The following is a 70306-nucleotide window of genomic DNA, read 5'->3' as shown; positions in this document are numbered from 1 at the left end:
AATGTCATTTATTAGTAACTCCTTATTTGAGGTCTATCTGATGTGTAAGCGGGTGTGTCTGGGTGTGGTCTGAGAAGTAAAAGGCTTCATGCTACGATGGTCTCTACTTAATATCTGCCATATTACTTGATGCTTTGAGTGCTTGACTGCACTTTTCGGGACATGAATGTCAAACAGCTGGTGTTTGGCACTGCAGTAAGACACAAATGTATGTGATCTATTACTCAGGATAAAAGAGCTGAAATGAGTCCCTTTGAGTGTCTCGTGGGGGTTGTGAGCTGTGCTTCTGGGTCTTTCTCTCCTGCTCACTTTGCTTACTTATATCTGCTAAAAAGAAACAAACAAAAAGGATGACTGAAGCTACTTCCTCTTTTAGCCTCTGTTTAGGAAACACCTGTTTCACGCACCCAGAGGTGGTGGGACAGGAACACTGAGGGATTCGTGGTCCTCAACTACGAAGCCCCTCGTCTAAAAGCTGCACAAGTGTCCCTCGAGACACAAAATTGGCCCTGAAGGGATGCCAAGAAATGATAAAACAGAGCAAACATATAAGAAGAGAAAACAAACCAAATGAGCTGATGTTGTAGGTGCGATGAGGGCCGATGGAACGAGGTCAGTGTACTGTGACAGCAACAGACCCTGCATCATATCACATGAATACACCCCATATGTAAATAATGTGAGGTTCCTGTGTGTGCTGTGGATTTCTTTTCAGAAAGGACCAAAGAGCGCTGCAGCGAGTACCGTGATCCATGGGCCTGGTGAGTCTGACCATGTTTCTCTAGAATCTCACTTTTAATCGCCATTTCTGGCATCAGGATTTCAACCTTCAGGCGTTTCAGTGTTTTGGTGCCACTTTTGAAATGAGCTTTTACAGAGGACCCAAATGGTTAATTATTTTAACTTATTTACTCTTTGTAGCTTAGCGTATGCTCTTTAGCTCACCTAAAAGAGCAGAAAATGGGCCGTGAATCACTTTGGAGGAAAAAAAATGAATTTATTTCCAACATTTATTGAGAACCGAGCTGCTGAAGCCACCACAGAAGCATTTAAAGTAACTTCCTGAATCATTCCGGTTTTTTTGTTGTTGATTTTTGGTTTGAAACTCAACTGGGGAAAGATTTTCATTACCAGATCAGCTGATATTAAAGTGGAAGAAAAGTGATGCAGTTATTTCTCAGAAGTGCTTTTTTTTTCCTCTCGAAACTGTTTCATCTTCTTATCTCTCTGTTGCACCTTGCTGACCGTTTTGTGGGTTTTTTTTCCTGTAAAGTGAAAGTCTGAAATGTCTACGTCACTCTGACTCTCTGCCACTTTGGTGGATGAAATTTTGAGCTCAGGTTGAACTTCTAGTTTAACTGTGACGTTTTTAAGCAGCCATGTGATGAATTAAAGTCCAGATAGCTCGACATCTTCGTGATAAATCGGCACAGATCTTCTACATTCATGGTTTCCAGAGGACGACTCGATTCCAGTTATGTGTTTCAGTGAAGTATCTCAGCACCTTTTGGATGGCCTAACAGGAACTTTAGATCAAATTATTATGATATTCACGGTCCCTGCAGAGGCTCCAGAGTGTAGTGGTTTACACATTCGTCTGAAAAGTGAAAGCTCCCCACTTTGACTCCACGAGGTGACATTTGGGGTCGTGTCAGGAAGGGCATCTGGAACTACCTGCTGTGGTGACCCCATGTAATTAATGGAGCAGCTTCTTCTTTTATACTGACGGTCCCTGTAGGATGAACTGGGATCACTTTGGTGAATGTCTGACTTGGATTCACAGCCATAATTTCAATAACCAAAAAAAAGACAAAATAATGACCTGCACATCTGCTAGGTTTGGTTATTACAGGGTACGCTTCGATGTGGGTACAGTGTAGGGTTTCAGAAGGGTTTAGGGTTATTATGTACCTACAAGCTAGATTGAGCACAGCTCTGTAAATCCCGTCAGTGATCCATGTGATGCTAGTCCAAAGTGCCCGAGTCACGATGATGTTCCCCTCTCACCTGAGAGTCCTCTTCAGTTCTAAAAGCTGAAGCCTGTTACTGACTGCAGTAAAGACTCTCCTGATTAGTTCACAAACTAAAGGGCAAGTGGTTATATTCACCTGTTATATCCAGTGTATGGTTGGACTCAGCACACCTGATGTTTTGGTTTATTATTAAGACCACAAGATTTGCTCTTAATGTTTCATAACTAAGTTCTTGATATTTAAGATGAACAGAAACTGAGGTAAAAGGAATGTAGCTGTGGTTTCCCTGCCGGGACTCACTTCAGGTTTTCTTGTGGTTAAAAAAAAAATCCCCTTTCTGGCACAACTGACTGAATACCGGCAAAGCTGAAAAAACAATTTGGATTCAGAGATGAAGCTCATGCCTTTGCCACTGTGTTTATATTTGAGATGTACTGTGGACCCCAAAGCTGAGTTTAAGCTGAACCACAGAGTGCTGGTTTGTAATAACTTTAAGGTTTTAATCTTTCTTTCTTTCTTATAAAGAAAAATTCCCACCCCCAGCTGTTCCCGGGGGATATTGTGGAGTATCCCAGGAACAAATATTTCTCTCATTTCGGAGTGTACTACGGAGAGAGGGATGGAGTTCCCTATGTTGCTCACCTGACGTGTCGAGGTTGGTGTTTTCCCTCCCTTTTTTAAAGCCTAGATTTTTATTAAGACACTTCAAATATTTTCAAAACACTGGAAGATGGAAGGATCGGCTCAGGTCTCCACATTTCTACAAACTAGATGTTCGCTTAAAATTCTTCACCTTTCTGATCAGCAACTTTTTAGATTTTGCAAAATAAACACTGCAAAGAAAAGAGAAAAAAGAATCTTAATTCTTAAGTCCCTAAAATCATGTTGAACAGGTCTTAATGTGACAGATAAACTTTATTTCTTGACTTTATTTGTGCCTCATTCTTTTTTTTTTTTTTATACCATGTTTCCTCCAATTTATGGAAAATGAGTTGATCTCTTTGCTGCACACGATGATGCATTTTACTTTGGCAGATTCAGACACCAAGCTGATGCTGTATGGCCGAGCTCTGAGGTCAGAGGTCAAACTGGACCCCCTGGAGTTTCTGGGGAAGAAATACAAGGTAGCCCACGTGTTTTTTAAAAAAAAATGCAATGAGCTTGTTAAAAGCAGTCACTTGAAGTCTGTTTTAAATCAGGTCAACAACATGCTGGATGAATCGCACCCTCCGCGGGACTTCCACAACGTAGTGAAGCCCGCCATCGAGGACATGATGGGCCGCGAGGTGACCTTTGACATCCTGTTTCACAACAGCGAGCACCAGGCGACACTTTTCAGATACGGAGTAAAGAAGTCTGAACAGGTGAGCCGAGGGAAGAGCGCCACCTGCTGTTTACTTACAGTGACGCGTGTTTAAAGTGTGTGTGTGTGTGTGTGTGTGTGTGTGTGTGTGTGTGTGTGTGTGTGTGTGTGTGTGCGGTGCAGATTGATGAGGTCTATGAGCACATCATGCCGGCCTGGAAGAAACTGTTCAAGAAGAAAATGCTGTGAGTTCACTGCTCATCTCCACCACCAGAGGGCGTCGGTCTTCTCCAAATCAGCTGTTTGGGCTGGAGTTTCAGGCTCACTCGAGATTTCCACAACCATAAAAAGGAGGAGGACGAAATTTTTAATGAATTCTTCCCTAATTATCTCCATTTTATTGATTTCTTCTTTCAGTCCTCCTTTCTTTCCTTATATCTTCACTTCTTTCATCCTTCTTCCCTTCCTCTCCTGGTTATTGTTTTCCTTTAGACCTCATTTGTTCCTTCCCTCCATCACTTTTACATTCCCTCTCCTACCCTTCTTATTTCCTTTCCTTGCTTCCCTCACCTTTTCCTTTAAATCTTTCTCCATCTCTGTATTTCACCCCTTCCTCCCTTTCCTTATTCTTTCCATCCTCCTTCCTTCCTTCCTGCCATCAGTTTAATTAATTTATCCCTTCCCTCTCCATCCCTTAATCCTTCCTCCTCCCTTCCCTTTTACTATCCCCCCTTCTCTACTTGCTTCCTTGTTTTCTTCCTTTCCCTTTTCCTTATATCCCTCCTTTCCTTTTATCCACCCTCTCTTCACTACCTTCATAAACCCACTTCCCTTCCTTCCTTTTGGATTGCCTGTAATTAATTTCATATTACTGTTGTTACTATTTTTTTTTATTAATATGTAGGAAATGTTTTTTGAACGTGCACAGATTATTTTATTTTATTAATTTCATTTACAGGAAAAACTACAAAAAAGGAATGATTTTGAAAATGAAGTTGGGTATTCTGGGAAAACAATTACAGAATTTAAAAAAAGACATCAGACAGGATTTTAAGATGATTTTAACTTTGTTTTGGCCCAGTTTAAATTAAATGTTTTTATTCTATGCACTCTTTTGTTAAAATATCATAACCTTGCTCTGGACCTCTGATATTTCCCATCAGTGGTTTTAATCCTCTGGAACTGAGCATCTTTGTCACTTTTTAGAGTAGTTTTTCCTCTGTTTTTGAACATGTTTTCCTCCCTGCTGGTGGCCCACGGGTGCTTATTTATGATCACATCAGTTTCTTTCTGATCACTTTCTCAGATCCTTTCACATCGGAGGCTCTTTCAGTTTTACTCACCCTTAAAACTGCCTGTGAGCGACCAAGTTGTTCTAAATAAACTTTTACTTGCCACAATGATTAATCTTGTTAGAACACTTCCTTCCTCCCTTCCTTCCTCCCTTCCTTCCTTCCTCACAGTTTAGGTGCCACAGTAGAACACTCAGTCTTCCTGTGCGCCTCTTTAAGCCACGATATCAGGATATTGTTTGTCTCTGCCGGCTTGTCCATCTGCGTCCAGTGTCCGCACTCTTCGATGTGTCCTCTGGTCAGGTTTAGCATCTTCAGTTAATAAAAAAAACAAACATCAGATTCACTTCTAATAACCAATAATCACTCAGCCGACTGCCTCGATGCGGCCGATTCTTACCACGTCCTCCATTCCCTTTGAGAAGGCCGGCAGCAGTACAGGGTCTTTACCCGCTGTCACCATCAGCGTCGGCATCAGCAGCTAAAAACACACAAACATAAAATTTATGTGGCTTAACAAAAAAATAAATAAAATCCTCTGAGAATTATCAGGTACAAGGACTGGACTGGAAACGAGTGAAAAAGCAGCCAAAGACTTTCAGAAAGCCTGGAGAACTATTGTTCAACACCACTTTACAATATTACGTTTGGCTGCTTGGAAGCAAAACATAAGGAAATGAAGGGTGGCTCAAGACTTTTGCACATTACTGTAGCAATTTTAAAGCTTGAAGGCTTTTTGATCTCAAATGTCACATACGTGGCTCTGACTGTCAATCAAAAGGCTTTCATACATCACTGACTAAGTCTGAGTAATCCTCCATTATGACGCCAGAGACGCCCCCTGCTGGTCATTAGAAAGAATGCAGGTTTAAAGTAATTCTGCATGGGCTTCATTTCTCAGGCCCATCTTTATTATACAGCCTATAAGATGTTCATGTGACTCTGCACTGTAAACAAACCTTCCCAGAGGGTCGGGAACACATCCACTTCCAGTTTGCGTCACTGTTTCGATACCAATTCAAGGGCCCCCTGTGAAATAAAAGTAGGATTACGCAATGACTGGACAGGAAAGAAAAAACAATGTAACTTGGTTGTTCAGGAAAATCTGGTTATTAAGTAATCATTTTTTTCCATGAGAAAAACAAAATTTCTTCCGATCAGCAGTCTAAAACCTGCAAACACTCCCTTTAGTGCCACAAACCTATGAGCAGGAACTGCAGGGTTAAAACAATCTCTGGATATCAGCAGTTTGTCACTTATTTTAAACGTTGAAAAAAAATGTTTAGATGAGTTTCTGGGACAACAGAAACACAATCAGCATTGAGCTCTGAGGAAAATCTGCAACCTGAAGCCTCTCTCTTTGTACTGGCTGACGTAGTACTGCAGGTCGGCCTCCGTCAGCATGGAGCTCCTGGGAATCTGCTCTGGCAGGCCCACAAACAGGCCGCCTGTGACAAAGTGCACACACAACATGAGCTCTGTAAATGAAGTGGCCTGATTTAAAATATTCAGCATTCACATCAACGTTTAAAATACTGCGAATCAGTAGGAAATGTCACCTCGAGCACACACTCCTGCAGTGCTGAGAGCAGGACGATCCTTCTGAGGAAAAGGCAAAAACAGTCATTATGTGTGGGTGAGTTTCCCGCTTGTACAGACCTGAAACTGCACGCTGTCACACCGGTGCGGGTGCGGGTGTGGGTGTGGGCATGTGGATCCGCTCACTCTTTCACTGCTGCTGAAAAAGAAAATCTTGAATGTCCTCTCCAAATCCTTCTCCAGCTCGGCCTCAGCGACACCCTGAAACACAAACCTCACTTACAAAGCTGCAGTTCATCTGTGACAGAAACAAACAGAAGGCATAAAAATATATATGAATATTTGTATATATGTGAGTACACGATGTGGGGACTTACTGGTGTTTGGAAGTAGATCTGGTAGTCAAATATTGGAAGAGCCTTCAGTGCCTCTGCAGGAGGAACCGAAGGATTCAGCTTGAAGAGCGGGGTGTTCAGTGACGCCACGGCCCTTCAGATGCATGGAAAAACACTTTAACTTCACTGTAAAGCCTCTGGGGGGCAGCACCAAATATGTGAGTGTATGTGTGTGTGTTCACCTGATTCTCTCGGGAAAGTACTTGGCCATGGCCCACACCAGGGAACCACCCCAGTCGTGACCCACCAGGGTGACCTGTGGTATCGCCTGGAAAAGGGACAAATAATGCTGAGTGTAAGTAAACTTCACCAATTATCGTGTTGTGTAATGACTATTAATACTCACCATTTTATCCAAAAATATGATTAATTCCTAAAAAAGAAAAGGATAAAATATGATTTATAAAACTATTTATAACTAATGCCTCATCTATGTGTAGATTTGTATTTAATATTCTGTAATGTTTACCTTACAGAGCTGCTCATGAGAATATTCCTCTATGTCTGTGAGAGTAAACATGGCATGAATCAGAGTTAGAGAGGTAACACAAACACTGAGCTGCTTTCACACAAAGACTGTAGCTAAAAGATAGATGTAGCCTCTGTGACGTCACACATTGGTTAGTTTATGGTTGTGAAGTTGTGTTTTGATAATGGATGTGACGATGAGGGGAAGTGACACACGAAGCTTTATCCTGCTTTGACCCAAACAGGGCCATAATTTTTAAAATGAGCATTTTTTCTACTAAATAATGCTTAAACCTATCGACTGAGAGCATAAACTTATCAGGAAAGGGTTTTATGAGGTCACAGATCAGGCCAACAGATATATGATTAAACTTCAGAGGAGTTGCCCCCTGCTGGTCTTTACAAAGATTGCATACCAGGAAGCTACACCCATCTTTAAAGTAAAGTCTATCGTTGCACACAGAGGAAGTCTTTCAGTTTTTCAGCCTACCAGGGGGTGCCGTGGACTCTCCATATCCTTTCATGTCCAGAGCTAAAACCCTGAACCCCGCTGCAGCCAAGGCCGGGATCTAGCAGAGAGGAGGGGCGTGTTGTAGTAAAGTCAGTGAACAAGTGTGTGAAGTTTGATGGGTCTAACATGGACAGTATGCATCTATGGAGTAAATCTGAGGTCACATCGTTCTTGAGTCATGACCAACGCTAAAGTTTTTGTGGAACAGACACGGCTGCGACAATACCTCGACTTCAGTATTTTCAGCCGAGCTAAAAATGATAAACTTTGTTTACACCTTCATTTTTCAAATTCACATAGTGAGCTGCACAGCCTTAATTCATCCTTACACATTTACCCCCCTTGATAAATATATGATGTGTGTTTTAAACCTGCTCTGAAGCCATCTTTTTTAAACACACAGATACAGTCAGATACATCCTCTGAACACAGTTTGGAAGGAGATTCTTTTGGGCTTTATTGTGTGAAGATCAAGTATTTTAAAAGGGTGTAATTTAAAAAGTACTCCATTCCTTTGCTCATAATAATATAATAAGCAAATAATATAGTATGATTCTCTTTTGTAGGAAATAAACAGTAGGAAATGTATGGAACTATTAGAGAACAATGCAGTTAGTGATTTTTGACTTACCTGGTACCTCCAGGAGTACCAGCTCTCTGGGAAGCCGTGACACAGCAGTACCGGTGGACCAGAGCCCATTTCCACAAAATGAGTCCTCACACCGGGCTGAAAAAAGAGAGCCAGCAGCTTTTCAGATGTACGGTGTGGTTTCATAATTTAACCAATTAATGATACTGATAGATATCACTACTTTTATGGTGACGTATCCGTGAGACACTTTGTCAGGACTGCAGGAAGGTGGGGGACTCTCTGCTCCAACAGCCTGAAAAATCAAACGTGTATGAATGATAGCAGTGTGATGTTTCTATTGTGGTTATGTTGACATCTGAGGGGCTGTAAACCCACCGCAACAGAAAAGATCCTCAGCAGAGCAGCACAAACCTGAAAGCCAGTAAATTCAGACAGTTTCTCCAGAGCTACGTCCAGATTTTCCACTAAGACGGCCTTCATCCCTGCTGCTTCTGCTGCCTTCACACCCTCCTCATCTGCATCCAGCCACAACGCCTGAATAGAGACGACTCAGTGAACAGCAAAGTACAAAGACTATTTTCACCCCTGCTATGAAAGAACTGAAACTCAGTGATGATGCATATATTTTTATCTACGTCATGAAGTCCTCTACCTGTTTTGGTGTCACTCTCAGACACTCCAGGGCGGAGCTGAACACGGCGGGTTCAGGGACCCTGTGACCCAAGTGGCAGGACTGCAGGACCAGGTCAAAATGGCCGCCCAGCAGAGAGAGAAGGCGGGCCGGGCCGTCTCCAGCCGCTGAGTCATCTACCCAGTGATTGGCCAGCACGGCTGTCAGTAACCCTTTAGGTCAAAGGTTAAAGAAAAGGGTTAGACATCATTCCTGTTGGTGAACTATTTATTTCCCAGAATGCATTTTAAATATTCAAACCAAGGTTGTAATAATTGTTGCTTCATGCAGAAATGGTAAATGGACTGGTTCCAGTGTAGCACTTTTCTACTCTACACTCAAAGCATGTCTCAGTCACCCATTCACACACAGTCACACTCCAATGAACGCATCGGGAGCAGTTCGGGGTTCAGTATCTTGCCCAAGGATACTTTGGCATGCAAAATGGAGCATCCAGGGATCGAACCATCAACTTTTTGATTCGTAGCCGACCCACTCGACCTCCTGAGCCAAATAAAGGGGATGCATTCTGTTTTTCTTCAAAGAATGAGGTAAACGTTTTCAAACTAATCTGACATTTGTTTTCACTTTTTCTACTCATGGATTCATTTATCTAAGTGCAAAGATTGTACTGAAAACTTGGACACACTGTAGCTTCTGAAGCCAAAATGGAAATGCTTTAAACCTGCTTTCCTTCAACTCCTCTGGTTGCAACAAATGAGCTGAAGGGCTGCACCTGGAGCATGAGATAAATAAGCTGCAGAAGAGTTTGAGTTTGCTGTTCCAAAACTGAGGAGTATTTTGCGTACCGCTGGATCTCAGGCCAGCAGATGCCTTCAGTGCGGTAGCTTGCACGTCCATCATCGCCTCTGTGAGCATATCCAGCAGGCCTTTGACTGACCAATCAGATGGCAGAGTCACCCTCCTGTCTTGGGCCTCCTTCAAGCACTCGGCTTCCAACACTGGGATCATCTGCACACAGACACACACACAGCTCTACTTCAGTAAAAAAAGAAGAAAAAAAAGCAACCGCAGACATGAAGTGAAACTGTGAATGTCTTCACCCACTTGTGTAAGTGTCATGGCACCTCTCTCCGCCTGCCTCAGGGCGCCGTCCTTTTTGGACACCACACTGGACAGAAAACCTCTGAGAAGCAGAGCACAAAACGAGCCTCAGAATAATCAGCATGGTTAGAAATACTGAGATGGGCGAGCCCATAACCCTCAGCTCACAGGCAAATACTGACTGTTTACCCAACTGATGAGATCATATCTCAGATCAAACAGAATTGACTAGAAGGGCCCGTGCAGAGCAAAGACTTGTGTCCAGGCCAGCGCCCTGCATCAAGTGTTTGTAAGTGAGAGCACAGGTTACACAATCAGCTTCACAAACCAGACTCTACAGCTGGGGAGAAAAAGGCAGAAAGGTTCAGGAGTCCAGTCTGTTAAACAAACACTGACAGGTGGACCTGAAAATCTCTGCTGACACTTTTTAAACATCAAAATCATCCACATGCTTTTGGGCATGTAGCAGCACAGCTGACTCACAACCTGCTCAGGTACAGCAGTTATAGTTCAACATTTCCTGTGTGTTATAATAATTATTCTGCTTCACATGCACCCGTGGTAAACGCACGCGCATGCACACACACACACAATACAAAGTTGTTCCTTTTTTATATAAAGAGTTATCAAGCCTCTGCTACGTGGTAACGCTTTGGTCTCATTACCTTCGTGCAGCTGCTGCTTATTTCATAGGTTTTATGCGTTTATACAAAAAGAATGAAACAAAAACAAAGTAGTTCCCACACCGGTCTGTAGAAATGTTGCGTAACTGTCACTTCTTACCCCGGCAGCTTGTGCAACTCCTCCAGCTTCTTAAAAACGACGTCATGTCGGGCAGAGACGGCGACCCCCCAGAAGTTGAACAGGATGGCTTTCTTACCAGCCATCTCTCTCCGAGTCCCTATTAATGAGTCAGACAGCGAAGTGTCGGAGTGTGTCAGACACAGAGAGCGAAACCTGTAACGCTGCGTGCGGGGCGGGGGGGTGGTCACGTGACCGAAACAGCTGCTGTGTGGTACCGCGGTGAGGAGCCGCTCTGTGGAAGCGCAACTGTCGGCTCATTTGTATTCGCTTGTTTGTTGGTCGCCTGCTGTTCAGCACCACTGAATAAAAAAAGGCATGTTCCCCTTAATGAGATCATTTCAATCTCCTGACGCCCAATAAAGTAAATCAGTTTTTTTCCTTTCCTGTTTCCAAAGTTTGCACACTTGTCATCTCAGATCATTTTGTTCCGATTCCTCTCTGAAGGACTCTTCATTCAAATATTTTTTCCCGCATGAATCAACGTTTTAAATTTTATTTAAAATTTAAATTTGATTCCGTTCCGCACCTGTGATGAACGCACAGGTACGTTGACTTCATTATTAATTAGCACATATCAGTACAGGCACTCAAACACATTTCCATTGTGTACTCCAAGCTTCTAGCTTTTTTCTGAAATGAAGCACTTTGTCTCGAGAGGTGCTATATAAATAAAAGTTTACTTACTTTACTTTTTAGAAAGCAAGCAGCGGTGTGGCTGTGGCCGTGGGCAACATGATTATTAGAGCTGTCAGCCCCTCAGCGGTGGAGAAGATGAGGGCTTCAGAGGCTGCTTCACCTCCTTGACATTTTAGGCTCTCAGGGACATGGTGAGCCAGAAATATGAGGAGGAGACGGACAGGGTCAAATACAGAGCACAGTTCAGGCATTTTAATTCTCTTTATTTGTAATTAATGACTTACAAAAAGTTTTATTTTTTCTTAGATAGCCTGTGGTAGCACCTGGATGTGGAAAGTTTGGAGAGCAGAATGGATTCCACTGCGGCTGCAGATGCCATCACTGAAGTCCATCGATATGTGTCAGAGAGCAGCATATCCAGAACACAGGAGCCTTTGACATAAACTGCATTTATCTGCACCTCTTCAAACTTGCTTTAAAATTTTTATGTTCTCCTGCCTCATCAGTAACTTGTGAAGGAGTCTTTTTTCTAAAATAGAACAAAATCGCCTCGACCACAACAACACTACAAAAACTTCTCATAAAAATGTGTGAACCTGCCTTCTCCCCTCGCATGCAGTACAAGTACACAAACACTCCCACTTCCTTGCAAAAAAAGACTTTTGGTAATTGACAAACTGTATTAATCAGTCATATTTGTCATAATTCAATTAATTAGAATATATACACTCCTCTTTGATTTATTTAGTACTTCATCATCAGCTGGTTTTTGGTTTTAGCTTCTCTAAACTATCTTTAGGCTCTCTGCTGCTGCAGGGTCAGCCCATGTACCGGGTAAACTTTGCCCTGAATAATACACTCACTGCAGGCCCGCCCACTTACTGTACCCTGCCAGCTCACACTAAACTGAGAAAAAAGAGACGAGACCAGACATGCACACTTTCAGCTCCTCATCAGAAAGAAATTACATTTTTATTAAAACCAGGTTAATAAATAAAAGTCCAGTCAAATGGTGTCTCCAGGCCATGTTTAATTTATAAAAACAAAACAAAAACAAACAAACAGATCAAATAGTTAACAACAAAAACCAGAAAATACTAAACTTTAGTGCCTGTATGATAATAATCTTTTATTTGATACAGTAACTATAAAAATACTGCCTTCAAGTAAAATGTAATAGTTTCAGGAGGTCTGCAAGCTTGTGTGTTTTTTTTTCAAAGGGACTGAATACAGCATGCAGCTCTATGTGGCTTCCACTCAGTCAGCGCGTCGACTTCACAAGTTCTGAGCAGCAGCAACACAATTGTCTCACATTTGGTATGTTTCACGAAGGTTTTCATCACTGTCCTACAAATATGCATGTTTTACACAAGGAGTGTGACAAAATATCAATATGATAAAAAACAAAACTTTCAGCTGCTCTGTTATTACAAAGGGTTACCACAGCAGGCAGGGGGGTGAAACATTAGACAGTGAGGTACAACAAATCAAAACTGAACAGCTGAACGGAGTTAAACACGTAGCTGATTTCCCTCTAACACATCAAGTACTGTTGAACTGCTGCACCTCAACACTATCTTGGACCAGGTATCAAAAGACATTAGTGTCCTTAGTTCATGAGATTGTCAGCATTTTTTTTTTTTTTAATTTATATTAAAAAGGAGGAATCCCCTCAATCTAGAGCTGACAGAGAGATGCTGAGGAGTCTGGCCCTTCACAGAATCCAAATCCTGGACAAACAGAGTCAGTGAATGTTGTGTAGAAGGTGTGGAGGTGGATCGGTGGGTCTGAGGAGACTCTGTAGAAGGACAAAGTGCCAGCAGGCCAGTCCAGATACACTCCGACTCTGTTGGAGGATGAGGTGGGCGGAGGATGTATGTTTCTCATGGTTTTATTATGCAAAGCGTAGTAACTGTCTTCACGACAGTACAAGCTCCAGGAGTGCTCATTTGCTCCAAACACACTGTCATAATTTTCAGTTTCTTTGTAAGTTACTGCTATATTGACCTCTCTTTCCCATTCAACCTCCCAGTAACAGCGTCCAGTCAGACCAATTCTACATCGCAGCTGGGGCCAGGCTTTATATCTCTCTGGATGATCAGGACAGGGCTTCCCCTCATTCAGCGTCATCACTGTCCTATCATCTTCAAACAGGAAGAGATATCTGTGTGCAGTGTTTCGGTCCAGTTTGAGCTCACAGTCATCTGATTAGAAAAAAAGATTTCAGTCATTTTTAGTGATGTGGAGAGAGAATAAACACACAGGAGACTCTGAGCAATAACTAATCACCTGAATTAATCTATCAAATAAGTGATGTATGATGGGAAGCTGGCATTTAAGGCCTTATAAACAAAAAACATTGTCTGCAACATCTTTAGAAGATCCTCATCCAACATTTTTATATAGGTGGCAGGGAAGCGTCTATCACCATAATTCAAGACAACAGATCAAAAGACCTGAGCCTTTATTGTCCATTTCCTACTATTATCACCTTCCTATAATAATTACCTTTTTTTTTTTTTTAGGTTTTTCAGAAAACACAAAAAAACAACAAAATATTGAAACTACAATGATTTAGGCAAAAATAAAAGTTGTTAAAAAATTACTTAGGCCATTATTTTAGGAGGGTGACAATACACAATAACAAAGATCACATTGCACTTCCTGCACATCCTGATCAGTGTCAAATTCCTATTATCAACTTGACAAATTCTTATTATCAACTTATTATCAACTTAATATTTCTCATTGTCAAGAGCAGCTCTGAAACCAGGGGATTAAACATTAATTTAAGATGAAAATACAGACTTACACTTCCTCAGGCCTGGTTTCAACCATTGAACTCCTCTTGGGGAAAGCCTGCAATAAAGAATTTACATTAGATAATGCAATCCATGCTGAAATATGATTATAACTGTCAACATTAGTTTTTGCATGCACCAAAGCTCTCTTGACCTGAGAGTTTCCAGCCTAAAATGTGGGTCCATCTGCAGAGCAGAGAGGAGCTTCACTCCTGCCTCTCCTGGATGATTGTAGCTCAGATCCAGCTCTCTTAAATGCGATGGGTTTGACCGAAGAGCAGAGACCAGAGAGGCACAGCCTTCCTCTGTGATCAAACAGCCAGACAACCTATTAAAAGCACACACAATAGGTCAGCTACGAGCTCCCGCAACAGCAGACAGATACTAAACAAAGTAAGCTGATGTACTGAACTTTTTACACTCTGAAAAAAAATGTGGACTCCTTCATTCTGCTGTTTTGTATACTCATTTTACTTCAAAAAGTACAGAATATGGCAACAGAAAGAGAAAGCCTGTCTGTGACTCGAGGGAGGAGACATTTACATGTCAATACAATAACTGAATACAGTTCTGCATCAGAAATGACTGACTTGTGAGTATCTATGGATATCAAATAAAAATAGCCTTTGTGTTATTTTGTTGGCAAGTCTATAGTTTTTTTTTTTTTTAAACACAACATAAAATGTGAAATCTTTCCTCTCAGCCAAGTCACTTGTCTTCTAAATGAAAATATAAATATGATCTGCTGACCATGTGAATGCTTCCTGACCTGAGAATATCTAATCTGCAATGTGGACTCTGCAGTCCAACAGAAAGCAGATTCACTCCTGAGTCCTTCAGGTCGTTGTTACTCAGGTCCAGCTCTCTGAGATTACAGGACCTCGAGCTGAGAACTGAAGACAGAGCTTCACAGCTTATCTCAGAGAGGTTACACCCACTCAACCTGAAAAATCAAGAAAAAACATTTTTAAAATAAGAAAACAACGTGAAAGAGATGTAAACTAACTTTTTAACTCTGCGAATACATACAGAGCTCTGTTGGAGGCTTGGACCACTGGCAGCATTCTCAGAAGAGCCTCTTGTGAAGCAAAGTATTCTTTCAGGTCAAACACATCAAGATTGTTTTCTGATGACAGTAAGAAGAAGATCAGAGCTGACCACTGAGCAGGAGACAGGTTATCTGTGCAGAGTCTGCCTGAACTCAGGGACTGTTGGATCTCCTCCACTAGAGAACGATCATTCAGGTCATTCAGACAGTGGAACAAATTAAGGATTCTCTCAGTTGGTAGATTCTCTCTGATCCTCTTTTTGATGTGTTGGATCACTTCCTGGTTGTTCTGGAAGACATTTCTCTCTGTGAGCAGCTCTCGAAGAAGACTCTGGTTTGCTGAAAGTGAAAGACCCAGAAGGAAATGGAGGAACAAGTCCAGGTGTCCATTTGGACTCTTTAAGGCTTTGTCCACAGCACTCTGGTAAAACTGTGTCTCTGCACATTCTCTCATTTTAGACTTATTAGAAGTTTGTTGTTCTTTCAGCAGATTGACTCCAGAGTTGATGAAGGTCAGATGGACATGAAGAGCAGCCAGAAACTCCTGAACACTCAGATGGATGAAGCAGAACACCTTGTCCTGGTACAGCCCTCTCTCCTCTTTAAAGATCTGTGTGAACACTCCTGAGTACACTGAGGCTGCTCTGATATCGATGCCACACTCTGTCAGGTCTGATTCATAGAAGATCAGGTTGCCTTTCTGCAGCTCATCAAAAGCCAGTTTTCCCAGAGACTCAATCATCTTCCTGCTCTCTGGACTCCAGTGTGGATCTGTCTCAGCTCCTCCATCATACTTGACCTTCTTCACTTTGGCCTGAACCACCAGGAAGTGGATGTACATCTCAGTCAGGGTCTTGGGCAGCTCTCCTCTCTCTCTGGTTTTCAGCACATCCTCCAGAACTGTAGCAGTGATCCAGCAGAAGACTGGGATGTGGCACATGATGTGGAGGCTTCGTGATGTCTTGATGTGGGAGATGATCCTGCTGGCCTGCTCCTCATCTGTGAATCTCTTCCTGAAGTACTCCTCCTTCTGTGGGTCAGTGAACCCTCTGACCTCTGTCAACATGTCAACACAGTGAGGAGGGATCTGATTGGCTGCTGCAGGTCGTGTGGTTATCCAGAGGCGAGCAGAGGGAAGCAGCTTCCCCCTGATGAGGTTTGTCAGCAGCACATCCACTGAGGTGGACTCTGTAACATCAGTCAGGATCTCAGTGTTGTGGAAGTCCAGAGGAAGTCGACACTCATCCAGACCATCAAAGATGAACACAACCTGGAAGTCTTCAAAGCTGCAGATTCCTGCTTCTTTGGTTTCAGTAAAGAAGTGATGAACAAGTTCCACCAAGCTGAACTTTTCCTCTTTCAGCACATTCAGCTCTCTGAAAGTGAATGGAAACATGAACTGGATGTCCTGGTTGGCTTTGTCTTCAGCCCAGTCCAGAGTGAACTTCTGTGTTAAGACTGTTTTCCCAATGCCAGCCACTCCCTTTGTCAGCACTGTTCTGATTGGTCCAACTCTTTCAGGTAAGGTTCCAAAGATGTCTTGGCATCTGATTTCTGGTCTGTCTGGTTTCCTGGATGCTGTTTCAATCTGTCTGACCTCATGTTTATCATTGACCTCTGCAGTCCCTCCCTCTGTGATGTAGAGCTCTGTGTAGATCTGATTCAGAAGGGTTGAGTTTCCTGCTTTAGCGATCCCCTCAAACACACACTGGGAATTTTTCTTCAGCTTAGTTTTTAGTTTGCACTGGCATGTAGAGGCAGTTTCTGTATAATAAAATAACAAGCACATTCACAGTGATTGGATAAAAAAAAAGTCAAAATTAATGATGCAATTAATATTAAACATGTAAATTTAGGGCATTTCACTTCATAAAACCACTCTGATAAACGAGTATTACTACTGTTTATTTACATTACATACTGTGTGAAGTATAATTACTATTTATTCAACAGTTATTAGTCAATCAGTGTAGTAAGCACTGGAAAGTAATTAACACTGGAGTATTCAAAATCATTATAAATTTATAATGAACACTAATAAATACCAGAGTTTAAAGTAAGTACAAAGAATTAGCCCTACAATGAGACACTAGTCAACGCCTTCCAAGAACATTAGCACCCAAGCTCACTGGACAAAACTCATGACTCATGACTCATGACTACATCAAAAAGGGTTAGGGTGCTTTAAAAGGGAATGTTTTGACAAGAAAGCAGATGCCAAAAGAGCTGATGTTATGATAAAAAACTAGCATACAAATGTAGATAAGAAATAAAAAGCAGGAAGGGCTTGTTAATATAATTTTGATTATCTGGATCTATAAATAGGCTTTGGAAAATGATCTTACTGCTCTGCAGACGGTCAGCGAGGTTCTCCTGTTTCATGGACATCAGGAAGTTCTGTACAATCTTCTTGAATGGCTCTATGCTCCCACTCAGGTGTTTGTCCTCATTGTCCACCACCTCTTTTAGCTCCCTTTGCTTCTCTAAGCTCTCTGAAGTTAGGACCTTCACTAACCTCTTCAGCTCGCTCTTTGTGAACGTGATGATTTTCTCCTCAAGGAGCTGAAACAGAGAACTGAGTTAAACACGTGTCTCAAAGTTCGCATCTCTTTTGCATAGATACAAACACGAGTGGTTTGAAAAAAAAATCTGTCATACAACATGTACAGACCATAAATATGGCTTCCAGCTTCTCAGTAGCTCTGGAAAAAGAATAAAAAAAAAAACACAAAATGTATTAAAAATGTAAACGTTTTTTTTTTTTTATATATATTTTTTTCCTTGTAACCAGAATGAAACTAAATCTAATCATAAACTGTTTTAAGTAATTGAACCAGAAGTGTTTGTATTTTTATTTTGTTTGTTTCTTTTTCTTTCTTGGTCATTGCTATTTTTTCACCCGTACCTTTCACTGTAAAGGTCGTGTCCATTTTCAAAGCTGTCAGGTTTAAGCATGAATTGCTCAGCCTTCATGGATGCGGAGCTGCTTGGAGAAGCTGCAGTTTCCTGCTGGTCACTAGAAAAAAAGATTTTGGCACACCTTTGTATCTATTTTTTAAAGGGCACATATCATGCTTTTAAATCCTTCCTTTTCATATGTAAATCATTCACTTGTGGTCTATATAAAGTAGAACTGCAATGCTTTGGTCTGAATTTCTCGTTATTGTAGCTCCACAGATCCCTCATTTTCCCCTGTTCTCAGGCGCGTCTTAGAGCAGCTCATTTTGGTGCGGTCTCTTTAAATGTGAATTTAAAGACCTCTCCAGGTCGCAGAATGTTCATCTCCACCAGTTCGGCCATTTTTGTAGTAGCAGTACGATTAGCTACTGGCAGAGAAACTAGGAGGACTGTCCCCACTGATGTGGGTACATTTCTGAGGAAAATAAAATTTAGCCAGGCACTTCAAAGAGGCTCTAATGCCAGGGGCAATGTAAGGAATCATGTGGGTTAATACACCCAACAACCGAACATTTTGACTTGTGTGTATGTCCTGCAAAACCAGTCAAAATGTCTTGTCTCAAGATCTTGTCTCAAGATGTGGGACAAGGAGTAAAAATGCTGAGCAGTCTTACATAAAGAAGGGCATCTAGTCACAAAAAACCTTCACATACAGAGCATTTGAAACTAAGCAACTATTGTATTTTGCTCCTTATGATTCCAACAAATCTAGAAACACTCCTAAATTTCTATACATTTTCCTGCATAATGTTGTCATCACCTCAACAGGAATCGCAGATTTTATTGGAATCACTGTTCCATCTTTGCAAAGCCATCCAATTGGTCCAGTTGGACCCTGTGGCAAGCTGGCTTTGACCCTCATATTTAACATACATGCTGTAGTGATAGGAAATTGAATTTTTAATAATTTCCTCTTCAAGTGCCTTTAACACCATCCAGCCCCTTATGCTTCAGGACAAACTGAACAGGATGAGAGTGGACCCCTGCCTGGTCACTTTGATCTCCAGCTACCTCACCAACAGGTATGTCAGGCTGAAGGACATCATGTCTGACATTGTAATCAGCAACACAAAGAGCACCTCAGGGGACAGTGCTGGCTCCTCTTCTCTTAACCCTGTACACTGCAGATTTTTGCTACAAATTTGAGCTGTGTTAGCACATCTAGGAAGGACACGTCCAGGCTGGACAAACTGATCAGGAGGACCGGCTCCGTGGTCGGTATGAAACTGGACTCTCTGGTGATGGTGGCAGAGAAGATCACTATGGACAAACTACAAGATATTATGGATGATGCCAGTCACCCTTTGCACACTGTCATCAGCAACCAGAGGAGCCTGTTCAGTGACAGACTGCTCCTTCCCAAGTGTAGGACCAAGGCTGGACTGGTAATCTGACACACCGGGAATTTGTCTGGAGTCCTCAGGGGTTGATGTTGGATTTTTTTAACTCCCTTTTTTCTTTTTTCTAAGAGACGGCCCACAATTTAGAGGGGGCAGCCCACTGGCCCATCTTCAATATAGACAATGGACTGAACCAATCATCATATAGGACGAAAGCAGCCCCACCCTGCAGAGGGTGCAGAGAAGTTACATGCAAAGAAATTGAAGAATGTCACTGTAGATGTTACAAAATGTGTAAAGATCAGACATGTTTGCTGCTGTAGCCTCCACATCCTCTATAACAGCAATGCTCCAACAACAGCAGGTTGTAGGTGAAGGCAGCAGCAGCAGCAGCAGCAGCAGCAGACAGGGAGAGGAGCAGCCAGAGATGCAGACTTTGGAAAGGGAAACCGAGGGACAGAGTGAAAGTGTAGTATGTAAGCAAGTAGTAATGCTAGGATAATACATGGACTTTGAGGTGATGGAGGTAACGTTAGCTCTATTACATGAGAATGAAGAGCATCAGTATTTATTGGTATTTGCATACTTCCCAAAATCTGGCAGCCACGGTACCTTAATCTGATAAATTAGCAAACGGTCAAGGCCGAGAAGTGTTGGATGAGCAGCAAGTGTCCATTTTAGGCTACATCATAGCATTTTAGGTATTTCGGTTAAAGGTCTGTTGAAAGGTTGCACAGTAGTTTGAATTTGTAGCCTCTATGCTGGTTAAACATGTTTTAAAAAGCACTCAAACAAGTGAAATAACAGATTTTAAAACTGCTAAATAATAAGTAAAAGCTTTACAATTTAAGCATTACTAAAGTAAGTGTAAAAAGTATAAAAGTATTAGCAAAAGGTATGCCCACACTGAGTAAGAGTAAGACAGTGTCAAATGCTTTTAAGACATAGTTGTGGTCGGTCTAAGCCGAAAATGCCAGGGCCGATTTTTTTGTACCAGTCTAGCCCTGTGTAGGACTAACAGGCTGAAAAACTTCTTTGTCCCTCACGCCATCAGACTGCACAACTCCTCTTTTGGGGGGGGGGGGGTAACAGGAGGACAGAGGGGGAGAAGGAGCAGCAGCGTGAGCCTGACCACAACACAACATAACAAAGAAATACTTGGCTATTTTATTATTTATTTATTTGTCCATATGTTTGAAGCTGCTACTGGAACTTTAATTTCCCTGACAGAATCTTGCTAAAGGGATTAATAAAGTTTTATTTAATCTAATCTAATCTAATCTAATCATTTTAAAAAAATATGTTAACTGTGCAAAAAGCAGTGGGAGTCTGAATACTTTCTGGAGTGAAATTAAATGCAATAAACTTTTAACTACTTAAACCAGCGATTCTTCAGAATAATTTTCACTCCCACCTTTCACTGGGAGGATGGTGTCCACTTCCAAAGTTCTCAGGTTTACCCATGGATTGCTCCCTACTCATGGACACAGAGCTGCTTGGAAAAGCTGTTCTTTCCTGCTGAGCACTGAGAGAAACAGAATAGATACAATTTGAGTTACAGTTATACAACAGTTAGCAAAAGAGAGAAACTGGATCATATTTTCATAATTGTTTACATCCAAACATTTTTTTAGTCTGGTTAACAATTGAGCTGATTTAGCAAGCTAAAGTGAGGTGGGGAGAACAGGAGCACGTCAGGAGTGAAAATGTTTAGTGTTATAACACTAAACATTTTCACTCCTGCTTAATTTTTAAGGTGTTAATAAATTCACTGCAATTTTCACACTGTGAAAAACCATCCAGCTGGCTGGATTGGACCTTTTGGCTGACTAGTTCTGCCGTCAGGTTCTCACAGACCTTTGTATTGATCTGCTTCCTCTGTGTAGATCAATAGGAAAATTGCAGTTTTAATCATTTAGAATAAAATCTATAACGTGAAGTATACAAAAAGGGGAATCTAAATAACTTCTGATATGACTATAGATGCAAATAAACTTTTAACAATCTAAACAAATGTCTGATACTATATTTTTCTTTATGAGGCTTCTTCAAAGTCATTATTTCACTCCCACCTTTCACTGGCAGGATGGGGTCCATGTGCAAAGTTCTCAGGTTTACCCATGGACTGTTCACTCCTCATGGACACAGAGCTGCTTGGAGAAGCTGTTCTTCTCTGCTGAGCACTGATAGAAACACATGATATGAAAACTAAAACCGGGAGGAGGAAATTATACATTATATTTGTTTAGGTCCTTTTGTGTATTTCCACGTCATGTCAGATGTATGGTGTTACGTGTGGTTGATTCTTAGAAAAGCTCTGTCTGAAACATCCATGCAATAAATCTTGCATAACCCATGGTCTGCAGACTTTCTGGTTAGTAGTTCAGCTAGTCTCAAAGTAGCTCAATAAATGAATTTTGCCTTTACATCTTTTTTTTCAAAGCCTCAAAAAGCCTTCATAATTCACATATTTTAGTTGTTGTTTCCTCAACACCTGAGGGATTGTGAGATCAGTAATTGTACTTTAGATATTTATCAACTGACCTCAAAGAAGCACAGATTTAAGTCTTAAATAAATACAATGTCAAGCTAAACATTAACAAAAAAAGAATATGCCAACAAATCTATCTTATTTCTGTGAAAGTTGTTACATACTGTACATACAGCAGGTCTGCATTGTGGCTTTGGTGCAGATACTTGTAAAGGAAAAAAATTAAGATCTTTATTCATCCTTACCTTTCATTCTGGTGCCCATTGCCCAAGATGTTCGGTTTACCCATGGACATCTCACTTCTCACGGATGCACAGCTGCCCGGAGAGGTTACTCTTTCCTGGTGAACACTGGTGGAAACACGATTTGTCTTAAAATGCTAGTTCTTGGCAAAATAAGACAGGGAGAAACCCAACAAACAATGCAGTTTGTTATACTAAAAATACTCTAGTAAAACCATGCAAAATTAAATTAAAAATAAGTGGCCACATTTGTGACCTTTTTGAGACTATTTTGTCTCCATAGATAGCTATCTGTTGGACTTTTCTTCACTGAACTCGACCTCCCAACACTGTGGGAGCATTTTTAATATATTTTTTAATATATTTTTTTTTACCTTGATTTTTATAAATGGTAAACCTTTTTTCATCTTTTATTCCCCTCAGTGTTAGCTGTCCCATCCCACTGAGTCAAATCCCCTATGTTAAGTTCATTCTTGTGTGTGTCTCCCTGTTTAGATACGGTTCTCACTTCCTGTTTTATTTTGGTAGTTTGTCTATAGTGTCTTGACCTCCTACCCACCTCAAGGGTAGGAGAACTGATGAGGACTCAGGAAAATCTAAACCTTACACTAGTCTCTTGTTAGAAATGCAATGTTGTTTGTCATGTTGTAACTACAATATGCAGACGATGGACGGCAAAATGTGCATCTTCATTCACCACAGTGTTTTCTAACCCCGTTGTTTTATGCAGGTCATTTAAACAAGAACAGGATGTGAAAAATAAGGTTGGAAATTTAAAGAAATTAAACATTTAGGGCCAGATTTACTAACATCTGCACTTGTGTTGCATTTTAATCAGTGTTTGATTATGTCTGAGCACCAAAATTCAAACATGACCAAGATTGTTATATTTTCAAACATAAACATAAACAAATAAATTAATTAATTCTTGCATTTTGACAAGCAAATCAGTCTGCTTTTCTGCTGCTTTATCCAGGGACATCACAGAAACACAGCTGGCTTCAGGCTCAGGAGAATTTACCTTCTCGTGATCAAGCCGGTCATATAGACAAGAGAGAGAGAGAGAAAGCACCAGTGAGGAAAATTAGCTTTTTATTGCAGCTGGATGTGAAAGTGTGAAGCATGACCAAAGAACGTGTTAGCAAACAAGAGTGAATATCTTTATCTGTATATGCAAAAATCATTCATTCATAATTTGTAGTGTAGAAGTTGAGATAAACTACCTGTCCATGCTGGAAATCGCAGAAAAGCACTCTGAAAACAAGAGACAGAGGGGAAAAAAATTTCAAGCAGGAAACCAAAATCACAAATGAGCATTTCACATGAAAGTAATACAGTGTTACTGAGGTTTTACAATGCAGCCGCTTTTAAACCGTTTATTACCACCTTGCATTTAACAGGTAAACATCCACAAAGTTGATCACTGTTTAATTAGAACAGAATTCCTTTATTTGTCATTATACAGAATGCACAATGAGATGTATTTCGTTAATACGTCGTTGAAGGTGGTGGAAACATATAGGCCCCATTGTTTGGATTAAAGCAAAACAGATTAAAACGGAAACTGGGCAGTGGTGCAAAAATAGTTTTATTCAATCAATTAATTGTAAAAGACTAGAAAGTGTTTGTGACTTTCTCTTTTTGGCTCAAGTTTGTTCCAGACGTGAATGCAGACAGCATTTTTTCATTCATGAGCGAGAGCTGCAAAGCTGAGGCTTATTTCATAAAAACACAATGCACCACTGATCTGAAAGTGCTTTTGTTAATAAAAACAGCTTTCGTAACAGTTAACTGTGTTCCATTTCCAAACTATAGCACCTATAATTAAACTATTACAGATATTGAAAGCCTATATATCAGAAGGAAAACATCAGCTTCATTTTGTTAAATTTCGGCAGCAGGCCACAGACATAAGCGACTAATGATTAAAAAAAAAATGCCACAAAAGAATTAAACGGTGCACACAATTTATACGAAAATATTATTCTTAAATAAACGAAGGGAAGATAGCCAATCATTTATGATATGCAATGGTTATCAACAGAACCAGAAATGTCTAAAAAAATTTTTCACCCATAGAAAAAACGGCTCTTACACTGATGAAGTGAATACACTTGAAGCTGTTATTCTTCTACAAAAGAGTATCGAAAACAAAAACTCCGCAAAGTCCGCTGTTGTTGGAATGACTGTAACTCGAAGTTAAGAGGTTTAATGTTCAATAAAACAGAAAACGGTTGCAATACCTTAAAGAAGATCTAGCAGAAAAATAAGTGCGCCACAGGTTAAAAGTGAAAGCAAAAGCAATAAGGATGGGCGGGGGGGGGGGGGGGGGGGGGGGGGGGGGGGCGTAATGGGATGGGCCGCACTCCTCAGGGATTGTTCTAAGTGCGGCATGACACAAATCTGGCAGGAGCGGAAGTGCAGAAATATATTTTCTTCAACATATGACTGCACAGCTGCACTATCAAGCAAACAATAGTTGTGTTTTTGCTGCCCTGAGTTTTGACTGTTAGGCAACATGTTCTACAGTGTGCTGTCAGAGTCCTGTGAGTTTCAGTACAGATGTTGCTTCTTCGTTTTTGCTTTTAAAGTGATGCCGACTTTTTTGTATAAAGAATGTTTATATTTAGAATGATTTAGAATATACCTTAGAATATATTTTGTTGAAATATATAAATATATATTTTACTTAGCATATATTGTCCCCCTCCCAATTTATTGTCATTGCATATGTCACAAGTTCAGTGCAACGAAATGCATATTGTATCTAACTAGAAGTGCTAAATGTGAGGCCCTGCGTTTTGAGTTCTTTTAGTGATGTTTTGTTTTGCTGAATCTTCTGGCTGTGTTTCTTAGTTTTTCCTACAGTCTAGTTTCTCAGTCTGTTGTATTTTGGGGGTTTTTTGTTAATTATAGGTTATTCTGATTTTCCTGTGTTCCCGTCTTCCTGTGTCTCTGTGCTCCTCTGTGTATGTAGTTTAGGTGTTGTTGGCTTCTGTTTAGTCATGTTTAGATTCCCTTTGTGTGCCAGTCTCCTTATGTGTCAGTCTGCATTACTTCCTGTTTTATTTTGACAGTTATTTGTCCTGTGTGCTTGTGTTTTGCTTTACCTCCCTGAATCTCGTTAGCGTTATTCTGTTCACCTGTTTGCCCAGCTGTTTCCACTCACCCCTTGTCTGCTCTGTGTATTTATTGTCTGAGTTTTCCCCTGGTCAGTTGTCAGAGTCTTGTGGCTGTGTTTCCCTGTGCTCTCCAGAGCTTCAGACCTCCAGGAATCTTTTGTTTTTAGAATAGAATAGAATAGAATGCCTTTATTGTCATTATACAGGATGTACAATGAGATTGGAGGGCCACTCCTGTTCAGTGCCATGTAACAGAAAATCAAACTCTCTAAAATAAAAATATTATAATCTAGTATGAATTTTCCAATATAGGTTTCCTTTGTTTGATTTCTTGCTTTACTTTATTTTTCACCATTCCCTTTGTTCTGTTGCCGTAATAAAGGCTCATTTTGGTTCATCATTTAACACCCTCTCCTGCGTTCTGTTTTTGGGTCCTCACCACCTTTCCACGCCACATGGCCTGCACCCTCGAACCGTGACACTGAGTGGCAGGCAGGACCCCAGTGCAAAACACAGACAAACACTCACGAGGACACAACAACAAGTGGGGGGCAGCTTAAATACACAAGGGCTGATGAGGGAACAAGACACATCTGGGAAACACAGGTAAACAACATAACATACACTGCTCAAAAAAATAAAGGGAATGCTCAAATAACACATCCTAGATCTGAATGAATGAAATATTCTCATTGAATACTTTGTTCTGTACAAAGTTGAATGTGCTGACAACAAATTCACACAAAAATCATCGATGGAAATCAAATTTATTAACCAATGGAGGCCTGGATTTGGAGTCACACACGAAATTAAAGTGGAAAAACACACTACAGGTTGATCCAACTTTGATGTAATGTCCTTAAAACAAGTCAAAATGAGGCTCAGTATTGTGTGTGGCCTCCATGTGCCTGTATGATCTCCCTACAACTCCTGGGCATGCTCCTGATGAGGTGGCGGATGGTCTCCTGAGGGATCTCCTCCCAGACCTGGACTAAAGCATCCGCCAACTCCTGGACAGTCTGTGGTGCAACATGATGTTGGTGGATGGAGTGAGACATGATGTCCCAGATGTGCTCAGTCAGATTCAGGTCTGGGGAAGGGGCGGGCCAGTCCATAGCTTCAAGGCCTTCATCTTGCAGGAACTGCTGACACACTCCAGCCACATGAGGTCTAGCATTGTCCTGCATTAGGAGGAACCCAGGGCCAACTGCACCAGCATATGGTCTCACAAAGGGTCTGAGGATCTCATCTCGGTACCTAATGGCAGTCATGCACAGGGCGCCAGTGGCGAATTTGCCAATCCTGGTGTTCTCTGGCAAATGCCAAGCGTCCTGCACGGTGTTGGACTGTGAGCACAACCCCCATCTGTGGACGTCGGGCCCTTATACCATCCTCATGGAGTCAGTTTCTAACCGTTTGTGCAGACACATGCACATTTGTGGCCTGTTGGAGGTCATTTTGCAGGGCTCTGGCAGTGTTCCTCCCGCTCCTCCTTGCACAAAGGTGGAGGTAGCAGTCCTGCTGCTGGGTTGTTGCCCTCCTACGGCCTCCTCCATGTCTCCTGGTGTACTGGCCTGTCTCCTGGTAGCGCCTCCAGCCTCTGGACACTACGCTGACAGACACAGCAAACCTTCTTGCCTTCTCGCATTGATGTGCCATCCTGGATGAACTGCGCTACCTGAGCCACTTGTGTGGGTTGTAGAGTCCGTCTCATGCTACCACAAGTGTGAAAGGACCACCAACATTCAAAAGTGACCAAAACATCAGCCAGAAAGCATAGGTACTGAGAAATGGTCTGTGGTCCCCACCTGGAGAACCACTCCTTTATTGAGTGTGTCTTGCTAATTGCCAATAATTTCCACCTGATGTCTATTCCATTTGCACAACAGCATGTGAAATTGATTGTCAATCAGTGTTGCTTCTTAAGTGGACAGTTTAACTTCACAGAAGTTTGATTTACTTGAAGTTATATTGTGTTGTTTAAGTGTTCCCTTTATTTTTTTGAGCAGTGTACTTTTTTTTTTCTCTTCAGCTCTCAGCGGAGATGGACGCACTGTTCTTCTGGCTGAACAGTCATTTTGATGGGTGGAAGGAATCTTTTGTGATTTTTGATGCTTTCCTGAAACAACGATTCCTGTAGATCTAATGATGGTGGGAAGCAAGGCACCTGGGATTACCTCAGTGGTTTTCACCACTTTCTGCAACACTTTCAGATCTGGGACAGAGTAGTTCCTGTACCAGACTGTAACACAGCTGATTAGAATGCTCTTAATGGTGCAGCGGTAGAAGTTCACCAGGATGTCTGAAAAGAAGTGTTTTTTCTTCAGTCCTCAGGAAGAACAAGCACTGGTACGCCTTCTTGACCTGGCTGGAGCAGTTGGTTGTCCAAGTGAGGTCCTGTGAGTTGTGGATCCCCAGGAATTTGAAGCTGGACACACGCTCCACTGCTGCAGCACTGATGTGGATGGGTAGGTGTGTGTCCGCATTCCTCCTGAAGTCCACAATGAACTCTTTGGTTTTCTGAGTGTTAAGGAGCAGATTTTTGTTGTCGCACAACTTGACTTGACAACTCATTGTTGTTCCTGATGAGGCCAATCACCACGGTGTCATCTGCAAACTTAATGATGGTGTTGGAAACATGTTCAGGTCTGCAGTAATGGGTGAAGAGGGAGTAGAGGAACAAACTCATCACTCAGCCTTGTGGTACACCAGTGTTTAGCGCAGTGCTTCTTAATTATTTTCTGTTACGCCCCCACAGGAATAAGAAAACCTTTTGCCCCCCCGTCCTTGATCCAAAACACTTGAGTCAAATATAGAAGTCATTAGCAGGACTCTGGAGAACTCACCTGCATACTGAGGAGGTAATTCAGCCATTTGAATCAGGTGTGTTGGATCAGGGACACATCTAAAACCTGCAGGACACCAGACCTCGAGGCCTGGATTTGAGGATCCCTGCCATAGAGCTATACTTACTGCGCACACTCTGACATTGAGAGTGCCACTGCCACCTACTGTAGTGGATGTGCAATTACACTTTATTCTTGTATGGCAAAAAGAGCATGTTCCCCGGGGTCAGACGTGCCCCCCCAGTAGTGCACCGCGCCCCCTTGGGGGCACTATTTGAGAAGGACTGGTTTAGTGTAAGAGTGGATGAGCAGTGTTGAGCTATCCAAACATGTTGAGGCCTGTTGGTCAGAAAGTCCATTTGCCAGTTGAAGATAGAAGCTTCAATGCCCAAATTCTTTAGTTTAATGATTAACTTTGAGGGAATGACAATGTTGAATACTGAGTGAAAGTATAAGAACACATCCTCCTCCCAGCACATTTTACCCGTTGCCGGTCAAACCTGCACATATAGCATCTATACTTAATTTGCATACAATAATCTATCATAGATCACCACCACTGCAGTTGCTGCAACAGATACTTGATTTTCTTGGACTGGTAATGTTTTTTTTTTTTGTTTTTTTGCCATTTTATTATTATTTATTTTGTCTGCGTAGATTCTCAGTCATCCAGGTCATGGTAGTCTCAAGAGCTTGGAAAACGGCAACTGGACTTCTTTAAGTTTTTGGAGATGTTTCACCGCTCATCCAAGAGGCTTCTTTCTCTTCTAAAACCAAAAGGTGGAGAATCCCAGGTGTTTAAACTCTAGCGGGTTGCCCCCTTTGGAGGTGGTTTTTAACCCGCTATTATTAACCCATATCAAGCGACCTATTGAGGTCACCTGAAGAAAGGTGTGAGTGGAGATGGATGTATCTGGGAAGGAAGGTCAGGACTGCATTGTAAATGGGGGACAGCTAGTGTCATGATCCACCACCTCTGTTCAGTGATGGTTGTTCACAGTGGACATATGGCCTCTTTTACTCCTCTTTCAAACCATCTGCTTCTCAGTCCAAAATGTGAACATTGGAATCCTCAGAGTGCCCTTTATCCTTCAGATGCAGATGTACAGCTGAGTCTTGTCCTGTCGAGGTGGCTCTTCTTTGTTGAGCCGTTTGTTTGTGGGGAGGCTGTTTGGTTTTTCCAGTGTAGAGCTCTGAGAATGCCTCACTGCACAGCAAACACTATGTTGCCTAGTTTGTGTTTGACAGTTTTTTCTTGGGATGAACCAGTTTTTGTGTTTGAGTGTGGCTGGGTCTGAAGTAGTAGATTGGGATGTCATGCTTGGAGAAAATTCTCCAGAGTTTATCTGATAAACCTGCCACATAAGGGATGACAATGTTGTTCCATTTGTCATTCTCAGTCTCCCTAGTTGGTGCCTTACCTTCTTGTTTGTGCATCTTTGCTGATTTGATGAAAGCCCAGTTGGGGTAACCACATGTTTTGAGGGCTTTCTTTACATGTGTGTTCCTTTTGTTTCCCTTCTGCCTTAGAGGGAACACTTTACGCCCAGTGTTGTAGGGTCCTGATCACCCCAAGTTTGTGTTCCAGAGGGTGGTGGGAGTCAAAGAGGAGATACTGGTCTGTGTGTGTGGGCTTCCAGTAAACTTCAATATTGAGGCTTCCATCTTCCTCAATAAGCACTGCACAGGCCAGGAACAGTAGCTTATATCCCTTGTGAACTTGATGTTTTTATTCATTGAATTGATGTGGCAAGTGAAAGCTTCTACTTCTTGGGTTCTGATTTTGACCCAGGTGTCATCCACATATCTGTACCAGTGGCTAGGTACCATTCTTTTGAAGGAAAGGCTGTTGCCCATTTGCTGAAAGACAGATTTACCAGCTGTTCTAAAACTCAGGCCTCTAACATAGGATCCACAGTGTTAGGAGAGCCAAACCTACAATGACTCCTGTCATGAGGGAGACTAATAAAATCTTCCATTTTCGAAAAGTTCTGTCACACCAATCAAAAGCTGAACTGCCTCTTTAAATTCATCAGCAAATGCTTCCAGTTTAGTGAATGCTTTGTAAAGCATTGTTAGGAATGAATGTACATATCACCAAACATCACCAAACATCACACACACACACACACACACACACACACACACACACACACACACACACACACACACACACACACACACACACACACACACAAAACCTATGATTTCCATGCTCTGGATAAAGAAAAGTGAGAATGGCTTTTCTGCTGTTAGAAAAATTGTTTAATCACGAGGACACGCACCCTCTTGTGGTTACTGTCCCTAACTACAGTCTTGTTCATTTTATTTTGAAAGGTCTGACAGGACGTTCTTTCTATATGTGATTTCTCCAGCTTGGCGGTTCAATTGCCGTTCCACCCTGTGGCCACAAGAGGGCCGGACAGCTTCGGCAAGTGAGGCTGTAGCGCTGTAATCAGTGGCGGCTGGTGCTAAAAAAACTGAGGGGGGCGCACACAAACAAACAAATGAAAAACAAACAAAACAAATCTTAAAAAATAGCACTATATGAACATGAATTTTGCCCTCCTTTCCTTCTGCCCTGCAAATTTCTCAATTACATTCTTGTTAAAGTCAGTCATCTCTGTGACTAGTCTTTTCTCCATTGACAACATGGCCAATGCATTCAGCCTGTCCTGAGTCATTGAGTTTCTCAGAAAAGTCTTGATTCTTTTCAGAGTTGAAAAGCACCTTTCAGCTTCTGCTGTGGTCATGGGTGTGGTGATGAGGATCTTCAAGAGCGTGACAGTTTCTGAAAAGACTTCTTCTAGATTGTTTTCCATAAACAGCTGGAGTAGGCCCACAGCACCACAACAGGCTTTGAACTCTTCCTTGCTGTAGATGAGAGTAAGCTCTGTATTCAGCTTACCTCGATTGAGCACTGGATAGGCTTTTAAGGTGTTGCTCAGTGCATCTTCAGGAAATGCTGTGTTGTATTGTTCAAATCTGTCCCCCTGCAGGAGTGTGGCACTAACAAGGTGGTTTGTGAAAGAAAAGCGCTCCCTGGTGTGTCCCAGTATGATATCACAGACCTTAAGAGAGAAGGACAAACATGAAGATTATGATTTTATAATCACATTTTTCATTCTAAATATGAAATGTTATTTTGTCCTTTCTATTAAGTCATAGAAAGAAGGAACACATTTTATTTATAAACTTACTGATTTTAATAACATTTGCTGCCATTTTTTAAGGCTGTGTTATGAAATGTGTTACAGCATTTTTGTGGGACAAGATTATACAAAATTCAGTAACCAAATGTTTTATTCCCCATTACCCATAAACTTCAGTACAACTTAAATAATAAAATATCTTGCTGACAAACATTACATCAACATACCTACACAGCATAGACACAACTAAAGGTATTTCTAACTACAACGCACATCTTCCTAATATATTAAATAACACTACTATAAACCAGTGTAACAGTGGTTTTCCGACGCTTCTTCACTGGCTGACTACTACCTACACTGCTTTGTCCAACCATGGAGTGGAGAGAATTTCTGCCAAAGAGAAATACTTGCAATATTATAATAATGAAGAAGAAGAAGAAGAAAAAGAAAAATCAGCTATTTAAACAATTACCTGATCTTTTGAATGTCCTGCTGGAACTGTTGGATGCTCTCCTGGATACAGACTGAATCTATGACCTTCTTCTGGAGTTTGGCATAGAGAAGGTCCACATGAGGCATGATATGGTGGAAAAGTTGCAGAAAGAACTTAAAATCCTGATCCTCCAGTAGCATGGCAAATGCTCCAGCCTCTCTGACGGTAATGGGGTCAAAGTCACCAGAGTCTTGTATGCTTTGGAAACAGCGGATGAGGTCCTCTCTGTGCTCAAACACGGTATTGATGGCACGGCTGTGAAAGTTCCATCTGACATTGCTGGATGCTGGTAGTCTGTGGGCCACAACTTTATCAAGAACGCTTGTGCGCTTGGATGATCTGGAAAAAAAGCTGGAAAATCCACTAAGGTTAGAAAAAAAAATTCTAACTTTGGTTATGTGAGAAGTGGCCTGTTGCATTATTAGATTGAGCTGATAAGCATAGCAGTGGATGTAGTGGGCATTTGGGTACACATCTTGTATCTTCTTCTGAACACCTGCAGTGGCACCTCGCATCACGCTGGCTCCATCATATGCCTGACAGATTAGCTTAGCCTTTTGATCCTCAGGAAGAATAGTTGCAAGACGTTCTTTTAGGGCTGTAGCAATGGAATCAGCTGTAGCCGACTGCAGAGGGATAAACTCAAAAAACCTTTCCTGCACAGTGTTTTTGGCATCGATATAGCGTAGTACAAGCACAAGCTGGCACTGCGTAGCAACATCCACAGTCTCGTCTGCCTGGATAGAAAGAAAATCACTGCTCTGTGCTTCTTTGATTATATGCTCCTTCAGAACAGAAAACATACAGTCCAGTAGCTCATTCTGCACAGTTTTCGAAGTTCCCTTAAACACAGTAGCATTCTCAAGGTGCTCTTTTAGTACTCCATCAAGAGAAGCAACAAAATCAACCAACCCACGAAAGATCCCGGGATTTTCAGAGCTCTTACTTTCGTCATGACCACGCAAGGCCAGCTCAAAGGCTCCACAAAACTTAACACAGTCTATTATTCTAGAAAGGATGTGCCGATTTTCTGTCACCTCTTCATTGTGCCTTCTAACAGCAATCCTGTAGCCTTCATCTAGCTGTTGAGCAATGCTAAGTTTCCCCCCAAAACTTAGCTTCATTGCATTGTCTAGGTGGCTGCGGCTGTTTTCGTGCCGTTTGCATTTTTCTGAAAGATGTTTTAAGTCTCTTACCCCAGTTGTTGTCCACATTGCCTCCGTGCCAGAACTTTGAAATAGCAAACACGGAAAGCAGTAAAAGGCATTGCTTACATCACATCCAGCTAGCCAACTCCGCTTGTCATAAGAAGAGCTGGAAAAAGCCCGCGTCTAGGATCGTCCACGATCACTTACCTGCTGCTGAATTTGTAAATTGGGACGATCCGGTCCAAGCTCCTTTATCCTGTTTTTTTCTTCAAGTGAACGCTTTGTAAAAGCATTTTTTTGTAAAGACAAAACAGAATTTTCTCTCATTTTGAAACTACTCCACTTTGCAAACGTAAACGTGAATGACCTAACGAACTGCAGCTGCGCTAATGAGTCGAATCGGGGATTGTCCAATCACAAAATGTTTTAAAAAAAATTAGCCAGTACTGACACTCTACCAGTAATGACACAACAGAATGGGTGTGTCCGGGACGCAGAGCGCTGCGCCCTGTGGAAAACCTTAAATAACCAATTAAAAGTCAGCCTCAGATCACCTACTTGCCAAAAGTTGATGCGCCTACATACACTCTCATTAGAACGGCGCCCTGCACATAGGATAGGAAGTGTGCACAATGTGAGCAATTAAATAGAATTATGTATTTACTATTTTAATAAATTCTAACATGTCTATTGGACACACAGTATGAATAAATACATTTCTAAGTATTTTGCAGTTCAGAAATCATTTATTATCTAAACAATTTAAAGGGGGCGGCGCCCAAGCGCCCCCTACTGGCCAGCCGCCACTGGCTGTAATTAATCTGAGTATCGGCTGTTTCACCCTTTAAACTTTACTATAGCTGCTACAGAACCTGAGGCAGCAGTGAGGCTACTGCTGACTAAAGCCCACTTTCCACTGTTATTCTCTGAGTCGGTGGGTTAGCTTACACTAGTTAACCAGAGCTAACTTAGCCTGCCCAGAGAGACCTTTTCCACATAGTGTCCTCCCTTATTACACATAAATGTTAAAAACACTGCCATCAAGCAGGAGAGCAGCAATGAGAGCTGAAACAAAAAGGACAAACAGTTATCACTGCTATTACTGACAGTAATTAAAAACAGTCAACATCCTTTGTGTTTTAAATATAGGTGATGCAGTTTATCCACACAGTCGTTTTGTGCAAAAAATGTATTTAATGTGTGTCTGAGTAAGTCCCATCAGGTGTAACTGCTCCATTTACAGTGTTGTTGTTAGCAGAGAGTGTCTTTGTTAGCGGTGTTCTCCCTGTGGAGCTGCAGCAGGCGGATTACAGAGCTTTGCTGTTAAAGCACATTAAAGAAATCTGCCTGATCTGACTCACTTTGACAGCAGAAGCTTCACAGTAGATACAAATTACCTAGATCTTCATAGAGGCTCTAGTGGTGGTCTAGTAGGCCTAGCTTAGTGTATAGAGCGCATGTTTTGTAAGAGATCTCGGGTTCAATCCCCGGGATTGCCAAGTTCAGTTAAACAGGACACGTACACTGTAAGTAGTATATATTATGTGCTTTTTCTGTGTGTGTGTGTGTGTGTGTGTGTGTGTGTGTGTGTGTGTGTGTGTGTGTGTGTATAACAAAAAAGTCTCCATCATTTTTCATGCTCTCTCTGTGTTATATACTTGTATGAAGAATGATATTTCTTACAACTTTGTCTGTGTGAGATCCATCATACATTTCAAATTAAGGGTGTTTACAGTTACAACTCTGTTTTATCCCATCAACTATGAAGAACAAAGCATGCTTGAATACTTTAAACTAGGGATGCGCCGATCCAGGATCGATCCGATCCTGGCCTAAATTACTGGGTGGGATATCAGAAACAAATAAAAAATGCAGTCCGATCCGATCCCACCCATATTAGCTGCATTACACTTCTCTGTCGTCTTCTTCTTCTTCTGGGTTTGCGGTTGACCAAACCAGCTTAAAGCTGCATTACTACCACCTACTGGAATGGAGTGGGGATCAGGAAATAACCCCCTCAGTTTTGACACTGAGCGATCATCGCTGACATGTTTTTCCACGCCTCCACCGCTCTCTGCGTGTTTGTGTGTTGTGCTATTTCAGCTGTTATTTTTTTCTCTACTTCAGCTCCCGGACATACTGCTAGCGAGCGCCGCAGTCGCGTTTCCCCATCAGATACTGTTTCCCCACCGTCTCCTCGCCGCTCCGCGCTGCCCAAGCGCCGCCCACGCGTCATAAAGCGGTATCTGATGGCTGTCATTCGGTTATCAGTTACCGTTCCCCCAGTTTATTATAGGGGGAACGGTATCTGATGGGTGACATAAAGCCATCACATACGTTATCCCGGTAATAAACTGGGGGAACGGTAACTGATGACTCAATGACCGCCATCAGATACCGCTTTATGACGCATGGGCGGCGCGGAGCGGAAGAACCCCTTCCCAGTCAAAATATTTTTGATACTTTAATCCCTGATTAGTGATTAAATATAGACCTGCAGTAAAAACGTATTTAGGGGAATGCTTGTGAATATAAAGCATTACAAGATTACACTCACGCAGTCCCCAGTTTTTCAACATAAACACTGATGTCGCAACAGCAGCAGTCAGGTGATTTACGTGCAGTCCGTCTGCACAAGCGCAAAGAGGCGGAGCCGGTGAGCTCAGGTGGAGCGGAAGAAAGTTTTCTCCCTGTAACCTCCATTAAACCTTTACTGGGAAACAGCTGGAGGTCCTTCATCAACCACCTGATCAGTAAGTGAAGAAAAGAGAACTTTGTAGCTGCTCCATCCACCCTGTTTGTTTCACACAGGGAAAAACTGCAGTATGGAAGTTAAAATATGCAGATGAACTGTTAATGTGAAAAAAGTATTTCTTATTCAGTTACTCGGGTAATTGATGGTATAATTGATTGAATACTCGATTACTAAATTAAGTGATAGTTGCAGCCCTACTGAAATTTGCAACATACTATAAGCCAATGCATCACCTTCTCACAAAGGAGCAGCAGGATTCAGGTGATAGAGCGATTGTTGTAAGTAAGTAAAGTTTATTTTTTTAGTGCTTTTCACAGACAAAAAGTCACAAAGCACTTTACAATAATTAAAACACAATATCAAAAAACCCAGATAAAACACCATGTTAAAAACATATTAACATTACCACATTAAAAGAAAAAATAAAAATAAAGTCAACAGAAAGTCTGGTTAAACAGAACGGTTTTCAACTTTTTTTTTTAGGACTCCACAGAGTCAGCTAAATGGAGCTGGAGTGGTAAATAGTCCCAGAGCTTTGGTGCCACTGCCTGAAAAGCTCTGCCCCTCCCTGGTTCTTAGTCTTGTACGTGGGACAACTAAAAGATTTTGATTTTGTTGTGTGTGAGACTGTTGACATATGTAAAATATATCCGGGCATTTGAAATCAATTGTTTTTTGTCTTTTTTAAAAAAGATTGGATTTGTATTGGTATCGGCAGATAAAACATTGGTATCAGTATCGGACCTAAAAAAGTGGTTTCATGCCATCCCTACTTTAAACTATACCGTATTTTGCTTTTTCAATCAGATAGGGAATATACTATTCATTCAAATATATATTTTTTGAGATAGCGCAAGCTTTAAAAAAAACGATCAGTGCTGAGACAAAGAGGACTGCAGCATAGTTTTTACCCATCTGGTTTTCATTTTCACTGGGGCTGCCTTCACCAAATATACGCTGAGGGAGAAAGCATGCCTCCTGCACTCTTTTGGCTCCTCACAGTCAGAAAAAGACATATAGATTTTAGATCATGCATTTCCAATAACGTCCTTGTAAGCATCAGATAAGTTTTATTAAGGAAAAAAAGAGCTTGTAAGGAGCTGTTACAGTTCCCTTATTAACAAAGTGTCATTCTCACAAGGCCTGTAGAAAGTCAGCCTTTATTTGTACTCGCAGAAATAGCCGGACATTCCCCCACAACATAGCTCATTTTTTCACCTCACAGGCAGAAAAACATATAGTTTTTGATCATGCATCTCCAATAATAGGGTGTTAAGCATTTTTAGTTTGTGCTATATGTGTCCATGTGTTTGTGAAACCAATGTGCTTACACTCAGATAAGTTTATTAAAGGTATTAACAAAGTCCAAATTCTCCAAATCACATGCAGAAAAACATACAGTTTTTGATCAAGCATTGTCACTAACAAGGTATCCACCATATTCATGGTGTAGCTTCTCTAACTGAGTGTCATAGTGAACCAGCATGTGCAACGTTTGGATCAGCTGTTTTTAATTTTCTTATATACCAGTATGAAGAACCATAGGTTGATATAAGTAAATATTTCTTTACTTTGTCTGTGTGAGACTCACACTTGTGCATTTCTAATTAGGCATGCTTACAGTTGTCCCACATCACATCCTCCTAGTGGGTCTGTGTCTCTTCAAAAAAAAAAAAAAAAAGTATGTTCATCAGCTTTTCTTTCAAAACATCAGTTACACCTCATGTCCATTTTTCTTAAGCAAAACTATGCAGTCCACCATTGCTAACATGGTTCCACTCTCCTCACATCTGCAGAAAAAAACATATATTTGAACTCACAGAAAGAGTCCTGCATTACTTCATCACCAAACACCCCCCCACCCCCCCTCTCCTCACAGGCAGAAAAACATGTATCGTTTTTCGTTCAGGCGTTGCCACTAACCAAGTATCCAGCATCTAACTGACTCGTTTGTGTTTTAAAAAAAATCCAAAGTTGCTACATAAGCAGTGTGCGTGTTCATAAAATCATAGCCGGCATCTTTTTACTGTTTTGTACTCACTCCAAGCTTGACAAACACGACTCGTGACTTTGTAGTCACACGGCGTATTTGGGGAACAGAATTTCGCACAAGACCGGAAAAAATTTTACCAGGATTTTGCACCTCCCCTTGACAGCGGTTATTGTTATTGTATTAAGCTGCTCTGATTGTGGAAGACAGTTTGGAAAACGATGGGGGCTCTTTGTGTTATTTTTACTGTCATATTGTAAAATACGATGTTACTCTGAGCAACTTATAACGTGTTTAATGGACACGAAAGAAGCTCTTCAAAGTAATGGCATCAGTGCCGCCGTCGTTCCGTGGTCCCTGCTCTACAAAGCGAGTTCAGCCTACCCATGGTGTCTTTCCGTTATCTGGATAAATGGAAACACGAAGCTGGTTATCAGCTCACTGTTGGGTTTTCCTGCGCGGTAAAGGGTGGTGTTGGCTTATCTAAAAGGGGCTTTTCTTCCACGGAAAATTATCCCTATGCCACCTACACCAGAAGCGTTATCCAATAGTTATCAAATAAAAAACTATAAAGAACATAAAAAATTCTACCCCTAAAATGCAACCATATTTTTTAAAGAATATATATAAAAAATATAAGTGCTCCTGATTAATGCCGGAGCAAATCATTAATCTGGTGATATTGCAAAGAGCAGTAAATTAAACCTTTAAATTACAGTTAATAATTGTATCACTAAGCTCGCTCTCAGTGCTGCGGTTTATTTCTAAGGTGACGGCTGCACATTAGAGTCTGAAACTTTAAACTGGATCCATTTAAACAATAAAGCGCACAGCCTGATAAAGTTAGAAATCCCTCCAGATGAAAGTGAAATTGAACAGCTGTTCTCGCGGTGAGTTCTGCGTTCTCAGCAGAGTGACAGAGAATCAGCAGCAGATCCGAATCATTTTCTAAAACACCAAATTAATAAGCGCACATTCGCGTCACAATGCGCCGCACAGTTTGCGCTTCATTCAGTGCAGTGGTGAAGTCTACATTTTTGTAGTGGGTATACTGTGCTTAGAAACAAAAATACACTGGTTAGTGCAATGTGATCGACAATTTATTTTGATTTTTAAACATATTTAACATTGCAATATTTCTCTGACGCTTACATGTAAATAAATGTACAACAGTTGGCTTTGTATTAAAAACATGCAGAATTTATAAAACAGTATAAAAGCAAAACGTGTTTAAATATTAAGAACTAAGTACAGAAGTATTATACAAAAAACAGATTGAACCAACTGTGTCTATCAAACAGGTTCTTCTAAAGCTGCCTCTGTGACTTCAGGGCAGCCTATTTATAAAAACATTCAAAAAGTGTAGCTTGTTTTCTCCTCATTTTCAGGACGTTGCAAAATCATCAAGCTGCTGCGTCTCTCGACTGGTGTCTGTCTGAGCTGTTCCCGCCTACATCCCCAGCCAATCATAAAGCAGCAGCTGAATAAGAAACCAATCACAGAGCAGAGAGCCGTGGTAACGAGCTCAGCCAATGGCTGTGATCCTCAGATGGAACAAGAGAAAAGGGGAGCGTATGGTGACACCATCGGAGAGGAGCAGTAAAGTGTTTGAGCTGGTCCTTATGAGCAAATTACGTATCAATGGGCACTTTTAAGTGGTTATGCGGAAATTCACAAGCTTTTCTCTTTTGAGCTATGGTGAAACGACTCTATTGAACATGGGTTAGAACAGATAGTTTGGAGGATACATAGCATGCTCTATCTGTGTTATATACTTGTATGAAGAATGATATAGGTGAATATTTCTTATAACTTTGTCTGTGTGAGATCCATCATACATTTCAAATTAAGGGTGTTTACAGTTCCAACTCTGTTTCATCCCATGAACTATGAAGAACAGCGCATGCTTGAATACTTTATACTATACAATGGCACCTTGACATACGAGTTTAATTCATTCTGTGACTTAGGTCGTAACTTAATTTGATCGTATGTCAAATCAAATTTTCCTATAGAAATGCGTTGAAATGCCATTAATCTGTTAACGAGCCCACAAAACCACCACAATTTTTTTTACGTTTATTAATAAGAAAAATGTAGAGAACTTTATAAACAAATAATATATAAAAAATAAAACTGTATACAGTATAACAAAAGAGAATGTAATGAAATAAACTGGTTTTAAGTGAAAGTCAGACAAAGATGTTGGTGGAGAACGCTAAACTTAAATGCTCCTTTTTTCCACTTCACTTAATCTTCTCCTCCTTCTTTTGCCTTTATTGGCACACTCTTACGCTCTCCAAGACAGCAACACGCACACCTCGCTCATGTTTTTCGATAATTCTATGCTTTATATCCATGGTCATCATCCTTTTCTATACCGATCTTGGCATTCGCTTTCTTTGGACCCATAGTTTTAAAAAAGTAAATGTTCCAAAATAAATGCGGAAAATAATCAAAAACATCAACAACCATCGACAAAAACAAGTGCACAGCGAGAGGGGGAAAAAAAAGAAACGAAGTGAACGGGCGGATGGTATAGTTTCGCTCACTCCTAACTCAGATATTGGCTCTCAACATAAAGCAAAAATTCGACCAAGCGACCGATCGTATCTCAAAAAACTCGTTAGTTGGGACAATCGCAAATCAAGGTACCACTGAATTTTGTTTTTTCAATATGTTAAATCAGATAGGGAATATACTATTCATTCAAATATATATTTTTTGAGATAGCGCAAGCTTTAAAAAAAACGATCAGTGCTGAGACAAAGAGGACTGCAGCAGATGTTCACATTTTTTACCCATCTGGTTTTCATTTAAACTGGAGCTGCCTTCACCAAATATAGGCTGGGGGAGAAAGCATGCCTCCTGCACTCTTTTGGCTCCTCACAGTCAGAAAAAGCATATAGATTTTAGATCATGCATTTCCAATAACGTCCTTGTAAGCATCAGATGAGTTTTATTAAGGAAAAAAAGATTTTGTAAGGAGCTGTTACAGTTCCCTTATTAACAAAGTGTCATTCTCACAAGGCCTGTAGAAAGTCAGCCTTTATTTGTACTCGCAGAAATAGCCGTTTCCCCACAACATAGCTCTTTTTTCACCTCACAGGCAGAAAAACATATAGTTTTTGATCAAGCATTATCACTAACAAGGTATCCACCATATTCACGATGTAGCTTAGTTAGAACATAATTTAAGCATTTTCATCCAGAGGTTAAACAAAACCAAATAGGAGTGTTGTACAAATTATGTGAAAATCTGTTCCCCATGTTTCGGGAGCGCGCACTGCAGCCAGTGCTTATTCCTCTCATCAAGGACAACAACTCCTGTGAATATCAAAACATTTGCTCTTTATTTGCCAAAGTTACGCGGGGGGGGGGGGGGGGGGGGGGGGGGGGCAAATATTTCAGCCATCCAAAATATTCTGGTCCCCGTCCATGACATGGGAACAAGTTAATTTTCCAGGAAGAAAAATACCCACACAAGACCAGATTTATTTGTTATTTATTTTAGAGGCTTTTGTTTTTGTCTTTATTTTTACCAGGAGCTGTAGATTAACATGAAAGTTACAACCTTCACATCAATTTGTGGAGTCGTTTTACCGAGAAATCGATCAGAAGCGCAGTGAAGACTGTCGGATCCGCCTCTCTGGCTGCGCGCTCCCGAAACAGGGGGAACAGATGTTCACAGCTGAACAGAATTTCGCAGAAGAAATCTTTTGAATCGTTTGGTTTCCCGTATTTCTGGTCCAGTGGTGGATCGTACGAGCACGAAGAGCTCCGCTGTGTACGGGACGCGTCCTTATGGAGAAAAGTGGAAGTGACCACAGGAGCTAAAGTCCGCGGACACACCCGGAGAACAAAAACGGTCTCTGTGATTTCTGCACGCAGTGAACGCAGCGCCACAGGGGTAAGACTCGATAAGAAATTGACTTTTAGACTTTCTCTGTGTGATTTGAGCTTTTGTGACTTCAACAAGGGGATCATTAGCACCGGGCATCGGTGTTACGGCCCTGAGGATGGGGCGGGAAACGGGGTGGGGTGGTGGGTAAGTTACATTATTTTTAAATGAGGACATTAAGCGGATGGGTCTATGCAGGTCCGACTCAGAACTCTTTGAGTGTATTAAAAACAGGTCTTCATCAGCTTGTGCAACTGCAGTTTTAAAACATGACTACCCGAAAATTGCAAAACAAACTTAAGTGTGTTGAGGATATCGTGCGCTCGCTCAGCTGTCCTAGTGTGTGGCGAATTCACCGATGCTCTTCTGCACGGAGAAAATGGCTCTTCTGTGTGTGTCCTGCTTTGCCTCTGCAATCTAACACGGATATTTTCCCACTTCTGCAACTGTGGGTACATTTCTCTGTGAGTGTGCTGTGCATGTATGGTTGTGATTGATAACAAAGTAATTGTCAAAGCTGTTTGCCCCTCTAGTTCATATGGGCTGCTGCCCACCGCGGGAGTAGTTTAGGTATAAGTTCCTCCTTAGGCCCCGTTAAGAAGTGAGTACAGAAAACCCAGGCTTAACCCTGAAATTACCTGTATGTGAGAAAATCCCGCTTCATAGTACAGACCTCTGGTGGCTAACTATCTTTATTTCTGATTGGAGCACATTTTTAAAGTTTAAAATTCAGGTTTTAGATGAGCCTGAGTAATTTGGGTTGGATTGTAATTACAGAAGTTGGTGTTATTAATATTTTGCAATGCTGTATTAATTAAGAAAACTGTGTATTGTAAAAACCTATATATGTTATGTTCATTCACTTAAACACGGAGATCCAAAGTGTAATGAAATAAATTTGAGAAACAGAGACTGGATGAGCCTCACTGACTCAGCAGAGCTTCATTAACTTCTGTCTATATAAATCGCCTCTGCTTTCAAGGAGTAAATAAAACAGGCAGAAACTTTCAGCTCCGTCTAGTCTGTCAATGTTTCTCTGCTTTCAGTAGAAAATATATTTGCATAATATGCATACTGCATAAACATGCAATAAATAAAGAACCACGCTGCGTCAGTACAACCACATCCGCAGACTCCAAGTGAGTCAAACATCAGGCCCATTTCACAAGACACGGCCTCCACAACAGCACACAATACAAAACACATTAAGGAAAGTTTCATCATCCTCTGCTGAAAAACCTCCGAACCGCGACCTGTGATAACCCAATAAATGTTGTCTTTTTATATTTATTTATTTTTATAAAGGAAAAAATGTAGCAACATAAAACATATCCAAACAAAAATACTTCTCACAGGTTGTTGTCACCCGTTGTTGAAGTGGGCAGGGCCACGCCTCTTAGGCCCACTCACAACACTGCGATGGGCTTGCCCCACAGATTCAGTGTTAACTTTATAACTTTTCTGAATTCTCAGAGGGTTCAAATCAAGCTGCAGTTTATTAGTCAAGTTTTTAGACTGACCATTACATTCTCATATATGCTCAATATTATCTCTGCTTGCAGATTGTTTGCCATATTGAATCATCAGTCCTGAACAGTGACTCAGCCTCTTCTTCATCCTGAAAAAAGTTTGACCGGCCCCACAAATGGATGCAAATGACTTACAAGGTATCTTGAAGCAAAATGTACTGATTGTATATAATACACTTTAACATATTGGTACAATTATGGATCCATTAATGTGCAATAAAACACCATTCGATTCATAGTAAATTTGTTTTCTCTCTGATTTTAGGACCAAGGCCGTGCCACAGATATCAGGAAAAGTTAAAGTCAAAAATAAAACAGATGTCAAATGAGTTTTGGACAGCAAGTAAAAACCTGTTTGAAGAAAACAAGACGCCTGATCTGTCGTACACTTCACTTGTATTAGACACAGAGGAGAGCGTTTCTCCATCTAAAATAAAGAAACTGAAGAAAACGAAAAGCAACCTGATTCGCCCTAAAAAGCTGAGGACATACATCCCTGAGGAGAAAGCAGGCGTGTCCCTCAGTGACCTGCTGAAAACAGATAGAAACATCCTCTTGGTTGGAAAGCCTGGAATTGGAAAGACAGCACTGACTCATGAAATGCTGAGACTCTGGGCAGAAAGAGAAACCAATGAGCTTAATTACATGTTTTACTTTGACATGAGGGAAACCTCACAGATCATGAATGCCAAAAACTTGGAGGATCTTCTTTTTGGTGTGTTCAGTGAACCAGATGAAGGCAAAGATGAGGTCTTACAGGATATAAAGAGATACTCTGAGAATGTTACAATCATTTTTGATGGACTCACAGATCTCTCTTCATCAGTGGTGGAGAAGCTTCTAAAGAAAGATCTACTTCCTCTTGCAAAGATCATCATAACATGCAGACCAGATGATGAAGACTTGTTTTCTGGAGATTTTGCCAGAGTGGAGGTGAAAGGCTTTAGTGAGCAGACTATAAAAACATACTTATCTGCAACAGTCGGTGAAGAACAGAAGAAGGTTTTGAGTAACTTGGAGTTGGTAACTCTTTGTCATGTCCCCATGTATGCACTGATGGTGGCTGCCTGCTGTTCATCAGAGGTCTCTCCACAGCCATGTACAATAACTGAGATATACATCAATATTGTTCGTTTATGCCTTCAGATAAACAGCAAAACAAGGAACAAAGATCTAAATTCCTTCATCAGCACCAAGAGAGAAGAAATTCTGTCTCTGGCTGAGGTTGCTTTTCTTTCAGCTGAAAGAAAAACTGTGAACCTGACAGACCTGCGCTGTGAAGACAGCTGTGTCCTCTCCTTCCTGAAACCTCTTCTCATCAAGGCGGCTCCTACAGAAACAATAACCACATACGCATTTCTCCATTACACAGTGCAGGAGTTCTTTGCAGCTCTGTGGCTCCTGAAGAATCCTGATAAAATCAGGGATGTTCTTCAGCAGTGCCTCACAGAGGAGAAGAAGCACATGAAACATCTGATCCCTTTCATGTGTCGATTGTTGAATGAGAAGAGCCCGAGTTTGATGAAGCATCTGATTCCAGATCAGGACCTGAAGAATACATCTAATTGGTTCTTCAAGGAGCTGATAGACACATTTCTTCCTCGTGTGTGTGAGCAAGCTGAGGCTGATACTGAGGACAGTGGGCTCCATGCTGACATGCTGTTCTTATGCCAGTGCTTGTATGAGTCCCAGAGTCCTGAAGCATGCATCTACCTTCTAGACAAACTGAACTACCATCTTGACCTCAGTGGAGAGAGTCTGGATCCTTACCCTTGCTGTGCTGTGGCCTATGTGCTCACTCAGTCACAGGAAAGGAAAATATGGCTGAACCTTAAAGACGCGATGATATCAAAAGAAGCAGTGAGACAGCTGTTTAGATGCCTTGAAAATGTTCAATGGTATGAATGGACATATTTTTAGTAACATGTTACTTATGTTGAAGAATGAGAACAATACTGTTGATTCATTTCACAATGAAGTAATGACCTCTTCTTTCAATCATAGGTGTGACCCTCTGCCTCGACAGCAGTGGGAGATTTTCCTTCTCAGTAAAGAGCAGATAGACTTTGTGACCTTACTCAGACTTAATAGAAATCAGTTACGCCTTCCAGTTAAAGGTGAAAAACAGCTGTTTGAAAGAGCTGTGAAAGTGATGCAGAGGATGGATACAAAGGTTAATGTCTGCCTCTACTGGGACAGAGAAACTCCTGCCTGTCAGGATCTGTGTGAGTCTCTGTTAGAGGCTTTGCCGTTCATCAGTTCACTCAGGTATGTAGCTTTGGCTTTTGTATTATAATGTGGTTGTTTCATGTTATTCCATCTCTTGATGTCTAAATGAAAGTCTTTGTGTTTTGCCAGTTGATTTTATATGGATTTTTAAACAACAGCAATGATTACAGTGTTTTTAACTGAACAGCTGATCAATGTGATTAATGTAAAGTGGATTACATTGACTCTAATAGAAATAATAGTTACACTTCATAGATTCTGACATGCCTCAGGCTGATGTTCATTGTCTTTGATGAATCCGAACTTCTATCCATCCATCCATCCATCCATCCATCCATTCTCTTCCGCTTTTCTGGGGCCGGGTCACAGGGGCAGGAGCCTAAGCAGAGAAGCTCAGGCTTCCCTCTCCCCAGCTATCTCCTCCAGCTCATCCGGAGGGATCCCAAGGCGTTCCCAGGCCAGCCGAGAGATATAATCTCCCCAGCGTGTCCTGGGTCTACCACGGGGCCTCCTCCCAGTGGGACATGCACGGAACACCTCACTCAAGAGGCGGCCAGGAGGCATCTTAATCAGATGTCCGAACCGCCTCAATTGGCTCCTTTCGATGTGGAAGAGCAGCAGCTCTACTCTGAGCCCCTCTCGGATGGCCGCACTCCTCAACTTATCTCTAAGGGAGAGGCCAGCCACCCTTCGAAGTAAACTCATTTCTGCCTCTTGTATTCGCGATCTTATTCTTTCGGTCACTACCCAAAGCTCGTGAGAATAGGTGATGGTAGGAACGCAGATCGACTGGTAAATCGACAGCTTCACTTTTACACTAAGCTCCCTCTTCACCACGACGGACCGGTGCAGCGTCCGCATCACTGCAGAAGCAGCCCCGATCCGTCTGTCGATCTCTCGCTTCCTTCTCCCATCACTCGTGAAAAGACCCCGAGATACTTGATCTCCTCCGCTTGGGGCAGGAACTCGTCCCTGAGCCGGAGAGGACACTCCACCCTTTTCTGGCTGAGGACCATGGCCTCAGACTTAGAGGTGCTGATTCCCATGCCAGCCGCTTCACACTTGGCTGTGAACCGTTCCACTGCGAGCTGGAGGCCACCACCTGATGAAGCCAACGGGATCGCATCATCTGCAAAGAGCAGAGATGAGACTCTGAGGCCACCAAGGAAGAAGCCTTCCGCCACCTGGCTACGCCTAGAATCGGTGACAAAGGGCAGCCCTGACGGAGTCCAACACCCACAGGAAACGAATCCGACTTATTACCGGCTATACGGACCAAGCTCTCACTGCGGTTGTACAGAGACTGAATGGCCCGCAACAGCGGGTCAGACACCCCATACTCCCGCAGGCCCTCCCACAGGATACCCCAAGGGACATGGTCGAATGCCTTCTCCAAGTCCACAAAACACATGTAGACTGGTTGGGCAAACTCCCACGCACACTCGAATATCCTTGAGAGGATAAAGAGCTTGTCCAGCCTTCCACGACCAGGATAAAAACCGTTCCTCCTGGATCCAAGGTTCAACTAACGGGTGGACCCTCCTTTCCAGCACCCTGACATAAACCTTACCGGGGAGGCTGAGGAGTGTGATCTCCCAGAAGTTGGAGCACACCCTCTGGTCTGGTATTTGTCCTGGCTCCATGAAACTGGACCTGTGAAGCTGAATAACAAGTTCAGATCGTAAAACACAATGTTCTGTCCCAAACCTTGGATCTATTTTTTTGTTCTTTTTAAACGGAGTGAGACGTCTACCTGTTCGTCTGTCTCTGGTGAGCTTCACACATGCGCAATCCGGTTAAGTGATGACGTAGAAGGGGCCAAACTGTCACGTGATCATGCCGCATTGACATAGACATAGGCCGTTTCTCAAACCTCAAGTATGCAAGTACGAACTTGCGGACTTGTCAAGTACGGACTTCCCAAGTACTGGGGATTATTTCTCAATTGGAACACCAGCGTACTTGATGACATCACAGCTCAGCTCCAGTGTTTCTATCGCCTTCTAGCTTAAATTTACTGACTGCTTGGTTTTAAAAACTTCATCTCCTCATCTTAAATACATATTAACACTTTAAAATATATGATTTGATCATTTCTGGAGCAGGCTTGTCATCAGTCTTCACGCTCTCCATAAACAGCATCAGCATGTCGATGCAATGTTCCCATTCCCTTTGGAAAGGCTCTCGTGTTCCCTCCTGAGTAAAATTTTTTTAATATCAGTTTTATTGATTTGCACAGGAACAAATGAAACGCCGAAATAAACCAAACATCAGCGGTTAGAGATAATCTGAGTGTATTATATCTGTGTTTAACTTCCACTCAGCAGTGAAAACCAGCGGGAGTTTTGAAAACGATGTGCCGGCAGTCTGGCATTCTCCCCGCGTAAAGCGACAGTCGTTCGTTAGAGCAGCAGCAGCTGCCATGTTTGTTGCTGAGATCCACGCTCCCTCCCCATGGAAGCTGGTGGTGACAGCAGTGGAGATGATGGTGTGCAGTGGCGCAAAAAGGGGGTATGCACTATATGCAATGCATAGGGGCACCGCACAAGAGGGGGGCGCCAAAACGATGTGGGAAAATATTTCTCTAGTTGCATTTTCTGTATTTAACAGCTGTGCATATGACATGATCAATAACAGAGGCACTGCGCTGATTAGGCGCCCTGCTCCTTCACCTCCCCTCCTCCTGTCCCCTTTATAGACAGTCGTAAGTTATGTCATAGAAGTCTTGTATTTTATAAGTCCATGAATAAGTGATCTGCACAACATGAACACAGTAAACGTTGAGAGGATGCGGATGGTGCGTTTTGTGTGTGTGTGTGTGTAGTGTTCTAGTTAGCGGTTGATCGCAAGGCTCCGCGCCGGGTTGAGATGCTTCACTTTCGAAGCTCTGCTGTCTCTGCATTTAACAAACAGGAGCCCACCCCGCAGACTCCGCACTGGCTAGAACGCTGCTTTTATCGCTGCTTGCGCCTTTATTATTTCACTGCAATTTACAATCTACCACAGCGCAGGGAAAGTTCACAATGTGCAGGTTTGAGGTCCCTAAGGTCATGCGCACTTGATTTCGCTGCTGCAGAAATCGAAATGACAACCAGCATGAGTGAGGAAAAGTAAGAAGAAAAACGAAGATCAAATCAAAATTTCAGGCATGATTTAAGAGGAGTGGATCATGGCTGACAAGTTTTTTCCACGCCTCCACTGTCTGTGTGGTTTTACTGGCTGTGCAGAGAATGTCAGCTGCTATTTTTTCCTTACATCAGCTGTAGCCACCAGAACGATCACTATAACCACAATCTGGTGGTTTGGTTTGTGCCATTGTTTGGTGCCGGACCCCCCCCTTCAGTATCAAGTGTCTCTGTCAGAATATTTTTATGCTTTAATCCCTGATTAGCGATTAAAAATTGACCCACAGTAGAAACGTAATTTTCTACTCATGCACCTCATGCGGCCCTCAGTTTTTCAACAAAACAGTGTTTTTGTTGAAAAACTGCAGCTGTTTTAGTGCAGTCTGTCGGAGCCGTTACTGAGACAGTGCGCTCAGACCAAAGCAGCAGTGCTTACTCCTGTAACCACCTTAAAACTTTTATTGGGAAACAGCTGGAGGTCCTTCTTCAACCACCTGATTAGCAACATAAAGAACAGAGAACTTTGTAGCTGCTCCATCCACCGCTGTTTGTTTCACACAGAGCAGGGGTGCCAGTCACAGGATGGGCCAAAATTGAAGACACATTCTGAGTCGTGGGCCGAACAATATTAAAAATAATTATTTAAATCAGTAAAATGAATTTGAATGGCCAGAATACAGCAGCTTTTTCCTCAACACATTAAATAAAATATAAAATTATATTATTATTCAAAAATCACATCAGGAAAAATGAATATATTTCAAACTGATGAAAAGTTGCAAATTTTTCACGTAAAAACCGTAATGTGAATTTCTGTGCTTCACAGTCGGAAAAACGCTGCATAAACTGCACAGTGTGTCCAGTTTATCAGCAAATAGCGCAGCTGCAAACACAGCGGTGGAGACTCGTAATCACGTGATCCAGTCCCCAAAGTTGCAGGGATTCATTATGATGCTTCATGAGAAAAGCCGAATCTCACAGCCACCTTTCGTCCCGGAGCCCTGCTGAGGCTTTTCCTTCACTTTCTATGAACTGACAGATTTCCTCAGACAGCTCATCGCACCTGTGTCATAAGGCACGTCACCAAATTCAGAAACTATTTACTCCAGAAAAGACTGAAACTGCCTCTTATAAAGTTCCCTGTCTGTGTTACGGTGTTTATGACACGTTCTGTCTTCAGGACTTTGCTGCAGCGTTTCCTGCTGTGTGACGCAGTGATGCACTGTCAGCTCACCTGTGCAGGTCTCCCTCTTCATCTTTTCCCGTATCTGTCCCACCAATCCGCTCTTTTCCCTGTAGCGCAAGTGAGGAAAAGAGACAGATGGTTTACCTCCGATGTCAGCGTTCAGGTCTTTTGCCTCCCACCTGTTTGGAAAATCCCTATTTTCCACTTTTCGTTTGGTCATTTTTGGGGAGTCAGGCAGCTTAAATGTCACTGTAAAAAGTGCTGACCGATGTTTTGTCCGCTGATCGCTGATCAATCGGCAATAGGGAAAACGGGTTAGCGCACAGTTCTTGGTCTGCTGAAGATGTTCCGTCTTCATACATATTAACATACAATGGTACACAAGTGCAAAGTGAACCCACACCAAAGGACATTATGGTTTCAGCTGGATTCAGTGTAGTTTTGTGGACCTTGTTGATGAAATCCGTGGAGTTTTTGATATGATAGGATGTGTTACCCACAAGTTGTGTTAAAATGGTGAAGTGCTGGGAAATGGTGTAGGTGGTGAATTTATACTGTTAACCATGGGCCTGAGTGGGGCTCCTTATTTGTGGATCTTCAGAAGTCCATGGTGTAGCAACACCAGCATTGTATGTGGGGCACTCAGTGGTGTTCTGTCGGGTTGTGATCAGGACTCTGTGCAGGCCAGTCAAGATCCATTTGTGGTTTGACTGGAAGCCAGTGACAGCATCCAAGGAGACCCTCTCCTTGGATGCTGTCCAAGGATCCAAGGCTGGCACTGAGGGAAACTTGGGCTTGAGATCAGGTGATATGGGACCTGCTGGCTTGGACTCTGTTGGCTCAGGAAGCTCAGGAGGTTCTGAGTCCACCAGAACTGAAAATCCAGGATACTCAGGAGATGCAAGGCATGCAGCCATCTCTGGATAAGGCTGTGGCCAGGCTGCTCTCACTCTCAGAACAGGAACTGATACAGGGACGGGCTGTGGCCCAGACGCCCTCACGCTCTGAGCAGGAATAAAACAACAGTCTCTGGGGAGACCCCAAGCAGTGCTTTAGTTTCTATTGAGGCTAACTCAGAAACAGAACAGTTTCTGAATGTGCCAGCTCAGAAACACACAACCATTTTTTAGAACTGGCTGAATCAGAAACAGAACTCTCAGTCTCAAAATTGCCAGCTCAAGAACCAAATTAAAGTTATTGACCAGGCTGGAAACTAACAGCTCAGGTTCAGCCTCAATTCACGTAACTCCAGCCAACTCAAAAGCAGAAAACAGTCATCTAACTTTTGTGAAATTCAAAACTCAAAACCTAGCTTGTTGAGACACAAGGACACAGTCAAGTACACAGCCATTTACTCGCAGTGAAGATAAGTTCAGGAGACTTAGTGTGGGCAGATGCAGGTTTATGTGGGGCCTAGGCAGGGCACATAACAAACCTAAATCACTACCCGAAATCAAAAGAAATCACAAATCCTCAAAAACTCAAAACGACCACGAGAGTAACAGTCTAAAAATAATGTTCAGCTGTTCTGGAGTCCATCAGTAGTGTGTGGTTGCTTTTAAGCAGTTGAGATCAAATCATCACTAAATGTTTCCTTCTTATTGTTCCAGTGTTGATCCTAAGAGGTCAGATCTTCATGAAGCAGTCAGGTTCTTTGTGAATCTCTTCTGTGCAGCAGCAGAGAGAGAACAGCAGACAGGAGAGAAGATACTGGAGCTGTTATCATCAGTGTGCAGATATACAGGGTTCCCTGTTGATAAGAGAAACATGGATGGAAAATATCAGTGTGATTTCCTGCTGGAGCTGTACTCCCATGTGAAGGACTGTGAGACTAAAACCGGTCTGAGTGTCCTTCCATCATTACAGTCAGTTTTCCAGTCAACTCCTGCAGTCTGGTCCATAAACCTCTCAGAGAGAAAGACCTCCATCCTCCTGGAAGTGCTGAAACTCCATCCAAAGAAGAAACAAGTGGAGCTGACAGACTGCTCACATGAAGAGAGTGAAGTGAGGAGTTTCCTTCAGTGTCTGCCTTATATCTCACAGCTCAGGTAAATGAACTTGTCTTTAAATGATTAACTAAATAAAAAAATGAAGTAATTTGAAGAAATCTTTTAAGTTCCATAAATTCCAAAAGTTTTCTACATTATTAAATATTGATGTATTTCTTTGTCATCAGTATTTTTGTATTCTTGGAAAATCAATTAATAAATTCATAAAATATGATTCAGTACACCGATGGAATGTAAATAAACAAGCTTCTATTAGTTTCAAAATGTTTATATTGTTCTTTGATTTTCATAAATGTCAATTTGATTTTAACCATGTTTCTTTCCTTAAACAAACCAGCATTAAAGATTCAGCTTATGTTCCCCTCTGTCTTCTGAATTCTGCACTTGGTTTCTCAAACCTCAACCCAAAGAGTTTGTAGTTACACAGAGTCTTCATCACTTTGTGTCTCCACCTGTAGTTGATTTATAGGCGTGTGATCTCAGCAGCAGGTGAAGCTGCTGTTGTCCAAGATGGTGGTACGCAGTGATTTCACACACAGGATTAGTGTTTGTGTTGTGAGTCAGTAACAGTCTAAAAACAATGTTCAGCTGCTCTGATGGAAGATGGCTTTAAAATGGACTTTCATTATATACAGGACACACATGGACCAGATGGAGTCCATCAGTAGTGTGTGGTTGTGTTTATGCGGTTGAGATCAAATCATCACTAAATGTTTCCTTCTTATTGTTCCAGTGTTGATCCTCAGAGGTCAGATCTTCATGAAGCAGTCAGGATCATTGGGAATCTGTTCTGTGCAGCAGCAGAGAAAGAACAGCAGACAGGAGAGAAGATACTGGAGCTGTTATCATCAGTGTGCACATATACATGGTTCCCTGTTAAAGAGGGAAACAACGACAGAAAATATCAGTGTGATTTCTGGCTGGATCTGTGCTCCCATTTGAAGGACTATGAGACTAAAACAGGTCTGAGTGTCCTTCCATCATTACAGTCAGTTCTTTCAGCTCCTGCAGTCTGGTCCATAAACCTCTCAGAGAGAAAGACCTCCATCCTCCTGGAAGTGCTGAAACTCCAACCAGAGAAGAAACAAGTGGAGCTGACAGGCTGCTCACATGAAGAGAGTGAAGTGAGGAGTTTCCTTCAGTGTCTGCCTTATATCTCACAGCTCAGGTAAATGAACTTGACTTTACACGATTAGCTGTCTAAGAGGGGATTTTCTGTGAAATAATTTGAAGAAATCTAAATCTAACAGTCTAAAAACAATGTTCAGCTGCTCTGATGGAAGATGGCTTCAGAAAGGAGTTTCATGGAATTAGAAGCAAACATTATGATAACAGATGACAGATAGCTGGAATCATTTAAAGCAGGACATAAAGTGACGAAAAGCGCAGTCTGGATGGTTGATATGATTGGAAAGTGAAAATGTGCGACTTTAGCACTCCTCTTATCACTTCTAAACACATCTGCATTGTGCTGGAGGGACTGACCATTTCAGGATTTCATACACATATTTTGGGATTGCCCAAAAATATACTTTTGCAAAACCATTCAAAAGAAAATTCAGAGGATTTGGGGCCTTAAATTAGAGCTGGATCCATCTTTCTTTATATTGGCTGTAGTTCCTGAGGATGGCAATGATAAGGAGCTGATTTCCTTATTAAGAATCTTTAATAGAAAATTAAACAGTTTCAGCATCACGGTTAAGGCCACAGGCACCTAGCATAGCACATAGAGATTTAAAGCTGCGTTCACTGTGGAGAAAATCAAGATTACAACTGAAAATGAAGGTTTTGTGGAACCCAGTTATTTGGTGCATGCCTGAACTCTCACTACCTCTGTGGTTTAATGTATATAAAGACCTTCATTTCTGTAAGTTGCTTTAATGTACTGTAATTACACTTCTCTTTTCTTTTTGAAATTATGCCTAATTTTTATAGTATTGATAGTTTTCCTAAGTGGATAATTGGATCATGATTCTAAAAGTGCAATTAGAAGTAATTTTTAAGTTCTTTATTTATCCTACACACAAAAAAATAAAGGTAAATTTTTGTACCCAAAAGGTACTTTTATCAGGAAAGTTCCCTCTAAGTACAGAGATGGACCCTTGGGGTGATTTACTCTGGACCATCAGAGGTACAAAATCACTGGTCAGAGCAAATGGTACAAAAGTGTACCAGTAGAAGTCAGTGTTGGGTGGGGTGTTTCCTCCCAGACGACAAAAAAGGCGCCAGAAATGTAAAATGGCGGACTCTCCGGTTTTATGCAGCCTGTCCACCGAAGAACTTATTCAAAAAATATCTAAAGCTGGAATAAAAATGAATGAAGACGAGGCAAGAAGATTCAGTGGTAAGTAATCTGACCTATTCATGTTCATGGTCTAACTCAGTCTCCATTCATTTAAAATTTCAGACTAACATGCTAACAGTACCTAGCATGTTGTGTGCACAGGGCATTACCCAACTTCTCTGCAATTTCAGAATATTAGTATTTTAGTGAAGTACTATCACAAGAGCTAAGTAATTCCATCTTTTTTTGTTTAACTACTTTGTTTGGGGCTTGTATTAGCTGTGGGGTCTCCTTTAAAGCTCCCTTCAGCTCAGCTACACAGCGAAATTTACTTGAACTAGAAGCTGCATTTCTAGCTTTTGTTATTTTGGTTAGATTTGAATTACTAGCTGCCTTTAACAATAATAATTGACAATGTGTTTGTGTATTCTACAGTGTATTGATGAGGTTGACAGAATTCACCCTTCAACATCTGCCATCTGTCAAGACGGCTTTGCTGGTGTCTTGCCAAGTGTACTTAAGCTTGCACAGGGAAAGTCTGTGCTGGCAAAACAGTACTATGACACAAGAAAAGATGCCCTGGCTGAAGATCTACCAGGTAGTCACAATCATCTTGCTAATAAATGTGAAAGTAGATCTGCTGTAGTTAAGCTCTGTATGATTTTTTTTTCTTTTTTTGCATTTGAGGAATCGACTTAAGGGCTGGACTCATCCTCCTGCCATCCATCTTCAGAGAAAAGATTGAACACTACATCACTTTGGGAAAGGTAGGCATCTGAACTGTAGTAAGATCTTGTTCAAATAAGTGAAGAGGAAAGAAAAATGACTCGAGTAAGGAATTATTTTTACTATATTGATATTTTGATCACCATTTAACATATTTAAAGTTGTATTACTTAATATTTTAAACTTGTAACTTAACACTAAGGTTTTTAAATTATTTTACATAAATTAATTGGAACAATGTCTTTTGCTGCTTGGTTATTTATTTATTTTTTATTTTTTTCTTAATTTATATAGAAAGATGCTGCTACACCCTATCCAACCATTCAACTGGTGGATAATAAGTGGAAGACGGTGATGACCAGTGCCGGGCCCAGTCTGGTGAAAGTAGAGTAGATGTTATGTCACTGCACGAGCCTAAGTGAAGCCTTTATAACAGCCTTCAGTATATATTTTGTTTTCAACATTACATTCTTCTGTCTTCTGTTCACTTCTTGTTTTAAACTGAATGAACTGATGTTAAATTATACATTTTGATAAATAAAGAATATTTTTGTGAACCTAAGGGTTTGTTTTTGTCTCTCAAAGGTACCATTAGCCATGTCGCTCCAGCTGTACCTCATTGGGTACATAATTTGTACCTTTGTAATGGGTACAGTATTGTACCTGTACATAAAGGCACATATTTGTCACCAGAGGTACAGAAATGTTCTTCTAAAGGTACAGACAATAAGATACAAAATTGTTCCTAGATTTAGAGGTACAATGTTGTACTCCACTAGGGTACAGCTGGAGCGACAAAGCCTTCGTATACCTTTTTAGGTCCATTCTCGTCCCTCTATTTCTTAGTGTGTACTAAGCTGGAAATATGGCTGTAAGATAAGATTACAGGAAACATCAAAGGAAAAAAAGTTGTATTAGGAACTTTGAAAGACCAGTTGAAAATATTAAGAAGTGTTACTTGATATTACTTGAGAAATAGGTGAGTGATTGCTACACCACAAACCCACTTGCACTACATCATCGCACATATTGGCAGTCACTGCATAAGTTCAATACTCACACTTTTCTTAACCACATGTCAATTACATTTTTGGCTAAACACAGGCTCTTTATTTTACAGCAACTGCCTGCCACACACCGAGTAGCTGCTCAAGTTCCTGGAAGACAGAATCATATTAATTATTTAAATACTCAATAAAGAATCAATAAATATTTAAGAGTTCTCATTTTTGAGTGTTTATGTCAAAAAGTGCTGAGTGCTAATAAGTGCAAATGTGTCCCATCATTTAATACCCAAACAATACAAATTACAAGTAACAAAAAACCTCTTGGTTACATTACTTCCCCCCTCTCCAATAGGGACAAAGACTTTACTACCCTGGTATTCTAGACAAACAGTCTGCTACTACATTAGATTTCCCTGATCTGTAGTAGACAGTGAAACTGTATGGCTGCAAAGACAGGTACCACCCAGCAGTCCGTGTGTTGGCATCCTTCATTCGATTCAACCACTGCAGGGCCCGATGATCAGTCTCCAAGAAGAAGTGGCATCCTAACGGATAATATCTGAGGGATTCAATTGCCCACTTCATTGCCAGGCATTCTTTTTCTACAGTTGAATACCTGGTCTTCCGGTCCAACAGTTTTTGGCTGAGGAATACCACTGGTCTCCTGTCTCCCTCAGCTTCTTGTAAGAGGACTGCTCCAAGGCCTACTCCTGATGCATCTGTCTGCAGGATGAATGGCTTTTCAAAATCTGGGCTGTGTATGACAGGCTGGGTGGTGATGGCATTCTTCAGACCTTTGAATGCTTTATCACATTCCTCTGTAAAACGTACCTTGTTAGGAGCTGATTTCTTGGTGAGGTCATTTAACACTGCTACTCTCTCTGCAAAACAGGAGACAAATTTCCTGTACCAGCCAACCAAGCCCACAAAGCTCTCACCTTCCTCTTCATGGTGGGAACTGGAAATGACTGGATGGCATTCATCTTCTCCACCTGTGCCTTGACCCTGCCAAAGCCAATAACAAAGCCCAGGTACTCCACCTCTCTTTGGGCTATTGCACACTTGTGAGGGTTGATCATCTGTCCAGCTGCCTTGATGCGTTTTAGGACCTCCTGCAGATGGATCAAATGCTCTTCCCAGGACTGACTGTACACCACCACATCATCCAGGTATGCTGCTGAAAATTCTGACACATCTCTCAACACATGATCCATCAACCGCTGAAATGTGGCTGGCGCCCCCTGGAGGCCAAATGGCATAACTTTGAACTGGTACATACCAAATGGTGTCTTGAAGGCTGTGTACTCTCTTGACTCTGGTGCCAAAGCCAGCTGCCAGTATCCTTTACTCAGGTCCAGCGTGGTGATGTACTTTGCCCCACCAACTCTGTCCAAAAGCTCATCCATTCTTGGCACCGGATATGGATCAAAGTTAGAAATGGCATTCAGATACCTGAAATCAATACAAAATCTCAGCGAGCCGTCTTTCTTTGGCACCAGAACAATGAGACTGCACCACTCACTGCTGGAAGCTTCAATTATTCCCAGCTCCAGCATCAACTTAATTTCCTTCTGGAGCACTGGTACCAACCACTCTGGAATCCTGTAGCTTTTCTATCGCACCGGAGCATCCTCCTTGACCCATATCTTGTGCTGGTCCAGAGTTGTAAACCCTGGGGGTCTCCCGAAAGAGCCCTGGGTCTAGGAGTGGTTTTAGTACTTCCTGCTGGGGAGGGGAAAGATCAGACAGGTCAACCGAACTTTCCTCTTTTATGTCACTTGGGAAGAATTTCTCAGTCACCTCCTCATCTGTGACTGCCCGGACCAGTAGCTGCTGCTGTACTGGCTGCTGTTGTACAGGCTACTGCTGCACCTGAAAGTCCTTTAGCAGATTAACATGAAAGGTCTAGTACTTTTTTCTGTCTTTCTGGCATACACAGTTTATATGTGACCTTACTCATTTGCTTAGTGATTTCATATGGTCCATGCCATTTGGTCAGCAACTTGTTATCACTTGTAGGAAGCAGTAACAGTACCTTTTGGCTGGGGGTAAAAACTCTGTCTCTAGCCTTCTTATCATACCAGGTCTTCTGATGTCCTTGGGCAGTCCTTATGTTGTCCTGGGCAAATGCTGCCATCTCCTCCAGTCTCTCTCTCATCTTGACCACATAAGCCACAACACTCTCTCCTGACTTGGGGACTCTCCCAGTAATCTTTTAGGAGATCCAGAGGCCCTCTCACCCGACGTCCATATAAAAGTTCAAAAGGTGAAAAACTATTAGACTCCTGTGGGACCTCCCTATAAGCAAATAGGAGGTAGGGCAACCACTGGTCCCAGTCAGCACCTGTAATGGATGCAAACTTGCGTAGCATGTTTTTTAATGTTTGATTGTATTGCTCAACCAACCCGTCCGTTTGGGGGTGATAGGGGGTGGTTCTAATTCCCTTCACACTTAGCAACATATATACCTGCCTTAGCAGCTTGGACAAAAAATTGGTCCCACAGTCTGTCAGAATTTCTTTTGGTATACCCACTCTAGAGAAAAACTACAAAATACAATTAGCAATTTGTTTGGCCTTAATTGACCTGAGGGGGAAAGGCTTCCAGGTAGTGAGTAGCATAGTCACCAATATGTAACAGTGACCAGATGTAGTCTTTTCCAGGGGACCCACAATATCCATTTCCCAATTCTTTCAAAGGGAATTTCAATAATTAGCAGAGACTGTAGAGGGGCACGTGCTACTCTCTTTCCTGAAGTTAGTTGACAGGTCTCACATTAACTACAAAACTGAGAGATCTGAGTATACATTACTGTTCTAACAAAACAACTACCAATTCTGCTCAAAGCCTTCTGAAAGGCCATGTGGCCTGCCCATGGGACTGAGTGGCCCAGCTTTATTACTCTATATCTAAACTGCTGGGGAAGTGCTGAAGCCTCTCTCTTACCATTTCTCTGGTAAAGAATGGCATTCTTAATAATATAACTGGCCTCTTCAACACAGCTAATGCGACCATGCTCAACTCCCTCAATTTCTGACACCTTCTCAAACCAAGGTGGCAGATATATCTCACAGCTCAGGTAAATGAATTAAATCAGTAAAATAAACATTTAACTTTAAATAAATTTTACCATAGTTGTACAATTTAAAAATGTAAATGTTCTTTATATTTGGTCATCCATATTTATTTAAACACGGTGACTTTATCCATTATGGGGTCATATTTCAGTTATATTCTAACTGCAGGGAAACATTGTACTCTGTACTTCACTGTATTTATTTGATCTGTTTGAGTTCTTTGTTGCACTGAAGGCTGATATTTTAAATACATTCGTGATCAGCCTTATTATCAATTAATGAACTATTATTAACATAAAGTAAATTGTTAGTTATGAAATGCTCACATATTTTATTTTTTAGGTGTATTGATTAATTGTTTTTGACTGTTAAATCAAGTCTGTTTTCAGTCAGTTGTTGTTGGTCTAAGTTATTGAAGGTCACTGTGAGACTGAACAAAGTGAATCACAGAAGAGTGTGGAGCACACAGATTTTGTTATTTGAAGTATTTGACTGAAAGAGTCTGAAAATGTGATAATCTTCTCGCTGTATGAAAGTAAAGAAATAATGGGAATAATGAGAACGCTGTAGTTCAGTAACAACAACACTTGTCACCTCAGCAGCAGGTGAAGCTGCTGTTGTCCAAGACATGAAGTGTAGATGTTGTTGTTCCACTCTGTGTGTTTCTATATTGTTGACTCTCTAAAGTCAGACAGCAAATAAAATGACAGTTACAGTTCAGTACGCAGTGATTTCACACACAGGATTAGTGTTTGTGTTGTGAGTCAGTAACAGTCTAAAAACAATGTTCAGCTGCTCGGATGGAAGATGGCTTTCAAATGGACTTTCATTATATACAGGACACACATGGACAAGATGGAGTCCATCAGTAGTGTGTGGTTGTGTTTATGCAGCTGAGATCAAATCATCACTTAAATGTTTCATTCTTATTGTTCCAGTGTTGTTCCTCAGAGGTCAGATCTTCATGAAGCAGTCAGGATCATTGGGAATCTGTTCTGTGCAGCAGCAGAGAGAGAACAGCAGACAGGAGAGAAGATACTGGAGCTGTTATCATCAGTGTGCACATATACATGGTTCCCTGTTAAAGAGGGAAACAACGACAGAAAATATCAGTGTGATTTCCGGCTGGATTTGTACTCCCATGTGAAGGACTATGAGACTAAAACAGGTCTGAGTGTCCTTCCATCATTACAGTCAGTTCTTTCAGCTCCTGCAGTCTGGTCCATAAACCTCTCAGAGAGAAAGACCTCCATCCTCCTGGAAGTGCTGAAACTCCAACCAAAGAAGAAACAAGTGGAGCTGAGAGGCTGCTCATATGAAGAGAGTGAAGTGAGGAGTTTCCTTCAGTGTCTGCCTTATATCTCACAGCTCAGGTAAATCAGTTCAATCAGTAAAATAAACATTTTAATTTAAATAAATTTTACCATAATTGTACAATTTAAAAATGTAAATGTTTTTCATTTTTGGTCATCCATATTTATTTAAACACGGTGACTTTATCCAGATAGGGTCATATTTCAGTTATATTCTAACTGCAGGGAAACATTGTACTCTGTACTTCACTGTATTTATTTGATCTGTTTGAGTTCTTTGTTGCATTGAAGGCTGATATTTTAAATACATTTGTGATCAGCCTTATTATCAATTAATAAACTGTATTATTAACATAAAGTTATATGTTAGTTATGAAATGCTCACATATTTTATTTTCTAGGTGTATTGATTAATTGGTTTTGAATTTTAAATTAAGTCTGTTTTCAGTCAGTTGTTGTTGTTCTAAGTTATTGAAGGTCACTGTGAGACTGAAAAAGAGAATTACAGAATTTGACTGAAAGAGTCTGAAAATATGTGATTATTTTCACCCTCTATGAAAATCCTGAAATAATGGGAATAATGAGAACGCTGTAGTTCAGTAACAACAACACGTGTGTGATCTCAGCAGCAGGTGAAGCTGCTGTTGTCCAAGATATGAAGTGTAGATGTTGTTGTTCCACTCTGTGTGTTTCTATATTGTTGATATTTAGTGTTTGACTCTCTAAAGTCAGACAGCAAATAAAATGACAGTTACAGTTCAGTACGCAGTGATTTCACACACAGGATTAGTGTTTGTGTTGTGAGTCAGTAACAGTCTAAAAACAATGTTCAGCTGCTCTGATGGAAGATGGCTTTAAAATGGACTTTCATTATATACAGGACACACATGGACAAGATGGAGTCCATCAGTAGTGTGTGGTTGTGTTTATGCAGCTGAGATCAAATCATCACTAAATGTTTCCTTCTTATTGTTCCAGTGTTGATCCTCAGAGGTCACATGAAGCAGTCAGGTTCTTTGCGAATCTGTTCTGTGCAGCAGCAGAGAGAGAACAGCAGACAGGAGAGAAGATACTGAAGCTGTTATCATCAGTGTGCACATATCAAACATTCCCTGTTAGTGAGAGATACATGGATGGAAAATTTCAGTGTAATTTCCGGCTGGATCTGTGCTCCCATGTGAAGGACTATGAGTCTAAAACAGGTCTGAGTGTCCTTCCATCATTACAGTCAGTTCTTTCAGCTCCTGCAGTCTGGTCCATAAACCTCTCAGAGAGAAAGACCTCCATCCTCCTGGAAGTGCTGAAACTCCAACCAGAGAAGAAACAAGTGGAGCTGAGAGTCTGCTCACATGAAGAGAGTGAAGTGAGGAGTTTCCTTCAGTGTCTGCCTTATATCTCACAGCTCAGGTAAATCAGTTCAATCAGTAAAATAAACATTTTAATTTAAATAAATTTTACCATAATTGTACAGTTTTAAAATGTAAATGTTTTTCATTTTTGTCCATCCATATTTATTTAAACACGGTGACTTTATCCATTATGGGGTCATATTTCAGTTATATTCTAACTGCAGGGAAACATTGTACTCTGTACTTCACTGTATTTATTTGATCTGTTTCATTTCTTTGTTGCATTGAAGGCTGATATTTTAAATACATTTGTGATCAGCCTTATTATCAATTAATGAACTGTATTATTAACATAAAGTAATATGTTAGTTATGAAATGCTCACATTTTATTTTCTAGGTGTATTGATTAATTGGTTTTGAATTTTAAATCAAGTCTGTTTTCAGTCAGTTGTTGTTGTTCTAAGTTATTGAAGGTCACTGTGAGACTGAACAAGAGAATCACAGAATTTGACTGAAAGAGTCTGAAAATGTGATAATCTTCTCGCTGTATGAAAGTAAAGAAATAATGGGAATAATGAGAACGCTGTAGTTCAGTAACAACAACACATGTCACCTCAGCAGCAGGTGAAGCTGCTGTTGTCCAAAATATGAAGTGTAGATGTTGTTGTTCCACTCTGTGTGTTTCTATATTGTTGATATTTAGTGTTTGACTCTCTAAGTCAGACAGCAAATAAAATGACAGTTACAGTTCAGTACGCAGTGATTTCACACACAGGATTAGTGTTTGTGTTGTGAGTCAGTAACAGTCTAAAAACAATGTTCAGCTGCTCTGATGGAAGATGGCTTTAAAATGGACTTTCATTATATACAGGACACACATGGACAAGATGGAGTCCATCAGTAGTGTGTGGTTGTGTTTATGCAGCTGAGATCAAATCATCACTAAATGTTTCCTTCTTATTGTTCCAGTGTTGATCCTCAGAGGTCAGATCTTCATGAAGCAGTCAGGATCATTGTGAATCTGTTCTGTGCAGCAGCAGAGAGAGAACAGCAGACAGGAGAGAAGATACTGGAGCTGTTATCATCAGTGTGCACATATACATGGTTCCCTGTTAAAGAGGGAAACAACGACAGAAAATATCAGTGTGATTTCCGGCTGGATCTGTGCTCCCATGTGAAGGACTATGAGACTAAAACAGGTCTGAGTGTCCTTCCATCATTACAGTCAGTTCTTTCAGCTCCTGCAGTCTGGTCCATAAACCTCTCAGAGAGAAAGACCTCCATCCTCCTGGAAGTGCTGAAACTCCAACCAGAGAAGAAACAAGTGAAGCTGACAGGCTGCTCACATGAAGAGAGTGAAGTGAGGAGTTTCCTTCAGTTTCTTCCGTATATCTCACAGCTCAGGTACATGAACTCTACTTTACATAATAAATTAAGTTAAAGAGGAGAATATAAAAAATAATTTATGGAAATAATTAAACCAATAAATTCTGATACAATTGTATAATTTAAAATATTCATGTGATATTTCCACATCATCAGTAATCACCACATCAAATGATGTTTTCCAACTTTCCTCCATTTCAGAGGGAAACAGTACACTCTGTGCATCACTGTATTCATTTGACTTTTTTTAGTCACTTGATGATTTTATAAACATCTATGATTAGTTTATTAAAATGACAACACACATGTTTTTGTTTTTGCTGTTTACTGTATGAGAACAATGAAATAATGTCTAACAAGAATAAAAACAGCAACAATAACATCAACTTTAAATAAAACATCAATGATCTGCTGCTGCACAGAGGGCAGAACAATGAAGCAGGTTCATCATATCCAGGCTTTCTTTGTGTTAGCTGGCTTGACTAAACCTAAACTCCAGTCAGAGATCACAGGTGTCACAGTGTGAGTTAAAAACTTTCTGCTCTGTGCTGCAGTTTGTTTCTATGCTGACAGCTGCACATTAGAGCTCTGACACTTTAACCTTGATGCATTTAAACATTAAAGGTTACTCAGTGCATTCAGGTCTGACACATCATCTAATGAAGGAGACGAGGAAATCACTTTAGTTTGTCACCAGATCAAAGTCAAATTAATGTTATTGGAGGGATATTCTCAGTGATAACTGCAGTAATAACAGACTGATGTTTGGCAGCAGATCAGGCTCCCAGATCTGTTTCACACTGCATCACTAACTGAATACATGTAAACCTCTGTAACAATGAGGCTCACAGACTGCTGCTGTAACTTTACAGCTGGGCTTCATTCAGTGCTGTTAGTTAGACTGATTGAGCTCAACAGTTGCAGATATAACACACACTGATTCAGCAGAGACTCTCCATCACACTCAGAGCAGACTGTAAATAAAAGGGAAAATGTGGAACTTACAGCTGATTTTAACCTGAAACTCTGAACATCACCTGATCCAGACCAGGCTCTGTGTTCAGCATCAGTTACCATGGTGATCTAACCAGGTGAAAAGAGTACTAGTTTGGTGACATTAAAACTCTGACTTTAACCTCTACCTAGTTCACTAACCCATCAATCTGTTTGTGTTTGATCCCTGTGCTGGATCAGGAAACATTCCTTTCAATTGAATTTTAAAGGACTTGCAGAAGTAAATAAATCTAAATCTAAATTACTCAGTAAATATTAGTAAATATTTGATTAACATGTGTGTGATGTCAGCAGCAGGTGAAGCTGCTGTTGTCCAAGATATGAAGTGTAGATGTTGTTGTTCCACTCTGTGTGTTTCTATATTGTTGATATTTAGTGTTTGACTCTCTAAAGTCAGACAGCAAATAAAATGACAGTTACAGTTCAGTACGCAGTGATTTCACACACAGGATTAGTGTTTGTGTTGTGAGTCAGTAACAGTCTAAAAACAATGTTCAGCTGCTCTGATGGAAGATGGCTTTAAAATGGACTTTCATTATATACAGGACACACATGGATAAGATGGAGTCCATCAGTAGTGTGTGGTTGTGTTTATGCAGCTGAGATCAAATCATCACTAAATGTTTCCTTCTTATTGTTCCAGGGTTATTCATGAGATGCGAGATGAAGCAGTCAGGTTCTTTGTGAATCTGTTCTGTGCAGCAACAGAGAGAGAACAGCAGACAGGAGAGAAGATACTGGAGCTGTTATCATCAATGTGCACATATCAAACATTCCCTGTTAATGCGTTAATGGGTGATGAATATCAGTGTAATTTCCTGCTGCATCTGTGCTCCCATGTGAAGGACTGTGAGTCTAAAACAGGTCTGAGTGTCCTTCCATCATTACAGTCAGTTCTTTCAGCTCCTGCAGTCTGGTCCATAAACCTCTCAGAGAGAAAGCCCTCCATCCTCCTGGAAGTGCTGAAACTCCAAACAGAGAAGAAAGAAGTGGAGCTGACAGGCTGCCCACATGAAGAGAGTGAAGTGAAGAGTTTCCTTCAGTGTCTGCCTTATATCTCACAGCTCAGGTACATGAAACCAAAGCTCAGTCTCCAATGATTTGTTGGAAGTGAACAACTTTTCATGTACAGTCTCACAATGTAGAGATTTTTTTTTTTTGAATTATTTTTAATTCCACAGCATGTTGTTTTAATTTATTTTCACACCATTACAGCCAGTAATTCACATACAGTAGTATGCACAATTTTGGGCACCCCAGCTGAAAAGTGACATCAATATTTAGTAGATCCTCCTTTTGCAGAAATAACAGCCTCTAAACTCTTCCTATAGCTTCCAATGAGAGTCTGGATTCTGGCTGAAGGTATTTTGGACCATTCTTCTTTCCAAAACATCTCCAGTTCAGTCAGGTTTGATGGTTTCCAAGCATGGACAGCCTGCTTTAAATCACACCACAGATTTTCAGTAATATTCAGGTCTGGGGACTGAGATGGCCGTTCCAGACTGGTGTACTTGTTCCTCTGCATGAATCCCTCAGTAGATTTTGAGCAGTGTTTAGGGTCGTTGTCTTGTTGAAGTATCCAGCCCCAGCACAACTTCAACTTTGTCCCTGATTCTTGAACATTGTTCTCAAGAATCTGCTGATATAGACTGGAATCCATGCGGCCCTCAACTTTAACAAGATTCCCAGTACCTGCACTGACCACACAGCCCCACAGCATGATGGAACCACCACCAGTTTTTCCTGTGGGCAGCAAGTGTTTGTCTTGGAATGCTGTGTTCTTTTTCCACCATGCATATGTCCAAATAACTCAGTTTTAGTTTCATCAGTCCACAGCACCTTATTCCAAAATGAAGCTGGCTTGTCCAAATGTGCTTTAACATACCTCAAGTGACTCTGTTTGTGGCATGTGCGCAGAAAAGGCTTCTTCTGCATTACTCTCCCATACAGCCTCTCGTACAAAGTGCACTGAATAGTTGAACGATGCACAGTGACAAAATCTGCAGCAAGATGATGTTGTAGGTCTTTGGAGCTGCTCTGTGGGTTGACTATGACTGTTCTCACCATCCTTCTCCTCTGCCTATCTGAGATTTTTCTTGACCTGCCACTTTGGGCTTTAACTAGAACTGTGCCTGTGGTCTTCCATTTCCTCACTATGTTCCTCACAGTGGAAACTGACAGCTGAAATCTCTGAGAGAGCTTTTTGGATCCTTCCCCTGAACCATGATGTTGAATAATCTTTGTTTTCAGCTCATTTGAGAGTTGTTTTGAGGCTCCCATGTTGCCGCTCTTCAGAGAAGATGCAAAGAGGAGAAACACTTGCAATTGGCCACCTTAACCCTTTCTCATAATTGGATTCACCTGTGTATGTAGGTCAAGGGTCAATGACCTTACAAATGAAATTTTGTGTTCCAATAATTAGTGTTAAATGTATTCAAATCAATAAAAAGACAAGGGTGCCCAAACATATGCACCTGCTCAGTTTTGTTTGAATAATTATTGCACACTTTCTGTAAATCATATAAACTTAATTTCACTTATCAGATATCACCGTGTTTGTCTGCTATATGATATATTTAACTGAAATTGCTGATGTGAACAACCAATGATTTATAAAGGAAAATCATGAAAATTATCAGGGGTGCCCAAACTTTTGCGTGCTACTGTAAAATCTCTTTGGTTTTAACCTTTTTTTCCATACTCAAAAATCTGTATAATATTTTGGTAATAATGTAGCTCAGCCTCTTTTTTCACATTTCATCTTCTCTGTGTTTTAGCGCTGGTCCAGAGTTCTTCCAGAGAGTGTGTACATCCATCTCTGTCAGATCCAGAGAGGAGGCCCAGCAGCTGGAGTCTCTGCTGCAGCTCCTGGGGTTCCAGCGGCTGTTAACAGGACAGTTACACAGGAGAACCTGCTGCTCTGTGGGCAGAGTTCTCAAACTGTGTGGCTCTAAAGTGGATCTCATCCTCACACCCAGCAAGATGTCTGTCAAAGGAGCCGCTCTCCTCTTTAGACACACAACACAGCTGCACAGTCTGAGGCATGAATTTAAATCATGACTCTGTTGTTCTTATAACACCATTTATCTGCTGTCCAGTTTGAATCATCATTTCTGCTCTTTTCTCTCTTCAATCTTCAGGCTTTCCATCGGCATGTCCTTGCTCCTGTCTGAGTGGGTAAGAAGAGGCAGAGTGGTCTGTCCACTGGCTGTTGAAGAGCTTTCTCTGGTGTCTGAGAAAGTCCAACCATCAGAGAAAGTATTGCTGAAGGCTGTCAGTAGTTTGGCTTCCCTGCTGAGATACTGGACAGTCGGACGGTTAGACCTGACTGAGACCTGCATCCCTGCTCAGTGTCTCATTACACTGCTGCTTCATGATGGTCCTCTAACAATCAAGTAAATGTCTTTCCTGAGTGTCATAAACCAAACTAAATATATATTTATAACAAAAAAAAGATTAATTCTTAATTTTTCATCTTTAGACTGAGTAAAAAGAACTTCCAGCAGCTTCTGGTCCTCCTCCATGAAATCCAGGACAAGAACTTGACTTTGTCCTTCTTGAGTAAGCTTGGTGGAGACCTGAGCTCCTGCTGTCTGAACTGGGAGCTTCTTCTCTATCTGCTGCAGCAGTCGTCAGCTCAGACCATCACTGTGGACCTGAGGAAGAACCTCTTCTTACAGGAGGAAACCACACGTCTGCTTCCCTTTCTGGACAGGATTGTGTTTAAAAGGTGGTGAATTTAGTTTGATCTTTTACCAAATACACAGTTTATCCTGTTTAAAAATGAGGATTTGAAATGCTGTGTCTCATCTTTAATCAGCAGTTTATGGATCCTTTAAACAAAGTGTTCCGGCCCAGTCCCAGCTTTGTGATGACCTCCATCAGAGAGCTCCATAAAGCTCATGCCAGTCACGCTGTACCCAGGTTCCTGAGGTCATTTGATCATGTGATCGACCTGAGCAGCAGACAGCTGAACTCAGTGGACTGTGCTGCTCTGATCTTCATCCTCAAACATGGAGACAAAGTTAAACTGAACCTCCTGTGGACCTCCATACCAACAGAGGGAATGGAGTCCATCCTCTTCATACTGCACAAAGTTTCTCATCTCAGGTCAGATATCAGTGGTAAACTTTATGTAACATGAGCGTATGAAGTCCACTTTCCTAGAAAAGTCAGCATTTAACTTTCTACCTGCCACATTAACAGCTGCTGCTGATCAGATCCTCCAACATTAAGCTGAAAGGGAAATTCACAATCCTAATTAGACCTGTTAAAATAATCTCCAGTGTCCTCTTCATCATCTGATATTTCTGCATGCGTTTTTCCTGCAGTGTTGACAGGAATCAGCTGCTGAGGTTCATCCACTGCTGTGCTGCCTGTGATGCCCAGCAGGAGGCAGCATCAGGCCTGCTGAGAGCTCTGCAGCACAGCTTGGATCTGTCCTTCTCCTCCTGTGTAGAGCTACCAGAGGAGGATCAGACTGAGCCTCTGAGTCTGAAAGCTGATGACTGCAGGGCCATCTCCACCATCCTGAGACACAGCAGCCACAGACACACAGACACACAGCTCGACCTGCGAGACTGTGAGGTGGAGGGCAGCGTGCTGGACCTGCTGTTTCCTTTCCTCCACTTGGTCAACCTCAGGTGGGAGAGACCACTGAAGAACCTAAACCAGAGAGAAGCTTGTTCACATTAATGCTGAGGCATCTTGACAGTTTCTCTTTGCTCTGTTTGTCCTGTTTAGAGTCAGTAAAACTGTCCTCCTCAAGCTGCTGTCTCTGGTTCCTGTGAACAGTGAGAGGGACACAGTGAGGCGGGCGGTGTCCCTGTGCAGAGCTCTGGGTGGAGAGCTGGATCTCAGCCACACCACCCTGGATCAGAGGGTCTGTGGGGCTTTGGTCCAGATGCTGGACTCATGTGAAGGGCTGACAGAGCTGGACCTCAGCCACTGTTATCTCACTGACCAGCTGTTGCTCCCTCTCATCACACATCTGCACAAAGTCCAAGTCCTGGAGTGAGTGTCACACACTGATCCTTCTCTGGGAGGCACAAATAAACATCAGCCCTGTTCACACACACACACACACACACACACACACACACACACACACACACACACACACACACACTACAATAATAGAAAGTGTGGTGATAAATCAGTGTCACTTGTTGTGTTTGTGTTACAGTCTGAGTCACAATCTGCTCACTGATGCGTCGACTGCTGTGTTACTCCAGCTGCTCTCCATCAACCCCTCCATTAACTGTGTGCGGTGAGCCAACATGAATCAGTGCACCATCAGTGAAGAAGCTTCTCCTCAGACTCTCAGAGGAATCATTCTCAGTCTGAGCTCACATGAATTCATGTTGTTCTGTGTGAATGAGTGACCTTTGCTCTCTGCTTTGGTCTCTTTCTAGACTCTTCAGCAACAACATCGTGCACAGAGCAGCCTTTAAGGAACACGAGCAGTTTGAGATCTGAAGCAGTCATCATCATCATCATCATCATCATCATCATCATCATCATCATCATCATCAGGGAGTCGTTGGTTTCCTCTCTTCTCGTCATCATTACATTAAAGTATTGGGTGGAGTGTGAGCGCTGATGCTGTGTTCATGGAGTCATCAGTGTAGGATACAGTGACATTAGGTCAGAGGAGCTTTGATGATGATCTGTTGCTGCTGTAATGATGCAGATTTTCTCATTGAGACCAAACAAAGAATCCATCACTGTCCTATCAGTGCTGTGAGCCGAACTCATTTATTTTCTCAGTACTTTTCAATTCAGTTCAATTCAATTTTATTTATATAGCGCCAAATCACAACAAACTGTTGCCTCAAGGCGCTTTGTATTGTGGGTAAAGACCCTACAATAATACAGAGAAAACCCAACAGTCAAAACGACCCCCTATGAGCAAGCACTTGGCGACAGTGGAAAGGAAAAACTCCCTTTTAAGAGGAAGAAACCTCCAGCAGAACCAGGCTCAGGGAGGGGCAGTCATCTGCCGCGACCGGTTGGGCTGAGGGGAGAGAAAGACATGCTGTGGAAGAGAGCCAGAGATTAATATCAATTAATGATTAAATGCAGAGTGGAGTATAAACAAAGTAAATAAGGTGAATGAGAAACAGTGCATTATGTGAACCCCCCAGCAGACTAGGCCTATAGCAGCATAACTAAGGGATGGTTCAGGGTCACCTGATCCAGCCCTAACTATAAGCTTTATCATAAAGGAAAGTTTTAAGCCTAATCTTAAAAATAGAGAGGGTGTCTGTCTCCCGAATCCAAACTGGGAGCTGGTTCCACAGAAGAGGCGCCTGAAAGCTGAAAGCTCTGCCTCCCATTCTACTCTTAAGTATCCGAGGAACCACAAGTAAGCCAGCAGTCTGAGAGCGAAGTGCTCTGTTGGGGTGATATGGTACTATGAGGTCTTTGAGATAAGATGGTGCCTGATTATTCAAGACCTTGTATGTGAGGAGAAGAATTTTAAATTCTATTCTAGATTTAACAGGGAGCCAATGAAGAGAAGCCAATATGGG

The 70306-nt window shown here is 41.5% G+C and overlaps 5 protein-coding genes across 6 annotated transcripts; 3 read left to right on the top strand and 2 right to left on the bottom strand.

Moving 5' to 3' along the window:
- Window positions 1–712: 712 nt before the first annotated feature.
- plaat1l (phospholipase A and acyltransferase 1-like) lies at window positions 713–4679 on the top strand. The gene is made up of 5 exons (XM_030749254.1): window positions 713–761; window positions 2499–2628; window positions 3009–3097; window positions 3173–3337; window positions 3460–4679. Exons 1-5 carry the CDS (start codon window positions 753–755, stop codon window positions 3523–3525), a joined length of 459 nt encoding a protein of 152 aa, XP_030605114.1. The 5' UTR covers window positions 713–752; the 3' UTR covers window positions 3526–4679.
- On the bottom strand, window positions 4666–10786 carry ephx2 (epoxide hydrolase 2, cytoplasmic). 2 transcript variants are annotated; one of them, XM_030749235.1, is made up of 18 exons: window positions 10592–10786; window positions 9812–9890; window positions 9553–9715; window positions 8726–8916; window positions 8485–8607; window positions 8294–8365; window positions 8113–8208; window positions 7461–7539; window positions 6972–7006; window positions 6849–6875; window positions 6685–6770; window positions 6485–6596; window positions 6294–6368; window positions 6128–6170; window positions 5914–6016; window positions 5528–5597; window positions 4969–5049; window positions 4666–4880 (listed from the first exon to the last, which is right to left on the bottom strand). In XM_030749235.1, the coding sequence occupies exons 1-18, from the start codon at window positions 10693–10695 to the stop codon at window positions 4734–4736; spliced, it is 1686 nt and encodes a 561-aa protein (XP_030605095.1). In that variant the 5' UTR covers window positions 10696–10786; the 3' UTR covers window positions 4666–4733. The 2 variants fall into 2 exon arrangements, with proteins under 2 accessions (XP_030605095.1, XP_030605103.1); XM_030749243.1 differs by having other exon boundaries at window positions 6128–6167.
- A 1472-nt stretch (window positions 10787–12258) lies between these two features.
- Window positions 12259–24420, bottom strand: LOC115797923 (protein NLRC3-like). Its single transcript, XM_030754504.1, has 13 exons — window positions 24372–24420; window positions 23352–23382; window positions 22132–22236; window positions 21468–21578; window positions 20810–20920; window positions 18003–18113; window positions 17769–17799; window positions 17443–17659; window positions 15079–16861; window positions 14819–14992; window positions 14204–14377; window positions 14061–14107; window positions 12259–13452 (listed from the first exon to the last, which is right to left on the bottom strand). The coding sequence occupies exons 2-13, from the start codon at window positions 23357–23359 to the stop codon at window positions 12926–12928; spliced, it is 3399 nt and encodes a 1132-aa protein (XP_030610364.1). The 5' UTR covers window positions 23360–23382; window positions 24372–24420; the 3' UTR covers window positions 12259–12925.
- Window positions 24421–41307: 16887 nt separating this feature from the next.
- On the top strand, window positions 41308–61434 carry LOC115798574 (uncharacterized). The gene is made up of 8 exons (XM_030755470.1): window positions 41308–41547; window positions 43101–43205; window positions 43333–44965; window positions 45072–45335; window positions 51218–51655; window positions 52350–52784; window positions 59649–60083; window positions 61002–61434. Exons 2-8 carry the CDS (start codon window positions 43184–43186, stop codon window positions 61432–61434), a joined length of 3660 nt encoding a protein of 1219 aa, XP_030611330.1. The 5' UTR covers window positions 41308–41547; window positions 43101–43183.
- A 5487-nt stretch (window positions 61435–66921) lies between these two features.
- Window positions 66922–69537, top strand: LOC115798023 (uncharacterized). Its single transcript, XM_030754675.1, has 7 exons — window positions 66922–67168; window positions 67255–67503; window positions 67594–67883; window positions 68105–68416; window positions 68517–68786; window positions 68959–69042; window positions 69188–69537. The coding sequence occupies exons 3-7, from the start codon at window positions 67600–67602 to the stop codon at window positions 69249–69251; spliced, it is 1014 nt and encodes a 337-aa protein (XP_030610535.1). The 5' UTR covers window positions 66922–67168; window positions 67255–67503; window positions 67594–67599; the 3' UTR covers window positions 69252–69537.
- The last annotated feature ends 769 nt before the right edge of the window (window positions 69538–70306 follow it).

This window comes from Archocentrus centrarchus, chromosome 2 (assembly GCF_007364275.1).
Source record: "Archocentrus centrarchus isolate MPI-CPG fArcCen1 chromosome 2, fArcCen1, whole genome shotgun sequence".
Classification (NCBI taxonomy): Eukaryota; Metazoa; Chordata; class Actinopteri; order Cichliformes; family Cichlidae; genus Archocentrus; species Archocentrus centrarchus.
This window is presented reverse-complemented; position numbering and strand designations above follow the sequence as displayed.

What these genes read in the sequence shown, in the direction of transcription:
- plaat1l (XM_030749254.1), top strand. An exon ending in TGCTCACCTGACGTGTCGAG is followed by an intron (nt 2,629 to 3,008) that starts GTTGGTGTTTTC and finishes TTACTTTGGCAG; the next exon opens with ATTCAGACACCAAGCTGATG. An exon ending in TTCTGGGGAAGAAATACAAG is followed by an intron (nt 3,098 to 3,172) that starts GTAGCCCACGTG and finishes GTTTTAAATCAG; the next exon opens with GTCAACAACATGCTGGATGA.
- ephx2 (XM_030749235.1), bottom strand. Translation starts at nt 10,695, where the DNA reads ATGGCTGGTAAGAAAGCCATCCTGTTCAACTTCTGGGGGGTCGCCGTC. An exon ending in CTGAATTTACTGGCTTTCAG is followed by an intron (nt 8,366 to 8,484) that starts GTTTGTGCTGCT and finishes TTGATTTTTCAG; the next exon opens with GCTGTTGGAGCAGAGAGTCC. An exon ending in GTTCCCGACCCTCTGGGAAG is followed by an intron (nt 5,050 to 5,527) that starts GTTTGTTTACAG and finishes GTGTGTTTTTAG; the next exon opens with CTGCTGATGCCGACGCTGAT.
- LOC115797923 (XM_030754504.1), bottom strand. An exon ending in TGCAGATTAGATATTCTCAG is followed by an intron (nt 14,378 to 14,818) that starts GTCAGGAAGCAT and finishes TGCTTTTAATAG; the next exon opens with GTTGTCTGGCTGTTTGATCA. An exon ending in GAAACCAGGCCTGAGGAAGT is followed by an intron (nt 13,453 to 14,060) that starts GTAAGTCTGTAT and finishes TTTTCTAATCAG; the next exon opens with ATGACTGTGAGCTCAAACTG.
- LOC115798574 (XM_030755470.1), top strand. Translation starts at nt 43,184, where the DNA reads ATGGATGCAAATGACTTACAAG. An exon ending in CCGTTCATCAGTTCACTCAG is followed by an intron (nt 45,336 to 51,217) that starts GTATGTAGCTTT and finishes TTATTGTTCCAG; the next exon opens with TGTTGATCCTAAGAGGTCAG. An exon ending in CCTTATATCTCACAGCTCAG is followed by an intron (nt 60,084 to 61,001) that starts GTAAATCAGTTC and finishes TTATTGTTCCAG; the next exon opens with TGTTGATCCTCAGAGGTCAC.
- LOC115798023 (XM_030754675.1), top strand. Translation starts at nt 67,600, where the DNA reads ATGGATCCTTTAAACAAAGTGTTCCGGCCCAGTCCCAGCTTTGTGATG. An exon ending in CACAAAGTCCAAGTCCTGGA is followed by an intron (nt 68,787 to 68,958) that starts GTGAGTGTCACA and finishes TTTGTGTTACAG; the next exon opens with TCTGAGTCACAATCTGCTCA. An exon ending in CCCTCCATTAACTGTGTGCG is followed by an intron (nt 69,043 to 69,187) that starts GTGAGCCAACAT and finishes GTCTCTTTCTAG; the next exon opens with ACTCTTCAGCAACAACATCG.